The sequence below is a fragment of the Mustela lutreola genome, chromosome 9, assembly GCF_030435805.1.
Source record: "Mustela lutreola isolate mMusLut2 chromosome 9, mMusLut2.pri, whole genome shotgun sequence".
Taxonomy (NCBI): domain Eukaryota; kingdom Metazoa; phylum Chordata; class Mammalia; order Carnivora; family Mustelidae; genus Mustela; species Mustela lutreola.
In genome coordinates, this window is record NC_081298.1 from 27,438,661 (window position 1) to 27,509,056 (window position 70,396).

General features: G+C 52.1%; 1 protein-coding gene across 2 annotated transcripts; it reads right to left on the reverse strand.

The window, feature by feature from the left end:
• Window positions 1–14,976: 14,976 nt before the first annotated feature.
• ANGPT4 (angiopoietin 4) lies at window positions 14,977–56,513 on the reverse strand. 2 transcript variants are annotated; one of them, XM_059133671.1, is made up of 9 exons: window positions 55,687–56,510; window positions 33,106–33,261; window positions 31,529–31,650; window positions 28,649–28,881; window positions 26,286–26,401; window positions 23,856–23,957; window positions 22,207–22,373; window positions 17,769–17,899; window positions 14,977–16,955 (listed from the first exon to the last, which is right to left on the reverse strand). In XM_059133671.1, the coding sequence occupies exons 1-9, from the start codon at window positions 55,993–55,995 to the stop codon at window positions 16,795–16,797; spliced, it is 1,497 nt and encodes a 498-aa protein (XP_058989654.1). In that variant the 5' UTR covers window positions 55,996–56,510; the 3' UTR covers window positions 14,977–16,794. The 2 variants fall into 2 exon arrangements, with proteins under 2 accessions (XP_058989654.1, XP_058989655.1); XM_059133672.1 differs by lacking the exon at window positions 17,769–17,899 and having other exon boundaries at window positions 16,804–16,955; window positions 55,687–56,513.
• Between the last annotated feature and the right edge of the window lie 13,883 nt (window positions 56,514–70,396).

Below are 70,396 nucleotides of genomic sequence, written 5' to 3' on the forward strand. Positions count from 1 at the left end.
TTTGCTCTGAGAACCCATGGGTGGTTTCTGAGCAGAGGTGGGACAGGATCAGACTTGAATTTGAACATCCTCCCCCACGCCAGGCTGCCCAGTGCAAATGGGCTGCAGCCAGGGACACAGCGGGGAGGCCAGTGAGGAGGGTACTGCAGCAGTCCTGGCGGGAGATGAAGGAGTGGGGCTGGGGTAGCAGGGGCAGAGGATGTGGATGCTCAGATTCTGGATCTGCTCTGAAAGTGGAGCCGACTGGGCAAGAATTGGATGTAGAGGGAGGGAAAGAGGACATGAAGGGTGATAGACAGACTCTTAGGTGGCCTCTCAGATAGGGGCCGAGAGTCTTCCCCCCAGCCAATAGCCAGCAAGGAAATGTGCACTTCAGATGGCAACCCCCAGGACCTGAACTTGGCCAACCATGGGAATCGCTCCGAGCCTCCACAAAGAAACAATGCCCAGCTGACGGCTAGATTGCAGCCCAGAGAGACCCTGAATGGAGACCCCAGGCTATGCCTGGACTTGTTATCTACAGAAACTGTAAGGTTGTGGTTTTCAGTCACTGCATTTGTGATAATGTTTACTCAGCAAAAGATGACTGATACAAGCATCCTAGAGTGGGGAAACTGAGGCCCAGTGAGTGGCTGGTACTCGAACACAGGTTCTTGCAGGGAGACACCATCAGGCAGAACCTGCCCCAGTTGCAGAGGCCCCACTAGGCCCAGCCTCTCGTCTCCTAGGAGGCTGTGGTCTGAGCCCCTCTGCCAATACCTCCTCTGTCAGGGCCCTGGCCCCCCAGAGAGCCGGCTTCTGGCCACCCACTAAATGCCCAGAGCTCCTAGGGCAGCAAGCTCAGGCAGGCTCCCGGCTGGGCCAAGCCAGGTGGCCGGGAAGTAGAGTTCTCACCCCCACAGCAGAACAGGTCCCGAGGGCATAGGAGCCAGGTCCAAATCTGAGACCCCAGGCGAGAAGGACAAAGCACAGGCTTAGACCTGTGGTTAGGATCCCAGCCCTGCTACTCACCAGCTGCAGGACTCCGGTCACAGGGCAGTGTCCAGTAGGTAAACTGGGAGCAAGAATACCCTCCTCCAGATAGTCAGTGAGCTAAGGTGCGTGAAACTCTTGGCAGGAGCCCCGTTAACGTTCAAGTTCAAGGCCCCAAACTCTACCTTCTTATGGGCCTTGGTTTCCCCATCTGCGAAATGATCTTGTTCCCTAGATGGGTTTGGAGGGCCCTGGTAGCTCTAACAGTTGGCCACTTGGGGGTTCAAATTCTGGCTCTGCCTCTAATTAGCTGTGACCATGGATAAGTCACTTACGCCCTCTGAGCCCCAGTCTTCTCACCTGTAAAATGGAGCTATGAGTCATTCCTCCCATTTCATGAGATGCAGGTCAGAGACCGAGTTGAGTGCCTCAAAAAACTGTCAGCTGGTTTTACCATCCTCACTGTTGTTCCAAGTGCCTGCTGGAAAGGGCGGCAGGCTAGACACCCCAGGGCGAGGGAAGTTTGGTTTCCTTGGAGACAAACGTTTGAGGGCTGGGCCAGGCCTACATATATTTCTGGTCAAAGCTAGTTTTTTCCACCCAACTCTCTGGCCCTGCACCATCTAAAACCAAGCCCCAGGTATCACAATGCTTCTAAACACTAAACCCACAGGCAAGTTTTGGGAAACAAAAATGTGCATTCATTTCTGTTTGCAGTTCTGGGAACTACCTCCTAGTTTTCTCTAGAGGGATGGCAGTAGCTTTGTGCAAATGCCTGGAGGTGGGAATGTGTGTCATAGGCACAAATGGGTGGCGACCGTGATGTCCCCACTGGCCACATTTGAATTATGCCTGCTGTCCTCTGCACAGACTCGCTGGTGGGAATAGACACCTGCCTGCAGGCTGGACAGCCAGGGTCTCTCCTGGGAAGTTGATACTTGAATGGAGGTCACATAGGCAGAGGGTGGTTGGAGATGTGTTGTCCCTGGCTAGTACCCTAGAGAGGACAGCCATAGGCTCTGTCACTGAGTCCTCTGCACATGCCTGAGTCCTCATGCTTGGGCTTTGTTCTTTCCCTATCCGGGGGACCCCTTCCCATAAATCTATGGCTGGTCTTCTTGCTTAGTCCCTGTCTGGTGGTTGTCACTCAACTCCCCTTTGCCAATGTGGTGTTGGGGGGTGGTGGGGATAGAGCCTTGTTGGGGGTTGAGGGCAGACTGTGAGATGAAGCAGTTACCCTTCTGGTCTGTGAAGGTAGTTTGGGGCGCTTCTGTGCAGAAAGAGCACTGGACTCAGAGTCTGTTTCTGTACATGTGACTTTAGGCCAATCACTTAGCCTCCCCATATGGTCCAGTGGGATGGTAGCGGGGAGGGGGGAGAATCTCCATCAGCGGATGGGGAAACTGAGGACCAGAGAGAGGGAGGCTTTATTTAAAGCCACACAGCAGGTTTGGGACAGACCCTGGAGAGCTCCTGAGTCCCCTAGGTCCTGGCCCTGTGGGGGAGGAGTGGAGTGGGCAGGAGTAGTTTCCCCCAGACGAACCTCAGGCCCACCAGCAAGTCACAGATCAGATTCCTTTCCCAATTAATGGTCCCATTTGGCTCTGCAGTACCATCAACATCCCATTTGGGCACTGAGCAAACTGATTCCAGAGAGGGGCTTGTCCACGGTCACAGCACAAGTTCATAGCAGAATGAGTCTGAGCCAGATATGAAACACCCATGCTTTTTGCTCTAAATCAGTGTTTTCCAAGCTGATGAATGGGGATGTTTGGGGATGGTGGTTAATGAGTTCTTCAGAAGAATTTTTAAATGGTTTGATTTCATTTTGGTGATAACCCTAGAAGATGATCTCAAACAGCTCATGCATCACCTGCATGACCCCAGGTGAGTCCTGCTGGAGACGGTGCTTAGGATCACACTGGACCACACAACTATGTTTCCTGAGCACTAATTAGGGGCCAGGCACTGTGCTTGGCACTTTTCACAGAGTGTTCATTTAATCCTCGCAACAACTGTCTAAGATAGGGACTACTCACATCCCCATTTCACAGATCAGGACATTGATGCACAGAAAGGTGAAGTAACTTGCAACAAAGTCAACAGCGAGCAGGGGGTACAGCCAAAATTTGAACTCAGGCTGACTCCAGAGCCTGTGATCTTGACTCCTGTGCTCTCCCACTGTCACCAGCTCTGAGGGATGAGAAGAGGGCAGGAGTGGCTTTGATATGCTAGGACGAGTTTCTGCCAAGTGAAGGACAGGTGACGCAGACGTAGAGGGTGGGAAGGAATTTTCACCGTGGGTGAAATAGAGCCCAGTGGTGGGAGAATAATGTCATTAGGACACGGAGTTGGGCAGAAGCATGTGAGCAACCGACAGAAATGGCAGCTGGATCGAGTGTCCCACATTCTCACTGCTAGTGGCAATTCAGGTTTAGCAAAACAACATCATCCCTATCACCAAATTAATGTTGTTACATTGATGCCATGGCAGCATCCATGCCTCGGTAGTTAGGGCCACAAGCTTCAGAGTTATGGCTTTTGAGGTCAGATCCATCTTCCTCCTTGCTTGGTTCTCAGATCACTGGCAAGTCACTGATTTCTCTCAAGTTCATTTTTTCTCATCTCTAAATGGAATTCTAATAGCACCCAAAAGGCTGCCAGTTGCCTATGGAATTCCCTTCTTTCCTTAATCTTTGTTGACCAAACCCTGATTTTATTGCGGTTGCAATGTACACAGTTAGAAGACTCCATTCTCAACCTCTTGCAGCTACTGGTGGCCAATGTGTAGAAGTTGTTAGGTGGGATTTCTGGGAAATATCCTTGGAAGACACAGATGCAGCTGGGATGAAAGCCGATTTGCCCTTCTTTCTGCTTCTTCCTACATGGGACTCGGGCATTATGGCTGGAGCCCCAGTAGCCATTTTGGGTCAATAACTGATCTTGAGGATGAAGCCACAAAGTAAGAATGAAGCAACACAAAACTAGCAGGAAGATGAAATGTTGATGATACCATACAGACTGTACCAGCCCCGGCCTGGATTGATCTTTCAGACTTATTTTTTTAAAATATGCTTTTAATTTTTTTACAACAGCTGTTAATTCACAGAATTGTTGCAAAGATAGTGCAACATTTTTATATAACCCACATCCAGTTGTCTACCTTATTAACATCTTGGTTATTATTATATTTATATATTATCATATATATTATAATATTAACATACTGGTATGGTACACGTGTCGCAATTAACAAACCAATACTGTTATATTACTATTAACTAAAAACAATCTATACTTCATTCAGATTTCCTCAGGTTTTCCTAAATGTCCTTTTCCCATTTTAGGATCCCATCCAAGATCCCAAATCACATTTAGTTGTCATGTTTTCTTCGACTTCTCATGGCTGTGACAGTTTCTCAGATTTTTTTGTTTTTGTTTTTCATGACCTAAACAGTTTTGCGGAGGACTGGTCAGATATGTTGTGCCTGACTTGTCTGAAGATTTTATGATTAGACCAGGGGAATATATTTTTTGAGGAAGACCACAGAGATAAAGCGGCTCTTCTCACGTTCCCTCCAGGATAGATACTGGCAATGTGACTTATCCATATAGATCCGAACTTTGATCACTGTCAGATTCTCTGCTGTCCAGTTACTCTTTTTTCTTTCTTCCCATGCTGTGCTATTTGGAATCAGGTCACTATATACCACCCACACTTAAGGCGTGGGGACTTATTTTCCCCGTCCTGAAGGGTAGACCATCTTACATAAATTACTTGGAGCTCTTCAGCACAAGAGATTTATTTCTCCTATCTTATCTGTCTGTCTGTCTATCCATATATCCATCACTGATTTACTCAATCATTTATTTGATATATTTGATTTGATAAATATCGTATTTGAATATATCCATATTCCAGAAAGGACTCATGGATATTTATTTTATTCTTTAAGTTATAACTCTACATACAACTTTATATTTTCATTCAAATTGTTCCAACTTTGGTCATTGAGCTTTTCCTGATTGGCTCCCCAGACTTTTTTCATTTCTTTCTTTTTTTTTTTTTTTAAGATTTTATTTATTTATTTTACAGAGAGAGAGAGAGATCACAAGTAGGCAGAGAGGCAGGCAGGGGCTGGGGTGGGGTGGGGAAGAAGGCTCCCTGCTGAGCAGAAAGCCCGATGTGGGACTCGATCCCAGGACCCTGAGATCATGACCTGAGTGAAGGCAGAAGCTTAACCCACTGAGCCACCCCAGCGCCCATCCCCAGACTTTTTGACACGAGAGAAAAACAAACTGAGGTGGGTCTTTTGCAGTCATGATCTCAACTTCCTCCCATTCCTGTATGCTCACCCTTTGCAATGTGATTTTGCAGTTTTCCTCATCAAGACCCGAGTCCCTGGAATCTGGGCTGAGCTGCGTGACTTGTTTTGGTCAATGGGGAAAAGCCAAAGCTTGGAAAGGCCTTGTGCCTGGGGCTTGCTGCCCTAGGGGCTCTGAGAGCACCATGGGGGCAACCCTCCAGCCTGGGGAGATAGAGGGTGTGTGGCCCACTTACCTCCACTGCCCTTGCCCACAGCAGTGGGAGGGAGGCCTTTCATCACAGCTGATAGCAGATGGGAAATGAGCTCAGACACAAGCTGTTCCCATTGAGCCCCGTCCAAACTGCCAGGCCGAGGAGTCAGGAACAAAGCCCAGGTTAGTTTAAGCCTGCACATGGTTGGGGGAGAGGGGCACCCACACAAGCCACTTTCTTTCTAAGTCTATGTTGTTTGAGTTTTCTGTTATGTGATGTTGAACCTAATCCTACAGGGACACAAAGTTGATTTCATGGGAGGTCGTGAAAGTTGAATGAGTGAGACAGGTCAGTACATAGAACTGCTTGAGTTGATTAATAATAATAGTAATAAAATAACTAATTTTATAGTGTGTTATTATTTAATTTGTAGTTTTATCCCCAAATTTTAGTTTTTTAAGAACCGTGTTCAGATTTTTTCTTCCTTTTTCAAAATTTTAAAAAGATTTACTTATTTATTTTACAGAGAGAGACACAGCAAGAGAGGGACCACAAGCAGGGGGAGTTGGAGGGGGAGAAGCAGGCTTCCTGCCAAGCAGAGGGCCCCATGTGGGGCTCAATCCCAGGACCCTGGAATCATGACCTGAACCAAAGGCAGATGCTTAACAACTGAGCCATCCAGATGCCCCTCTTCTTTTCTTTAAGTAGGCTCCATGCCCAGTGTGGGGCTTGAACTCATGACCCTGAGATCAAGAGTCACGTGCTCTACTGACTGAGCCAGCCAGGTGCCCCTAGTTGTTTGGGAACCACAAGAAGCTGAGAGCCCATCTTTATGCATATACACAAACAGTGTTTTTTTGTCCATGCCCTCCAGCCTGAGACCACCAGGAGTGCTGGGAGTTAGACAAGCTGGGCTGATGACTCATTGCAGTGGGAGAGAACGCACACCCGAGGGGAACTCTGTGGCATCTCAGTGAGATGCTGTTGGAAAAGGCTTATTATAAGATCTGGGCTTGTGTTAGATGATCTAGAGGAGAGTTTAAGGAAGTAGGTTTTCCTCTAGGTTGTGTGCTGTCAGGAAGTGGGAGTAGTTCCACAGATAGGCTCTTGATAAGCCTGCTCTGCGCAGAAGGCGGACTGGAGCAGGGCAAAGACTCCGAGTGAGTCCTGCAGGGGCCGGGACACTGGACCAGCCAGGGTGGCGGCCTGTGCCATCATTTTGGTGGCTTGGAAGTTGTTGAGTTTTGTCTTTGTTCAGCCAGATTACAGAGCGTCTTGCTTTTGTCTTGGCTCATCAGGCACAGAACACCTTGTCTTGGTTCGGTTCAGTAGGACATCATCTATTACCTGTGAATATCCGGCTCCGCCAGTCACATCCAAGCCAGCTCCCTGGATACTGGGACTGCTCTCTCTTTCCTACTTGAAATCAATGCTGGTAGGTCCAGGAGGATCCTTCTCCCTAAAGATCTCCAGTGATTACTCACCTTGGAGCCACAGGCTCATTCCTGCTCCAATCGGGCAGGCATCTTTAGGTAATTTTTTGCCAAAAGTGTTTCCTTTCCCATTTATGTATTCTATTAACAATATCTTAATCTCACTTTCGGTATTGATTATACATAAACGGATTCTATTAGTAACAAGATATGATGATACTAATATTTATCAAGCATTTGCTATGTACCAGGTGCTGTTCTAAGCATCTTATATGTCTTAACTCAAGGATTCTTAACTTGCGGTCCTTCTGGGGTCCATAAATGCCACTTATCTTCATTCATCTATAATTAAATTCAGCATTTCCTTCAATATGAACGCAGGATACAAGCACAGAGTGTCAGCAGTGCTTGGAACTTGGCCACCGTTAGAAACCATAGCTACTTGCGGATCCCGCCACAGTAGTTAAGAGTATCTCCAAGTATCGTTGGTACTCATCATTACTTTGCCATTACAGTACTTATGAATCTTAGACGATGAGAGCTTGTTATTTAAGTGTTCACCAAAAACCATGATAATACCATATCACATATCACATACCATATCACAACTATGTTCTTAAAACTATTTTGAGTACCATGTTTCTAATGAATATAATTGGTTTCCTTCAGAATTCAATGTATTTTATTTCAAGCAGTTGAAAGCAGCTTTCTGAGAAGGACTCCATGGTTTTACTGGACACCAAAGGGATCCACGGCAGGACACACAAGGAGAACCCTGTGCATTGATTCACTCCTCCAGTGACCCCACAGACAGGTCTCATCATCAGCTCGTTAATGGAGGAAACATGAGGCACAGGGAAGGTGTGTAGTGTGCCCAAGATCACACAGATATTGAGTGGTTGTGCTTATTAAATCTACCGGCTCTTTGCACAGCCAATGGGCTGCTGTGGGGTTGTTCTCTGTATTATGCACGTGCGTGTAATTATCCCGAGGCTGGTGTCAGGCACATGGGCCTGTGGATCTCCATTTCTGCATGTGGGTGTGTGTAATGCGTATGTGTATCAAAGGGAACCATTCTGGGCCTTCTGACTCCTGGGATCATTTTGAGGAACCACATCCCCATATCATAACTTCATCCTCATATCCGGCTGAAGGGCTGGGCTGGGGAAAGCTCAGGGGCCAGGCTGGGCGTGAGGTGGGCAGCAGGTGAAGCGGGAGTAGGAGGGCCAGCATCGCTTCAGGCTTTGGCCTTTGGCCTGAACCTACTCTTGTGACCTGGGACAGCTTGGGGACAGGGAATCTGGAGGAAAGAGGATGCAGGTCCCAGAGTGAGACCTTCTGCCCAGGGACTTGTGAGTCGAGAACACCTGAGACCATGGTTCTTGTGCCAGGCTGCCTGGTGGGGGTGCTGTAGGCAGCTGGAAGGGAAAGCCACCTTCAGGTAAGGCCCCTGGGCTCTCAGCACTCCACTGCAGCACCCCTACCCTTCAGAGCCCAGACGTGCGGGTTTTCCCAGGATCAAGGAGTTGTGTGACACTAGCTGGGTGTCCCACCACTTAAGTCCATTCTGACACCCTCCCTCCCTTCAGTTTCAAGTTCAAGTTGTCATCAGATTTGAAAAATCGCTGAAGCAGCTCCCAGAACTCAGGGAAACGGTTTATTTCCTAGATCACCTACCTGTCTGTCATAAAGGGATCCGACTTAGGAATGTGGAAAAGATGCGTGGGGCAAGGTAGGTGGGAAGGGCCCAGAGCTTCTGTGTCCCCTGGAGTGTGTTCCTCAGCCTGCTGCCCCACGTGCTCACCAACCCCACGGTTCTCAAAGCCCAGCCTCTGGGGTTTGAATGGAGGCTTTTTTATATAAGCACAATCGATGAAATCGTTGGCCAAAGAGTCTACCTTCAGTTCCTTGCTGCTGCCCACGGTCCCGGGGGTGCAGGTGGGGTGGGGCCAGAAAGTCTGAGGCTGGTTGGGTCCCCTGACAACCAGTCCCCAGCCATGGGGCTTTCCGAGAGACTCACCTCATGAACAAACACTCAGGTGAGGAAAAGGAAATTCCTTTCACCTTCAGGGCTGGGAGCATTTTCAGGAACCAGTGACACACCACCAAACCATGATGAAGGCTACTTTCCTGGATCTTATCACTCAGGGAATTCCAAGCATTTAGGAACTGTGTGCCAGGAATGGAGATGAAGACCAAACCGGGATGTTTCTTCTGACAGATCATAACGTCTCAGGAACCTAGGAAAGCCTGCCACCCACACGGGCTTTGCGGTCCCCAGCCTGAAGGCAATTAGTCCCCAGAAAGGTCTTTGGATGTGGGCCATCCGAGTCACAGAGCGGAGGGCTCCTCCTACCCTGTGGGCCTTGGGACGGGGAGTCACAAAGAAGAGTCCCTTTGATCGCAACTCTGGCTGGTTGTGTGCCTCTCCAAGGTGAAGTGACAGCAGTAAACATAACACATTTTTGTCCCCTGGATTACTTGTGGTCATTATTTGCTAATCCTCATATCTGTGTCATGTTGGATCAATTATTACAGTTTTGTGAGATGCTTTACAAGGAGCGGGGGCAGCATGGAAAAATCACAGCAAGTCACTTTACTTCATTTTCTCGTTAGAGAACAGGGACAGGGGCGCCTGGGTGGCTTAGTTGGTTAAGCGTCTGACTCTTGGTGTTGGCTCAGGTCATGATCTCAGGATCCTGAGATCGAGCCCCACATCGGGCTCTGTACTCAGTGAGGAATCTGCTTGTCATTTTCCCTCTGTTCCCACCCCCAGCCAAATACATAAATAAAATCTTTAAAGAACATGGACAATTACGTGGTAAGCTGTGAGGACTAAATGAAGTATTGCATTTTCTCAGTTCTAAATGGTAGCCTCCCTGTCTGGTGGATGCTGTGTCTGAGGAACTTTGGACAGGAAGAGAAAACAGTAGCTTGCCTCTTATCTAGTGTTTAATTCAGTAACTTTTCTTGCTTTATTGAAGTAAAATTGACATGTGATAAACTGCCCATATTTAAAGTGAATCATTTGAGAAGTTTTAACATATGTGTGCACCTGTGAAGCCACACCCATGGTCAAGGTAATGAGCCTGTGCATCCCCCACAAATGCTTCCACATGAGTAACTTAGAGGAAAGTGTTGTCTCAAAGCAGGAGCTCTGGAAGCTCTCATTTGTTTGAGTTTTTTTTTTTTTTTTTTTTAAGATTTATTTATTGGGGGTGCCTGGGTGGCTCAGTCATTAAGTATCTGCCTTTGGCTCAGGTCATGATCCCAGGGCCTTTGCATGTGCTATCACCTCTGCCTGGAACCCTTTTGCCTTTGCTCCAATAGTACCATATAGTTCCCCTCTCACATTCATTGTACTTTAGGTGGTTTGGTTAATTTGTATTGAATTTCTGTCTCTTTCTACCCACCCCAGACTATTAGCACCTGAGGACAAGTGTCGGTCTGTCTTGTTCATGGCCATGTCCCCAGTGCCTAGCACAGCTGCTGGCACATAGAAATAAATACTGAATGAGGGAAGGGACCATCTTATTTGAATCTCATGACAACCCCATGAAGCAAGCAGAGCTGGGCTGCTCACTCTCTCTTTACAGATGAGGAGAGTGGGGTCCAGAGAGAGAAGGGGTTGGTCCAGTCTTCTCATTTGTGGACACAGCCAGACCTGGGCAGCTGTGGTCCTGACGCCTCTCCCAGACACCAATGGGCCGGTAGAGGCGGAGGGAAGAGACCTCGGCCAGCCAGGAGGTTTTCAGTCTCCCCAGATTAAAGTGGCCTGTTCCTGTCCCTCCCCTGCCCAGGCCACAGGGGGCAGGTCAAGGAGGTCGACAAGGAAGAAAGCTAAGTCCTACTCGGAAAAGCTTTGGGGCCAGTGAGCCTGTGGCCATGTGTTCTGAAGCCGGGACAGGGAAATCAGGAAGTCAGAAGCAGGAAGGAAGGTCCTATCCCTGCCCTGGGAGTGGGGGTGGGGTGGACGTCAGGCAGGGACAGCAGGACTTTATTTTCCTGTATGAGCTTCAAACACTGGCAGCTTGGCAACTGCTTATGCATTTATTTATTTTCCTTGAACCCTGGTCACTGGGAACACGAGACCCAGGTGAAGCAACCCCTATAGCCGGGGATTCGGGTCCCGACCCACCTCGGTAAATTCTTCCTGTGTGACTTTGGCCAAGTGACTCAGTTTCTCCATTGGGAAAGGGGAGAGATGATAATAGTACCTATCCCGTAAGGTCATTAAGGGGCTTCCGTGGAGAGTCTAAGGGAAGCTCTTCATGGGGTGGCTGGCACAGAGAAATAATTGGAGACAATTTGCAGAGCGTTTACTATGTACAGGTTCTCTGATGGGTGCCTGACAATTTACTAAGCCGTCACGGGGATTTTGGAGGCTCTTAAGTTATCCTTGTAAGGAGCAGAAGTGGACTTGGGCCCAGCTCTTGGCAGAACCAGAGGGTTGAACCAATACATTGTGTTACCTACAAATAGTAGCCACTGCATCCCGGGCCCGGAATTCTGTGCCACGGGGATGTGAAAGTCCAGTGGAAATGGACCATCCTCCAGGACAACTGATGGCCGCCTGGCACCCAGAAGGAATTCCTCAGGCCCATAGCCTCTGAATTCCAGTGTAAGAACAGAGCAGAGGTGGAGCTGAAGAAATACTTGAGATGGACGGTGAAGAGCCCTGATCGCAGGCTAAGCACCCAGTACTGGGGAGCCACTGAAGGTTTCAGGCAGGGGAAATGACATGACTATAGGCCAGGAGGGAGCAAACCTGGAGAGGGAGCCCTTAGGGAGACTGCTGGGATATTCTGAGCCAAAGATGAGTCTGGAATAAAAAGGGTAAGTGCTGGAGGGGAAGCGGTGCTGGACGGCCTGTTTCCCTTCCTGCCAGATATGAAATGGCAACTTTGGCTGCAGCTGCCCTGGCTGGAGAGGGAAGCTCAGGTTGAGGATGGCAGAGCTGCCCACCAGCCATGGACTGCTTAGCTCCAGACTTTACAGAGAAGAAAAATACTTAACCTGCTGAGTTTTGGGGTCCTCTTGGTACAGCAGCTTAGCTTAGACCCTAAGTCACTGTGCAAGTATAGGCAAGGCACTGTATTTCTCTGAGCCTCTGTTTCCACATCTATAAAATGGGGTAATACTAGAACCCATTAGGATTCAGAGGTGGTGCATGTAAACTAGCACAGAGGAGGCAGACAGTGCCCCATGTTCCCACCCAAGCCCCATTGTTGACCACATGGAGGAGGCACTTCCAACCTCCCATTCAGTGCAAGGGTAAGTCCCTCACTTTCTTTTCCTCCTTTGGACTCCCTCACTGGCACCCAGCGCAGGGCAGTGCACACAATAAGGCCTTTGACTCAGTTTTATACAATAACAGGATCTGGATGGCTTTCAGACGGAGGTGCTCCCTCTCCTGTATTTTACAGAGAAACTGAGGTTTAGTGAGGGGCAGGAACTTGCTTCCAGTCCATAATGACTCAGGCAGAGTGGTGACCAGATTCAGTCCCTGGCAGGCATTGGAATGGGGAGTGATCTCTGATGTAAGTCCTGGGCAGGCACACTATCCCACCCCTTCCCCCTTGCTCACTGTGACTGCAGTCACACTGGCCCCCTTGTAGTTCCCCGTGATCACCTCAGGGCCTTTGCACCTGCTGTTCCTCCTAATAAACCCAGCCTTCCCTGGCTTCCTCACTATATAGTCCTCCAGTTAGGTAATATCTTTTCAGAGAGGACTTCCCCTGATCACCTGAAGTTGGACCTTCTGTAATCGGTCTCTACTTCCTGTAATCGGTCTCTACTTCCTGTTTGTTCTCTTTGTTTGCAATATATTGTCAATTTAGTTTTATAAATTAAAAAAAAAAATTGGATTGGGCCAGCCTCTCTCTCTAGCCTATTAAGTTCTGTGAGTATAGGACTGTCTTGTTGGCTCTGTCCCCATCACTTAGCTTGGCCTTGACCCAGACAGATCCTCAGCATATGTGAACGAGTGCATGCATGCATGACTGACTGCACGAGAGAATGTTCCAGGCCTGGATGTCCACCATCATCTGGAATCCACATGATTTCCCTGTGAACCAGCCCCCAGTGCCCCCAGTGTGCAGAGAGGGAAAGGGAGTCTCTGAGTGTCCTCACGGAGTAGCCCAGAAATGTGTCGGGTGTTAAAGGCCATTGGACTTCCCTGACCTCAGGACACACGAGAACCTCTGTTGTGCAACCTCACGTTCATCTAATGCAGGAAAGTAACACATTTATGCTGGGTGCGGCCTGGACCAGCCTCCATTCTCCAAAGCGCTGCCCTTTGAAAAATGCTGCTGCTGCTGTTGCCAAGGCAATGCTGTTAGTTTTCGGAAGCATCTTTAAATGGAAGCCGTGAAGGCTTGCATGGACATCAAGGTGGAGGGAAATCTTGAAAATGGACTCAAATCCCCCCAGCCAGCATGACAGACCATCCTGATGCTGGCTGTTCCCCTACTCCCTGCGAAGGGCCACCTTTGACCTTGGCCATAGCTCTGGAGTGTGCACAGTGACTCTCTCCCTCAGTGTGGAAGCTGCTTTTGCTGGGGACATGCAGAGACCTTAGGAACAATGTGATCGAGTGCCAGTGGTAAAGGCAGACTGGTCTTGGAGAGCTTTCCAGAATTTTCCTTCAGTCCTTGAGATAAGGAGAGGGGACCCTACTCCAGAACTTTTGTGGTTGGTGCCAAGATGTCCCAGAGAGGCCTGGACAAGCGAGGCAGCTCATAGATACAAGTGCACTGAAGGTGGTGACTGGCTGTGCCACCTTGGCTGAAAGCCTTTCCCTCTCTGAGCTCTGGGAAGACTGCTGGGCTGGTGTAGGGAGAGGTGAAAAGGATTCTGCACAGGAACCTGCAGAGTCATGTATCCCAGAAGCCAGGTCCTACATGTAGGGGCCCGGAGGAGATCCAGCCAGGGCCAAGGCCACACCAACCATGCCCCCACAGGGACATTGTGCCACCCAGAGTCCTTCCACTGGTCTTGTCCGCAGCCGCTGTGGGTCAGCATCACTGTCAGGGGCTTACAGAGGTCAGGAGCTGCTCTGTCCTAATTGCACGGATTGGAAACATAGGCTCAGGGCGGGAGAGGGACTCTGTTTCAGGGACACAGCCAGGACAGCAAACCAGGGTCTGACATCCCTAGACAGGCCACAGCTGTGTCCTTGATAGTTTGGGGCAACCCTGGGATGAGCGGAAGCTTGGGGGCGAGGAGGATGGGAGAGGGTGCAGAGATGGAGAGAAGGGAAATGGGAGGCAGAGAGATGGAAGGAGGAAAAGTGATTGTCAGCCTGGAAATAGTGCCTGCAAACTGCTAGTCCGTGTGACTTGGGTGGGATTGACCCCAGCCCTGTTCCAGGCATGATCAGGCGGCCCAGGTCTGGTCAATCAGATGCCCAGTGATAAATGCAGAGATGGGCACAGGAGGACCAGTCCCAGCTGGAGAAAATCATGCCTTTGCCAGAATCACTGGGACAGGGGAACTCTCTGCCTTAGGGATGCTAAGGCAGAACTCTCTGCCTTAGGGATGCTCACCTCGGAGGATGTGAGCCTAGGGCTGCCGGAGCCACTTCTCAGGAGAGTAAAGTCAACATGTTGGATGCAGGGCTGATAGGTGGAGACAGGTATGAGTTGAGCCCCTGGATCTAACCGTGCCTGTGCCCACCCCTGGACTTCCTGGTATGTGAGTCAATCCGTTCCTTAGGACCAGTTCCTTTCTATCTCCTGGGCTAGAAAGTCCTGGCATGGAGGAGGAAGGGAGGTAGGAAGGAAGCATGAATGTTTAACAACAGGCATCTGAGGATAACCCAAATCAGCTTCTCAGCATTTTGTAGAAAATGAGCACAGACCAGGATTTGGGACTCAGCCCATCCAGAGGGGTCTGTCTCTGGGGCTCCCAGCTCTGCCTTCATCTCCTCTCCAGCACACAACTGGCCCATACATAAATGCAAACATGCCACGGATTCAAAAACAAATGCTCACCTTACTTGGGTTTGGAAGAAGGGGGGCATGCACTTAGGGATGAATTTCCTCACCCCACTTTCCTCTTTGGGAACTAAATTTTATTAGGCATCTGCTTGTGCCGAGCCCTGTTACAAAGCTGACATACAGTTTCATCGCCTCCTGCCACGGCCCAGCCAGGAGGGAGCGTCATTTCCATTTCACAGACAAGGCAACTGAGGCCTTGAGAGGCTGAGCCACGGGCCTCAAGTCGAGGAGCTGGAGCAGGTCTGTCCAATTCCAGGGCCCCACCCACAGCACGACCGGGCACACAGTAGACGCTAAATAAAAGCCTGGCCAGCAAATGGTGTGCGAGGCCACGTGGGCCTTCTGGGCAGCGCCCTGCCCTTTGGTACTTTCCCCCTCATGCCCGCAAGGCCACCATTGGCAACCACCTCTTTGTTTTTTTCAAAGAGATCAGCGTTAATCTCTGTTGGCTTTGCTTGGGGGACTGTCTGAGGTGAGACTCAAGGACAGGTGGGACCCATTTCCACCACTCCAGCCTTATCCAGGAGAAACCCTCCCGAAGACAGAGGCGTACCCTAGTGGGAAAGCAGGATGGTCTCGGCTGGTCTAGGTGTTGGCTGAGGACGGCAGGGCAGTGCTGGTCTCATCAGGCCTGAGGAGGGTGACCGTGATGGGAGTAGGTGGCAGAGTGGCTGTGGCCCTTCTCTGACCTCTGATGGAAGCTCATGGGGAGCCCCTGATCTTCCAGACCCAGGCCAAGGCCGGCTCTGCCCCCCACACCTACCTCCCTCGAACCCCCAGCTGTAGCATGACTGTTGGATCAGGTGGGAGGAGAGGGCTAGGGTCCTGGCTTGGAGGCTGGAAGGTTCTGGACATGAAGACTGGCGTCCTGCCCAAGGCAGAGTGGATAGTCCCTAACAGTTCCTGAACTTGAGCTGAGGTGAGCTAGGATCGCAGGGTAGCCTCCAGGCAGAGATCTGGCTTCTTAGGGCCAGAAGGAACCTAGCAGGACCCCAGCCCAAAGCACAGACTGGAAACTTAGTTCTAGACCCTTCTTCAGGGGTGGCATGTGTCTTCTTTAAACCAAAGCTTCTTCCAGTTGTTTTTAGAGGCTGTTTGAGATCGTCACTCTGTCTCTTGTAGTTAGAAAGGGTGAGTGCAGATGGGGGTGGGGAGAAGCGGCTCCTTCTGGTCACACTTGACCAACTTTTTCCAAGGGCATCTTAGATGTTCTGGGATAAAGAGGACCTGTTTTCAAATAAGGACACTTGGAGAAAGCTGCCCACTTTAAACAAAGGCATATGACCTCTCTAAAGTCTCTGACAAGTCCTGCAACTAAGAATGCCCGTTCATATTGATTTAACCAGGTGTTTCCTTCCCTCACTTGACCATAGGTAATTTTTGAGGGGAGCCTGAGTTATCTTTCTCTCCAGAACATATTCTAGGACATGTTGGGGGTAAAGAAATCCTTGTTAGATCTTCTGACGCCTCCAAGAGACCAGGTCAGAGCTCCAGATGCTGAGGCCTCGGAGGAGTGGACTGTTAGTCATGTATTTCTTCGAACACCTAAAAGAATTCTGTTCTCAGCTCATTCAGTGTGTTGTGACCCTCAAGCTGGCAGGGGACCCGTGTAGGAGACAGAAAGGAAGAGGACAGAGGGGCACTATAGAGGCAGGATCTCCCCATGACCCACCATTTCTCAACTGGAGGGGAACAGGGAGGCTGTGAACCCTCTGACTTTGGGCAAGGAGCGCTGGGCTTGTCCCCCCTGGGGACCCAGGGGACCCGGGACAACGCCCAGCGCTCTGTCCCATGTTTGGAGTCCAGCTTTCCCAGGAGATGCCCAGTCCCATCTCTTCCTCTGGGTCCAACCTCCAGGCGCATCTGCTTCTCAGATGCCCACGGGGCGCAGCATCATGCGAGTGGCCCGCAGCGAGTAGCTGGGGCCCTGGAAGTAGTGCCAGCGAATGCCGTTGAGCTTGCGCACGTGGTGGCGAGCTGGGTAGTAGATGCCGTTGAGATTCGAGAGGCCGCAGGCGTCAAACCACCATCCTGGGGGAGGGAGAGGGAGGTGGGGGCCAGCCAGTGGGCAGAGGGCAGTCCCCCACCCCAGGGACTCATCAGGGCTGCTGCCTCCTCTGGGAAGCCAGCTCTCAGGGGATGGGGCCGAGTGTCAAGGGTATGGGGGCAGCAGGGAGACTCCCAGACCCTCTGCTCAGCCTGCAGCCACTGAAGGCAGCACCTCGATAGCCCCCAGCTTGTGACAAGTATCTCTTTGGGGCTCTGTCTGATGTCTCTGTCTCTCTCTTTGGTCTGCGTTTCCTTGCCTTTCCTGGTCTGTCTCTCACATACCGTGTCCATCTGTCTTTCTCTATCTCCCCCTCTGGACTTCTATCCCCACAGAGCTCTCTGTGTCCACTGCTCCATGTCTCTATGTCCTGCTGTTCCTCTCTCTGACCTCTGTCCTTCCCAAGGAACACCACTGGAACCAGGGTTGGTGGAGAGCTGCCCCTTATTCCCCTGCCCAGATCTCCCCATCCTGGTCCTGCTCGGCCTGGGAAGCAGATTCTTAGGCTTGGGGCTGGGACTGATCAGGCATCATACCCCATCCTCAGTGTTCCCCTAGCCCAGGCTCAGAGGAAGATCCGTGGTGCCTGTAGAATGAGGGGAAACCCCAACGGAACCTCAAGGACTTGGTAGGGGAAGGGATGGAGGAGTGTGGCCAGGCCAGCATGCAGGTGGGGTACCCCCACCTGCACATTTTTCCCGACAACACCTGGCCACCCAGGACCTGGATGGGAGGTAATAGGGGTGTCCCGCCAGGTGAACTTGGGGACACATGGGGCTTCAGCCCCCCGCACCCACCTCCAGATAGCATCTGGGCACACTTGCAGAGGCAGTTGTCATTGTCTGCATCACGGGTGCTGAAGTTGGTGCCCTGCAAGACCAGGCTGCTCTGGCGCCCTGCTGACCCGCTGTACCCGCTCAGAGAAAGCCTGGAGGCCACCCGGAGGTGGTGATGGGAGATGGGGTCCAGAGTTAGGTCAGGACTGGTTAAAAAAGGTCTCCCCCTGCCCAAGAGGCTTTGCTGAGACTGGGGCTCCCCCTCCAGTTATTCTGGGAGGGGGAGCCCCAGTCTAGGCTGCTTGGGCTGTCCGGGCCCCTGGATTGCCCTCCCTGCCTGCTGCCTCCCAGGGACAGAGCACCCTCTGTGTGCTAGGCCTCCCCCATCTCACTGACCCTGAGTCTTGGACAGGAGTGAAAAGGATCAAAATAATAATACTAATAATGAGAGCAATGCCCAACATTTTTTTGAACACCTTCTATGTGCTAGGCATTCTGTGGTTTAGCTCCTGCTCCTGGCATCCTCACAACACCCTCTTATTTCCATCTTACAGATGAAGAAACAGAGATCCCAAGAACCAAGGGAGACTGCCCTAGGCCTCGGAATGAAAGACAGTGAAAGCCAGGTCCCCGCCTAGGGTGGCCTGTCTGGAGAGCTGTGTGCATTTTGCTCCCCAGCTGACCACCCTACAACCCCAGCCTGCCACCTCCAGGAAGCCTTCCCTGACCACACCAGCCCACATGGATCTGCAGCATCCCCAGCCCTGTGACTTGCACATCTGTAGCCAGTTGGTGGTTTCTCTTTCTCTGCCAGGCTATGAGACCCTGGTGGGCATGGCCAAGGCTGTGTGGCAATTACAACCATGAACTCTGGGGATAGAATGCCTGGATTCGAATCCCAGCTCTGCCACTCGCCAATGGTATGACCGTGGGCAGACTGTGTTGCCTGTCAGCTGCAGTTTCTCCTTCTGTGAAATGGTAACGATAGTCCTGTTACCCGTGACAACTTCATCATGTTATTGTGATCCAAGGCCCCCGGGGTTGAGAAGGGCAGAACTGCACGTTAGTGCTTGTTAGCCATTGTCCCTGTGGTCCCACTCGGGACACACAGCCACCATGGGCTCTTGTTCAACCTGATGGGAGAGGGTATTGGGTGCTTGCAGCCCTGGGGGTTGAGCATCCTAAGGGTGGAGAAAAATGGACACCAGATGCAGCCAGAGCAGCTCGGGGCAGCTCTGGTTCCCTCAGGGCAGGGCCTGGGAGATGCCACTGGTGGGATCAAGAGAGAACGTGGGACCTGGGTGTGGGGACTGGCTCAGTCCCTGCTCCTCCCACCGTGGGCTCTGCCTGTCTGTAGAGTCGCAGTGGCATGGCCGTTAGGGTCCAGGTGCCCCAACTGGGAAACCCTAACTGTGCCCTTAAACATGTAGCCCGGGACTTATGGGATTGGTGTCGCAACCTCCCTGTAAAGGGACCCATCTGGCCAAGAGCTCCCACGGGTGGGGATGGCAGGTTGGCCTGGCTTCTCTCCGTGGCCATTAGAGGCTCCCCTTGATGTTTCAGTGATGTCAGTTCAAGGTCAGTCTTGGAGCTCAGGCTGAGGTTTGGGGGTCCCTTTCAGTCCGAGGTGCGTGGAATCATGGCTGGACAAAGCCAATGATCTCACGAGATCATTCCAGCAGCACTGGCCTCCCTAAATGTCTCCAAGTCCTCAGCTTGGGCTCTGCCTCTCTTCCCTTCTTCTGTGGGAACTAGCATGGGGAATCTTGTGACCTTTGGAAAAATCTTAAGTCGGGGACCAGGAACCCCCATGTGACCCATCGTTCAGAGGCACTTTGAACATGTTCACAGCTCAAGCCCAGGGACTTCAAATACACAAGTCTCTGGGTATTCCCAAGTTATTAGACACACAAGGTATGTTTCCACGTGTCTGTGGATCTGTGGGTGGGGTCTGTGTGTCTACTGGTGTGAGCATTTGTGTACAGCTCTTCATGCCTGCGTGTGTGTGTGTGTGTGTGTGTGTTTGACGTTTGTGCAGCAAGAGCTATGGTGGGTCCCGGAGTGTGCCCTGGAATCTGTCTCTATGTCTGATGGTGTGTATGTCTGTTTGTGTAGCTGTGCGCTTATAGCCCGGGCACTCTGTAGGCCCAGTGCACCCTCCCATCACCCTCCACATGGGCATGTATGTCTCTGCATGCCCCTGGATACCTCTGTGTGGGTTTCTATGTGGATCCTGCCTTTGTAAGCAAATCTGGCTGTGTGGGCACCTCTGGGGGGCACACACCTGGCATCTGTGTGTGTGCATGCCTGTCCGTGCCTCTTCTCCCTTGCTCTGTGGGCCACTTCCTCTTGCGGGCTAATGCGTGTGCTTCAGCCAGGCTCCAGAAGGCCCCCATTATTGTGTCTGATACCTAGAGGCACCCCTCCTGCCCCTGACCCCCAGGCCCCAGGGCTGAATCGGCTTCCCTGCAGGGGATGCTCCCCATCTCACCAGCCAGCTGACTCTATGGTGGGGGCACGGAGGCCGGCCTCTGTTCTGTCACCATCTCCTTGGCTCTTCTCTGGCAGTTTCCAGGTTTGTGTCTTCTAGGATCTCTACCTCCTCTGCCCCCCACCCCCTGCCCCGGCTCCCAAGCTTTTCCTGAATGAGTGGGGGATTCTCCCTTATGATCTTGATAGAGACTTGCTCAGGTTTGGGGTATCTGTCACCAGTTGGATGTAACTTATACCCTCTGCCTGGGATGCCCTTCCTTGTCTCTCTTTGTCTGGAGGATACCTACCATTTATAGGCCTTACCTCCTCCTAGGAGTCCTCCCTGTTTGCATGAGCATCTCTGTGCCCCTGCAGTATCCCCATAGGCAGCTACTGTCTTCCTGGGAGTGTGGGACTGCCTGTGGACCTGCTCACCCCCAGACACACAGGACACACTGGACTGTGAACTAGGCACTGGGGATGAGAACAGCAGTGAACTCACACAGAGCAGGCCTGCTGAGTGTGTTAAGGCTGCCTTGGGGACAGCAATTACAACATTATTTGCTGAGCACTTACTAAGTGCCAGGCACTGTGTTAATGCTCTATGGGCAGTATCTCATTTGAGCTTCATAACATGTTGAATGAAGCAGATGTATGCAGGGCACCCATTTTACAGATGAGAAGGTGGAGGTAGTCCTTTGGGGATGCTCAGGGAGGTCGCTAAGGTCGCTCAGGGAGTCAGGACTTAAACCTTGGCTTTGGTGGCTTACAGGGGAGTCAGCAGGGTGTTGTGGTGACTCATTGGTCACCTTGAGGAGTACAGGGGCATCCAGCTTTGCCCTGCCTAGCCCGAACCCAGGGCATGGTCCATTGAGCTCTGAAACTTGCAGTTTAAGGAGGACTATTATCAGATTGAGGTGGGTCCCCATAAAGAGGATGCCAGGACAATGTAGCTGGAGAATCCGGGAGCATTTTAAAAGACCAGAGAAGGGCAGGGCACTCATTGAAAAGCTCCCAAGTTGGAATTAGACGTAGAGTGTAGGAGGACAGAGAGCCTCCAGGGATTCCTTTGGAGGAAGTGACCTTCCTGTCAGTGGAGGGATTCCTGGCTGGCTGATGACTATGGCTGTGGAGGAGATTCTAGCATCATGGGAAGACCCAGATGACACCGTGAGGTCCTTTGCAGACCCATGAGTGTGGGTCTATGATTTCAATCCTCTCCTGTTCAAAGAGAACTTTGAGTTTCTCAAAGAGGCAACATCACGTAGTGGAAACACCCCGAGTTTTGGTAGCAGTGAGATCTGAGTTCAAGTCCTAGCTCTACCTAACTTGTAACTGTGGGCAGAGGACTTAAGCTCTGTGCCTGCTCCCAACTCCCTAGAGCAAGTACAGCAATGCTTACCTCAGAGTGTTGTAGAAAGACTAAATGGAATAATATGCTTTGGGAACACAGTAGGTGCTCAATAAATGCTCTTTTCTTTTCCTAAACAGAGCTAAGAACCAAGCCAAGGGAGGTGTGGGAGACCTTGCTGGTTTTACATTATACTTATTTAAGCCCATCCTGCAGTTAACAAGCAGAGGTACAGAGAAGCCAGAACATTGACTTGCTCAAGTTCACAAAGTGAGCTGAAACAGAGCCAGAATGAGCTCAGGTCCCCTGATTCCCTTCCATTTCCACCTCACCCCACAGCATGGATAGCCTGGACTCCCTGCTCTGGGCCTCAGTAATATGGCTGACTCGGGATGACTGACCTGAGAAGGCCCTTTCCTGCTCCTAGGCCGGCAACATCAGCGACATGCTCTCCACCCCGCCCAGTGGCTAGGAGGTGTTGAGTGTTAACCAGCCGCCTCCAGAACCCGTGACGTGTGCTCAAATGGGGGACAGATGGTAGAAACAGGAGACGCCCAGGGACTGACCCATAGTGCAGACTCTACAGCCACTAGCCCAGGACCCTGGCCCGCCCACCAGCCTGGGCCCCAAGCCCACCTGTACAGCTGCCCCTCACTGCCCAGCTGGAAATGCTCATACTGGGCATAGGCCTCGTTGCCCTCCCAGTCTTGCAGCTCCACGCGCAGAGAATAGGCTGTCCTGCTGGTGAGCTGGTGCACCACCTCATTGCCCAGCCAGTGCTCCCCCACCAGGTCACCGAAGCCCTACGGAGAGGGAAGGGTAGGGGTGGGTTTCGTGCTGTGATGGGAGGCTGCCCCGCTGGCAAAGGAGTTGGGCTGGGCCAGGCTCCAGGGCCACTTAATCCAAAACCACTTTGCCTGATGATCAAGTCCATAAAGTACAGTGTGGGCAGGCCTAGGGATGGGAGTTCCCCACCTCCTGGAGCAAAAAGACTAAGATTTTTGTAAATGTAAATTTCTGTTCAAAATAATTGAAATCACATTTCTGCAGAGTTTGAGAACAAACAAAATGAATCTGTGGTGATAGAAGTCAGAATAGCTTCTTGACCGGGACGCACAGAGGCAGAGGGGAGCACAGGGAGGGCTTCCGTGGTGCCAGGAGTGTTGTATACCTAAATTTGACTGGTGGTCACATTGGTGAATACGTATGTAAAAATCCACTAAATATCTTACACCTAAGATCTGTGCCTTTAGCGGCAAAAATTTAAAGATTTTAATCAGCTGCATACATTGTAGAGAAAACTTTGTTTAGTGACATGGCAGCTGCTGCAAAATTTCAGCAACATAGAAATACAAAGCTAAGCATGTTAGGAGTTACCAGTGTCCCTGAGCGAGGAGAAACCAATGCCCTGGGCAGAGCCACAATTCAGCACCAAGGACAGGGACACACCTAAGCCCCACTCCCCATTTCAGTCACGCATCGCTGCTGATCAGCCTAATGATTAATAATCATTGCCCTTGTGTGTTTCTGTGTCTGCGCACTTATTCCTTTTTGTCCTTTCAATAATTGTTTAAAACCCAACTGGCTCAAGAACACTCCTATCTTAATTTGGTATTTCTTTTTTAAGTATTTATCAAATGAACAGTAAGCAGACACAACTAATGACACTGTTGCATTTCCACGTATCCTTTTCTATTTCTTTTGCTTGTGGAAACTTTAAGAGCTTTTAAGTCAGCTTCCCAAAGGTCCTTTATTCAAAATTTAATTAAAAAATTGGAAGACAATCTAGCACTATGCCTCATCTTGTAAAATGCATGGGGTCTTTTTGAGCCAACAATTCCATGTTAAGAATCTCTCTTGCAGATGTAATGATATTAGTATGTGCGAAGACAAGGACATTGACTTAAGCAAAGCAGCCAGGGGTGGGCAGGGGAGATGATTTTCTTCTGTTCCATTTTTTTTGTATTCTTAAAAAAAAATTTCTAAGCAACATGTATATATGATCTTTCCACAAATAAAGAAATAAAGTTAAACTTTTATTCTTAGGGTCTGTCTTAGAACTTGCAAAAAGAAGGTCTGATTTTCAATGACAGGGTCCCTGACAGCGAATGTGCACTGGGAAAATTTGTTTGAGGGTAATTGGTCTTAGGTGGGTTTCTGTTTTTGTTTTTTTTTTTTTTTTTTTTCTTTCTGGGAAAGGCTGAGGGTAAACCAGTGCCCTGCCTCCGATCCATCTCCACCAGGCTTCAGGGTGGAGAAGCCCCTTCCCAGGGTAGTAGTGTTACCTGTTTGTAATCTCTCCAGTTCCGCTGGAAATTCACGCTGCCATTCTCACGGCGCTGGATGAGAGTCCACCCACCTCCATTGGCCTCCATGTCACAGAACACCTGGAAGGAGTTGGGTGGTGGTTGGTAGGGATTCGGAAGCCCCTGGGAGTGTCAGAGACAGGTCTGGGTCAGCCCAATTTTGATCTGGCTGACATTCTCACAGAACAACAAGTGAGCCTGGTGCTTGAGGACATCAGAAATATCCAGGTCCACATTTCCCACTTCTCGTCATCATTTTTCTAAAGTCATAGGCAAGTGATGCCCCCCTCAGAGCCTTCCTTTCCTCATTCATAAAATGCAAGTATTAAGACCGTAACCTCTTTGTGCCTCAGTTTCTCATCTGCAGATGGGCTTGATGTAAGAACTATATAAGCTGAGCCATCTGAAGAACAGAGCCTGGATGTACTGGGCACTCAGTAAGTGGAGGCTTTTCCCTTGTTGGTATTGTGAGGTTGTTGTAAGGATTAAATGCAGAGAGGTGTAAAGCACTTGGCCCACAGTGCAGATTCAGGAATTGCTCTTACGTTCAGCAGACAAATGTTTTCTGAGCACTGCTACATACCAAGCTCTATTCAGGACAAGGAGGGTTGCCAGTATGGATAAGACAGAAAAAGTCTTTCTCTCAAAGGCTCACCATCCATTGTATCATAATCTTCTCTTTCAGCCTAATCTTTGTTCACATATCCCTTTTCCAGCCAGTTCAGTATAAGTTAAGTGTTCAGTGAGAGATAAATCAACCCTCAGGGCTGGCTTGGTCTGGAGGAGGCCATGATGGGGTAGGCAGACTGTGGATTATGAACATCTGGGTAGCTAGAAGGAGAGCTTCTAAGGAGTCACTGGGCAACCCTGGAAGTCTTCTCAGAGGAGATAGCATTAGAACAGGGCCTTGGCATGTACCTGACAGGCAGACAAGGGGAATGGCCCCTCCAGGGGAGGGAGCAGCTCTGACAAGGTAGAGGCCAGCTCAGGGAGAGAAGACAGTTGCTTTTGTTGTGGAAGTAGCAGAAGGTGCAAGAAGGGAAATTGAGGTCCAGAGAGGAGAAGGGACTTGCTCAAGGCAAGGGAGACAAGAAAAGCTGAGGGGCGCTGAGTGGCTCAGTGGGTTAAGTCTCTGCCTTCAGCTCAGGTCATGGTCTCAGGGTTCTGGGATCGAGCACCACATCGGGCTCTCTGCTCAATGGGGAGCCTGCTTCCCCCTCTCTCTCTCTGCCTGTCTCTCTGCCTACTTGTGATCTCTGTCAAATAAATAAGTAAAATCTTAAAAAAAAAAAAAGAAAAGAAAAGAAAAAAAGAAAAGCTGAAGTGTGAGCCCAGAACTTGGGTCTCCCAGAATTCTACAATAGCTGAACTTACTTAGTTTCATGTAGAATATTTACTTAAAAAGTCATGTCGCTTAAAAAACAAACAAACAAACAAACAAACAAACTTAAATACTTAGATTAACTGCATTTTAAAAGGAAATCTTATAGTACTATAAATTGAAAACTAGTAACCCTTGTTTTTATTCAGATAATTATAAAAATAAACAAAAACGTGAAATTCTAGCTAAAAATTAAGGGCTTGATCTCTGTGTCAAAAGAAGAGTTGAGCAGGTATACATGAAGTGGTAAACATAGTCTGGAGACAAACTGATATGGAATCCAAAGGAATTCAAACAGAATTAGGAAGAGCAAAGACTGGTTAGTTGTTCCCCATAGTCTTTCAGGTCAAGGGCCTGGTCCCTTGACCCCTCATCCACCTGCTAACTGGAGCTCAAAGCCCAGGGCAAACTTGGAAACATTCACTGGGGTCTCTGTTGGTCCTGATCCCTAATTTCCCAGGTGGAGCAGAGCCCCCACACCTGCATTCAATTGGGCTATATGTAAATTAGAAATAATCTTTTTTTTGAGATGCCTGGGTGGTGTAGTTGCTTAGGTGTCTGGTCTGCCTTTGGCTCAGGTCTTGATCCTAGGGTCCTGGGGTGGTCCTGGGGTGGAGTCTGGCATTGGGGTCCTTGCTTAGGGGGAAGCCTGCTTCTCCCTTTGCCTGCTGCTCCCCCACTTGTGTTCTCTCTCTCTCTCTCTGACAAATAAATAAAATCAGAAAGAAAGAAAGAAACTTCTTTGTGTTAAGCCCCTGGATTTTCAGGGTTGATTTACTGAATCAGCTAACATTACTTTAAGAAACACAAGACTATTTTCTGCCCTTCCAACTGAAAGCATTCTGGGAACTTCTCTACCCCCACATTCTGACCTCTGATTGGATGGGGGCTCTAGAAGGTAGGGTCCGCCCACCTTCTCTGACAGGTCAGATGTTGTAGAAAGCCTGAAGCTGATGGAGGATGGCCTGCCAGGGACGCCCTTGACTCAACACCCTTGGATAGTCTCAGCCCCCAGGGAGTCCCCTAACCTTCCTGGGCTCCGTCATATTGGCCACATGGATGGTGTAGATGCCGCTGGCATTGGCCCCGAAGCGCTGGATCTCTGCACAGTCCTGGAACACGTGCTCAGCGGCCCTCACAGAGGCTGCAATGGGACAAAGTAGAAGCAATTGGAGGTAAGCTAAGGAGAGAGGGAAGGGGCCAGGTGGGCACTACTTCCTGCCAGCTTCTGGGTTGGGAAATGCCGGGCACAGGGAGAGGTGTCAGACCTGGGAAAATTTCTTAGGGGAGGTGACCAGAGCTGGGATGTGGATACAGGGCAGGAGTGACCTAGGAGAAGGGGAAAATGTTCCAAGCAGAGGGAACAGCAAGTTCAAGGGCTCTAAGGTGGGAACAGTCCTGGTGTGTGCAGTGATGGGAAGTGGTGGAGGCCAAGGAAGGAAAAGATCCACCACCCATGAGAGCAGAGCTGAGGCCAGAGAGAACTCTGGCTGTCCGATGAACTTGATGGGAGTAGGGCAAAGCCAGCACAGGCATGGTCACCAAAGAAGGAGAGACGAGGCTGAGTTTCAGCAAGGGGCCAAGTCAGCCTTGTGAGCCAGGATGAGGAGCCTCGGCTGTGCCAAGGAGGAGCGCTCTGGCTAGAGTGTGGAACAGGGACTGGAGGGGATGAGACTCAAAGCAGGGTGGCCACGGACCAGGTTTCTAGAGTCTTCCAGGACTTCCAGGAGAGGTAACTGGGGTCTGAACTCCAAGGAGATCTTTCCCCCTTTCTTAGACCAGGAATCCAAGGCCCAAGAGTAAGGTTACTGACTCAAGGGCGCATAGCTGGGGGCACAGGCAAAGCCTCCCCTCTCTCTAGGTCATACGAAGGAGTCCTTAGAGCCTTGGGCTGGAGGCACAAATCGACAATGCCCTTCTTTGGTGACAGTGGGGCAGGGGGACAGGGTGTTTGGGCAAAGTGTGCCTGAGGCGAGGTGCCCAAAGCAACCTGCTCTCCAGACTGGGGAGCAGACACTGGGTCACAGCTGGAGACCGGGCTAGCTGTGGGGAGAGGCCTTGGGGAAAGGTCTTGGGCCGGGGCCTGCAACGGGGGCTGAGCTACAATACCCCACACATGGGACTCATTTAGGCGGCTTCCCTGCCAGGGTTACGCACAAGCCAGTGATGGGTTCGGGTCACTCCATATTGCATGGTTTGGAAGGCATCCACTTCTCCTGCCTGTGGTTTCCTTGGGGCCTCAAATCTCTTAACCCAGCAGGGCCTGCCCGACCTAGACAAGCTCCTGGTGCCATCCTCTGGCCCCAAATCCTTGCCAGCCATCGTACCTGGAACCCATCACTATTGCTTGATTCCTTGTAACTTAAAGGCTTCCCAGGCTCCGCTATGGCAATCCTAGAAACCCCTTCCTATGCCATTCTCCACTGCCCAGTTCCAGTTAGGCTTCCCCAAATATAGTCCCACTTGATGCAAAACCCTCATGTGGCTTTTGGCTGTCCTCAAGTTCATGTTCTCTCTCCTCATCACAGCCTTTCAAGGCCTTCAGTGGCTTGGAAATTTCAAACACACAGCTAGCACATAGTGGCACATACTGAAAAAATTCACTTCCTGCTTCTTCACTTAGAGACCCAGAGATGGGCAGGTGGGTATTTTTGCAAGACTAGGCTGTTCACTGCTGCATTCCCAGAACCCGGCATTGGGCCTGGCACATAGTGGATGCTCAGTAATGGCTTCGCTGACTGAGTGAAGCTGAAACCAGCAATGCCTTGGCCACCCTAAATGGACTCCATCAGAAGGAGTCAGTGAGAGCTGGTGGTGGTGTGGGGGGGGGGGCACCAGGCATTGTTCCCCCTTCTCAGAAGCTAGGGCCAGAGTCACCTCCTCACTTCTGTTTGGCTCTCCTGGGCTTAGGGACAAGGGCAACAGGGTGACAGAAGACTTTGGGAGAACGGTGAGTCTAACCTCTCCATTCTACAGAGAGGGAAACTGAGGACAGGGGAGGGGTGGGGCAAGTCTGAGCAAGCGAGGATGGAGCATGTGGATCCTGGAACCCAAACTTGTCTGGGCTGGTGGTATCCTTATTAGCTTCACTTCTTTAAACAGATGGGGAACTGAGGCCAAGAGAGGGACGGGGGCCTGCCCAAGGTCACTCACGGAGTCAAGAGGTAGAGTCTGGATTGGTTCCTCCTGGCACACTCGTCCTCACCACTATCATTACTGGTGGTTATTTCTGTTTCACAGGTGCTGGGAGAGGGGCCGGGCCCTTCCCCGCCCCACAGTGGCTTCTGGGCGACCCCTACCCCCACCTCGAAAGCGAGCCGGCAGGGTAAGCAGGATCTCCCTCTCCGCTCCTGCCCTCCTCCCACACCGCGCAGGCGCCCCGCTCGCTCACCCGGGCCCTGGGCCACGACGCGCACCAGGCGCTGTACGGATTCCAGCAGCTGCCGCTGCTGCCGCTGCAGGAGACTGGAGTTGCCGCTGGCGGCGCGCAGGCTGCGCTCCAGGCCCGCGAGGGCGCCGCTCTGGCGCCCCAGCAGACGCCGCAGCCGCTCCTTCTCGCCCCGGAGGGAAGCCAGCTCCGCCTGCTGCTGTGTCTCCAGGGCCTGCACCCGCGTCTCCAGCGCGCTGCGGGGCGGGGGTGCACGCGGGTCATCCCGCGGGTCCCCACACACGGCCACATTCGCGCGCTTGCCTCTGGGGCTTGAGGTGGGGGGCACTCCGCGGAACAGATCCGCACGGAGGCCCAGAGAGGCAGAGCGTGCTGTCCCGGATTACACAGCGGAGGGGATGGAGGGGAATAAGTGCACCGGGGGCAGAGAGTGAGGAGGGGAGGAAATACCCCGCCCTGGAAGAAGATAGATTGGGATCCTTAGAAGAAAGAGGTGCGGGTGGGGGGACATGCCAGTCATCTGGGCAGTGGTTACCAGATCCCCAGTATGCCTGCCCTTGGAGCCAGCAGTCCGCTCTCAGGAGATAAGCTCCAGGGAGCAGGCGCGAGAGTGCCCCTTGGGGGATTAGTTATACTAGAGAAAAAGGAAACAGTTTCGACGTCCAACAGACAGAGCTGGCTGAGTCTGTTTGCTTTCCGTGTCCCTGGAAATGTTCTGGAGCCGCGAAGAGGAAGGAGGCAGAGCGCATATGCACGAAACTGGAAAGACGCCCAGGGCGCGGAGGGAACTGCGCCGGCACATCAGTGCCTCTAGTGCAGCCCCACGTGTGGGAAGACAAAACAAGAGAAAGAAAAAAGGTCTACAGGGAAATGGAGAGGGAAACCGGGGAACTGATAGGAAAAGGCATGGAAAGACACGTGGAAGGACACAGCGGAGCCTGAGCGCATCCTCCTGATGAGGTGGTTCTGGAGGTGAGCGATGGACAGGGAGGAAGAAGATGGAGGCAGTTGGAGGGAACCCACCTTCCCTTTCGTTTTATAGGTCCTTATGGTCTGGTGATATAGTAAACATGGAGCATATTTGTCATGAATTTTTAAAAAAAGTTTTAGAAAAAGCAAAAAAAAAAAAAATCTTTTGACTCAGCAATCCACTTTTGGCATTTTATCTTGGTTTGTTCCTGCGTGTGTGCGAGGAGATATGGGGACATAATTAGGGGCTTGGTGTTGAACAGGAGTAAGAGACAGGAAGCAACCTTAATCCCCCAAATTGGGGACTGGGGATATAAGCGTGGGCGCAGCCATAGGGTGCAACATGATACAATTAGAGAGAAGAATGGACAAGTGTGTCGTGCAATTATGGAACAGTTTTTAGGATACTTGGAAAATAGAGGTGCAGAGTGGTACGCTCTATTTGGGTTCAAGAAGGGCAACAAAAGGACTATGCGCACGTATTTGTTTACATATTCATAGGAAACCCTCAAATGCCAGCTTGTAGAATATCTGCTGTGGGATAGGGATTTTTGTCTCTGTGTTCACTTTGTCAAAACAATGTCTCCCATGTGGTAAAGCTCAAAAAAGTGATTGTTGGTTGAATGACTGGAAGAGGACAAGACACCAGGAAGAGGGGTCACCTCTGCTGTGGGCAGGTGTGTGGCCGAGGGATAGGATGGGAGGGAGACATCCTCCTATTTATGAGGTTATGCTGACCCATTCTCCAGACAAGAACAACGAGTCTAGCCAGGGCACAAGGAATTTCCCCTGAGCCCCGAATTCTGCGGCAGGAAGAGAAAAAGTTGGGGGCACACTCGGGTTCTAGAATTTTAGCTCTCTCCATGGGCCAAGTGCTTATTGATGACATCGTCTGTCTTCTGTGACTTCTAGGCACCTGGTGACAATTCAGACTGTCCCAGTCCCTGCTCTCCCCCACCTCGGGGTGGGGACACAAAAATAAGGAAGTGGACAAACTATCATTAGCTGCACACAGATCAGAGGGAGCTGGGCGGGCCTGATGGCCTGATCTTGACCCAGCACGTGAGCGACAATGACATCTCCCCTTGCACCCGGGCCGGTGGCTGCTTCAGAGCGTGGGTTTTGCCTCCCCTAACACCTTGACCTTGACAGTTTTTCTCCACTCAGCTCGAAACCAAGATGAAATCAGCCTCAGAAGCCCATTTCTCTGCCTTATCTGTACCCCATGACTTTTTTATTCTTTGTAATTTGCAGGGTGTTCCCCTCAAGTGTATTTGCTTACAAATGCTGAGACTCTCTCTTCTCTGCCTGTGTAGGCAAGAGGCTGGCAATGCGGTTGCTTCTGGGAAAAGCAACTAGTGGATAAGATCAGATTTACTTATTTACAAGCAAGTAAATCAAATAGAAATTTACAGGGTGAATTGCACAGCATATAAACTAAACTGTAGCTCAATAAAACTGTTAAAAATTTATAAAATAAAGGAACAAAGAAGGAAAGGAGAAAGAATGGAGAAAGAATCAGGGTGTCCCGAACTCCCGGGGGAAATGTCTGTCTCCTGTCTCCACCCAGCGATGCCTGTCTGACCCCCAGCCCTGCCCCAGGGCCCACCTTCACTCCCAGCTTGAGTCTGGACTCTAGCCCTGGTTTTAGTCCTTACCCCAGCTCTGGCTCCAGCCTGAGACCCCCCTGTAAATGGTCCTTCACTTCAGTCCTAAGCCGGGCCCCCAGCTCTGACTCCAGCCCTGGGGCCCAGGCACTAGCCCCCAGTCCAATTTCCAACCCTGGCCCCGGCCTCAGTCCAGCCCTGGCTCTGGTGCCCCCCAGCCCCACCCCATCCTGAGTCCCAGCCGACTTGGGTCCCAGGCTGGCCCTCGCCCCCAGGTCTGGCCTGGTGCCAGGGCACTAGCACCCACCTGTTGCGGCCGTGCAGCCTGTGGAGCTCGTGGCCCTGCAAGAGTAGCTGTTTCTCCAGCTTGTTGGTGGACAGTGAGGTCTCCAGTAGCTGGATCTCCATTCGGGATGTCTGGTTCAGGACCTGTCCCAGCAAACAAGAAGGGGAAGGGGGCGACGACACAGACCCTGCAGGAGCCCTGATTGGCAGCCGCCCCCCTCTCTGGGGGCTCTGCCATTCTAGCAAGGTGCTGATCTATTTCCTCCTAGAAGTTAGATCCTATAGTCGTTCATTTATCCCTTCCTTTCTTCACTCACTCACAGGCCCTTGCTGAGTTTGTGGTCTGTTTCTTGACAGCAGTTCCATTTTTCCTAATGCTAAGGCTCCAGGAGGAGTCCCCTTGACCAGCCCCCCTCCTACCCCATCTGATCTTGCCAGATCCAGCTTCCACTCCCCTCCCATGGCCCATACCCGGCTCTTGGCCTCTGTCATCTCTTGCCCTGTGTCCTGTGCCATTCTCCTCAAGGACTCCCTGTCCCCACCCTTGTCCCCTACACTCCTTCCTCTGCGGAGCAGCCCCAGGCATCCTTTTAAAATGTGGCCCATCTGCTCAGAATCTTCCTGTGGCTCCCACAGCACAGTAATGGAAAAGTCCCAGTGCTCGCCATGGCCTGCCACGTCCTGTGATGTCCTCTGCCCCAGTGGCTCTGTGAACCCTTGCCCACCCTCTCCCCCTGGTTGCTCCAGCTACACTGACCTCCTCGATGTTCCTGGAGCTTGCCAGCACAGTCCTGCTGCTGGACCTTTGCACATGCTGTTCTCCCTGTTCCCAGAAGGCCCTCCCGGTGAGCCTGGCTCTGATCCTGCCTCCTCGGAGGTGCCTTCCCTGCCTAAACCTGCAGGCCCTCCGCTTACCACTCCTAGCACATACTCCCTCCCTTCTGTCCATGCCGGTTTCTCCTGAGACTCTCACCCTCTCCCATATACAGGGGTTTATCATGTTCATTCTCCTGGGGGTCATTAGAAAGGAGATGCTTGAGAGTAGGGATGCATGCCTGTTTCATTTACTGCTCTAAACTAGAACCAGGCACCCCCTGCCGTGCCTGGCACACAGTAGGGTTTCAACAGACATGTGCCTATTTGTCATTCAGTCCTTTTGTCCATTCCTTTACTCGCCTTCCTCTTTATACGTTTGTTCCCTCCCTCCCCTTCTGTCGCTCCCACCGCCTCCCATCTCAGAGCTGCTGGCCCCATGAGGTTGAATGAATTCTTCACAATCCATCTTTCCCTGGAGCTCTCGGAGCCCCCTGAGTGCTGCTACCCTCTCTCATGCCAGTGCCCAGCACAGACGCCGAGTCACTGGAGTCACAGAGGCAGAAGACCCAAGCCCAGGGCCCGCCCCCAGGGGCACTGCCTGGTGGTCAGAGTGGTTCGTGATGGGGGTCATCGGGGAAGGGCCCCAGGGTGCTACAGGCCCAGAGGAGGCCCAGATTTTATCCAGGGACAGAGGTCAAGGCCAGATGGTCCAGGCTGTAAGTCAGCCAGGCTGGCCACAGTCCTTCCCCCCACCCCCCAATGCCACAGACTTGGCCTCCGTACCTGAGCCTCCACGTCAGTCAGCTTGCGGGTTTGGGCGGTGGTCTGGTTCAAGAGGCTGGTGCCTAGCTCCAGCATGGTGGCCGTCTGGTTCTGGACCATGTGCTGTTGGACTTGGGCCAGCTCTGACCTCAAGTTCATCTGGATGTACCTTTCTAGCTGTGGGGAGACCATGGGCTGGTGTTATGTGTAGGGACTGGAGGAAGGCTCCCGTCCCTTCCTGTGCCTTCATGAAGGACATAGAGCAACGAGCACAGGCCTTCCTGTCAGGCCAGGCCACCATTACCTCTCACCTGGACTATTCCAGTAGCTTCCTCCCTGGCTTCTCTGCCTCCATCCTTGTCCCATGTACAATCCATCCTCTACTCAGCAGCCAGAGTGAACTTGTTAAACTTAAGTCAAATAAAATTCCTCCTTTGCTAGAAAGAAACCCTCCCAGGATTCCTATCTTAGAGGAAAAGCCAAATTCTTCCCTCCATGACCTAGCTTTCTGCTCCCACTCTGATTTCTTCTCCCAGTCCTCTCCCACACTCTGCTCCAGATGCACCGGCATCTACCATATCCCTCCAACACAGCAAGCAGACACCTACCTCAGGGCCTTTGCACATGCTGTTCCCTCTGCCTGGAAACTCCCTCCTCCCCACCTCCATCTAAATGGCTCACTCCCTCATGGCATTTCAGGTCTCTTCCTATCTCTTTTCACTCCTCGAGTTTATATTACATATTTATTGTCTGTCTTACCACTGGAATGTTAATTCCATGAAGACAGAGACTGGGTCTTACCCCTTTAGCTCTGTATCTAGCACAATCCTTTGTGCTTAGTGGATACTCAATACATACATGATCAATGAATCGATGGAAAAGGGGGAGCAGCAAGGGTCGGAGAATAGCCCCCAGTGTCATGCCTATTATAAGAGTTTGCAGGTCTGTCCACCCCGCTGGACTTTCTATTTTCCGGCCCCCTCCAACTGCCAGACAGACTGAACCGGACAGTCTCCAGTGGTTCTCTCAGCTCGGATGTTCTGGGATCCCACGAACTAACATTCATATCTTTGACAGGGCTGCTCTCTTTCCCAAGGGCAGTTGAAACTTGTCTGGCATGAGACCAGGATCAAGTTGCAAAGGTGAACAGAGTGTTCTCAGGGATCTGTGCCTACAGGCAGAGAGCCGGTGCCCCTCCTCCACTCCCTCTCCATTCTGCACACAAACTGGCTTCCAGCCATCACCACCCCCCCCCCCCCCCACCTCAGCCCTGGCTCCTTCCCTTGCCCTCTTGCTCAGTCTTCCAGGAGGTCTGACAGACAAGGCAGCTCCCAGGGTCCCTGGGAAGACCAGCGCTCCCCAGGGAGAGGTGGTGACCTTGGCTGGGCGGGGAGGGTGATGGGGTAGACTCTGGCTGTTTCCTCCTTGGTCTCTTCTCCCCTTTGCCATTCTTTTTTTTTTTTTTCTTTTCCTTTTTAAAAGATTTATTTATTTTAGAGAGAGAGAGAGAACATGAGCGGGTGGGGGCAGAGGCAGAGGCAGAGGGAGGGAGCATCTCAAGTGGAGATTCTGTGCTCACTGCGGAGCCTGACATGGGGCTTAAAGTGGGGTTCCATCTCAGGACCTTGACATCACGATCTGAGTCAAAACTGACAGTCAGAGTTTAATGGATTGTGCTACCTGGGCACCCCTCCCTTCTTCTGTCTTAACAGTCTGTTCCTGTCCCTTCCTCGTACCCCTGTTTTTGAAGGAGGGCAACGTGCAACGTCAGACCCTGGAGGGGGCGCATGTGGGTCGTGCCATATTGACTACAGCGGTGGTTCTCGAAGTGGGTACCCTGGGGCAGTGTCCTGGGAGCTTGTTAAAAATGCAGATTTCTACCTCCCGCCGTAGACCTCCTGAAACAGAAATTCTGGGGTGGTGCCCAGCCATGCAGGTGAATCTGATGTTCACTCAAGGGTGAGAACTCCCAGGGAGGCAGTCACAAAAGGGACCAAGGACTAGGGAGACTGGCCCATTGGAGCTTCTCAAGTCTTTGTCATGTGGGCCCCTCAGTCATCTCCTGCACCATCAGCTCCCCGCCCCGCTGTCCCAGCCGCTCCCATCTAAGAACAAATTCTTGACCCCGCAGTCCCTCCAGCTGTGCTGCAATTTCCTTGGTCCCCTCAAAGGCAAAACTTCTTCAACTTGCCTCCAGTTTCTCACCTGTATCCCCACCTTTGCCTCTAAAAACATTAACAGTATTATTTGGTGTATGGCCCGCATACAAAGAAGCATAAGGAACGATATAATGAGGTCTGTGTCTTTACCCCGTTCCAGAAAAAAGTATAACCCATACTGGAGTGCTTGGGCGGCTCAGCGGGCTGAGCAGCTGACCTGACTTTTGGTTTCAGCTCAGTGTGTGGTCTTGGGTCATGAGACACCCCCAACCCCTGCATCAAGCTCTGCACTCAGCAGGAAGTCTGCTTCTCTTCTCTCCCTGCTCAGTCTCTCAAATCAATCAGTCTATATCATCTATATCTATATCTATATCTATATCTATATCTATATCTATATCTATATCCCATCCTGTTGAATCCTGTGTCCTGCCTGCCTCCCCAGCCCTGGGAGCCCCTTCTCTCCTTAACTTGCCTCGTTGTTGTCTTCTCCTGAACAAGGGAGGCCCAGGGACCCTTCCATGTCCTCTTACTCGTCCCCTAGTAGCACTCAGGGCAGATGGCCACTCCCGAGTTCTGGAAGCACTTCCCAGATGCTCCTCCTATTTGTCCTTCCACTCGTGGTCACCCTTTCTCTGCCTCCTCTTCTACCAGGCTTCTACATGTCAGGGGGGCTCTTGGCCCAGTTCTGTGCCCTTGTCTCTCTGTATGTTCTCTCCCTAGGTCAGAGATCCTCAGTGGGGACCTCAGGGTCTGCAGAAAGAATTCAGGGAGTCCATGACCTTGGGTGAGAAAAAACTCTTTTGTTTGCTAACCTGTAAGGAAAGTTTGGCATTGCCTTCTATTATGAGCATAGGCCACACACAGCATTATTAGCGGATCTTGCAACTTCATTACCAATAGAAATCACCAATATTTCCACACCATAGTGCAAGTGTTATAGAACCTTTAAAAAAAAAAATCTTTCATCTATTTATTTGAGAGAGAGAGAGTGAGCGAGCATGAGGGGAGGCCCGAGGGAAAGGAAGAAGCAGGCTCTCCGCTAAGCCAGGAGCCCAATGCAGGACTCCATCCGAGATCATGACCTGAGCTGAAGGCAGATGCTTAACCAACAGAGCCACCCAGGCGCCGCCTTACAGCATCTTAAATACTGGTTTTACTCATCGTGACCTGAGAATGATGAACCTTCTCAAACCCATCCTGGGGACGGCTTTCCCACTAGAGCGCAGACTTGCTATATGCTGGTTTTGATGACAGCAGCGACAACATCGCTGGGTGGTCTTGGGCTTTTGTTTTACGCATTTAAAAGCGTTGCTCTGAAAACAGATTTACTAGCTTCACCCAGGACCAGAGGACAAAGTGTTCGGGGCCCCAAATGCATCAGGCCCCGCGCTGCAGGTGCTCCTGTTGGTCCTACGACTGTCAAGTGCTGACGGTGCCACCTCTGCCTCCCACCGCCCTTCTCCCCTCCACAGCCACCAACCTGACATCCTCACGTGGGCTTCCAACAAGCGTCTTCAGGCAAAAATATCCAACGTGGACCCCTTGGTTCCTCTGCGCTCACTGCCCTGTCTCTGCATCCCCACCGGCTCTCCCCCACTCCCCCATCTTTCCCATCTCCGCAACTGGCCCCAAACAGAGACCTTATCCTTGATGCTTTTTATTTTTCTCATCTGCTGTGCTCCATCCCCCTAGGGAGTTCCAACCACTAAGATCCCAATGCCAGTTTTGAATCTGCTCTCTTCCCTGGGCCCTGGGCCAGGCTACTGCTGTCCCCCGGGGTTGGCTTCAGGTGCGCTGGACACCATGCCTCTGTCAGCTCCCTGGGATTGCTAATGTGTGGTTGCCGGGGTGCCCAGGGGGGATAGGGGAGGCAGAGCTATAAGGAGGCTGCTCTTGCTCACTCTCAGGAGTCACAGACCTCCTGGAGCCTGGCTTAAAATGCAGCAAATGCAGACTCCCAGACCCTAAGCAGACAAATAGTAAGTGCGTTCAGGAGATGAGACTCATGTGCATCTCCCCCAAGCCTCTCATTTGTAGATGGACAAACTGAGGCCCAGAAGACTTGCCCAAGGTCACTGCCTGGTAGGCTAGGTTTCCCAACTCCTTGCCCAGGGTCTGCAGAGCTGGGTTGGGGACTCAGGGTAGCTTAGGGGTCACCTCAAGTGACAGGAGTTCCCTAAGTACCCTCATTGGTCCCCCACTTGTCTTGTGGCTGTGAGTGGCTGGGTGGGACCCAGGCCACCCACAGCTGGGGCCCATCACCCAATTTGCCACACCCGCCCACCAGCATGGGTCCTGGGATGGGTAATTTGGGCCAGATGGACCCATTTTGGCCATGCTGGACTCTGGTGAGTAATGCTGGCCTGCTTGGTGGGGATTGGGTCTGGTCCAGGGTTCAGGCACAGGCTGGAAGGATGGGGGAAGTGTCCTAATGACGGAGCCAGCCCAGGATGAGATCTGCCAAAGTCCCCTCCCCACCCCCACCCCCAACCTTAGGATTGGACCTGCCTCTTCCCTGTCACCGTCATGCTGGCAGATTCTCAGGGTTGAGATGGAGGACAGGGGCCTTGACCTGTGATGATGACAGGTTCCTGTCCTCCATCTCTCCAGCCCACAAAGAGGCTGATCTCTGGCCTTGGGGCTACCAATACCCACCCCCCTTCGCCACGGGTTTTAGTTTGGCTCTACGACATTCCAACTGTGGGCCTCTAGTAATTGAGGGCTACAATTCTCTGAGCCTCACTTTATTGATCTGTGACACGGGGACAGGAGCCCTTGCTCCTTGTTGGGTAGGGGGCAGCTGAAAAGGGCCTTGAAGGAAAGGAAAGGAGTTTAGACTCCAGGGGCTGGGTAAGGAAGGAAGGTATTCTGGACAGATCGCAGATGGGCATCCCCTCAAGCCTGCTTTTCTCCCACGTTATTTGTACAAAAAAAGTTTACAACTAGAGAATGGAGAAGCAACCGTCTACGGATAAGTAACCATCCTTGACTCCATCCAGGGAGCTAGTGATGTGCGCAAACAAAAAGAATGAACTACACAGAGTGAAGTAAGCCAGACTTAAAAGCCTACATACTGTAGGACTCCATTGATATGACTTCTGGAAAAGTCGGAATCCATGGTGTTGTCAGGAACGGGAGTCTGGGGTTGGGAATTGACTGCAAAAGGTCATAGAAATTTCTGAGGTGTTGGCAGTATTCTGTGTCATGATTGTGGTTGTGGTTGCATGTCTGTAAACATTCGTCATACTCATGAAACCATATGTTAGACGGGTGTGCCTCACCTTGTGTCTACACCTCGGTAAAAAACAAACCCACTGAAACAAGATTCTAGAAAATGTCCCATATGAAAGCACGTATTACAATGATAAATACAGTTTTTCAAACGAATCCCTCTGAGTGCTATTATGTATTCACTCAGGAATTTCTTGAGCACCTATTGTGTGCTCGGCCTTGTGCTAGGGACTAGGAAATCAGGAATGAACAAAATTGGCAACAAAATTCTGATTCCAGCCCACGGTCCCTAAGTCATCGGTTAAATTCCAATAGTGACCAGTGCGCTGAAGGAGATGAGCCAGGGCAGTGAGTGAGGTCAGGGTAGAGCTTGGCTGGAATGGCAGGAAACCCCTCACTGGAGCTGAGAGGCTTGCCCACTGTGCCAGGTTCAGGAGGAAGGGAGTTCTAGACAGAGGGAAAGGCAAAGGCACAAGCCCTGAGGTGTGAGTGCATCTCGCATGTTCGAGAATCAGAAAGAAGGTCAGTGACGGTGACCTGGCCTGCCTGTCTCTTCCTTGGAAAACGGTGCCCGAGGTTCATATTTGGGGAAAGCATTTTGTCAATGACAGATAAAATCCAATGAGGAAAGAGTAGTTAGTTCTTTGTATCTGATGACCCTGGGTTCGAATCAAAGCTCTCAACCTAGAGGCGGTGTGACCTTGGGCAGGTGCCTCTACCTGGCTGGGCCTCTTCTCTAGAATGAGGGTAATCATGGCTCCTATATCTGGGTTGTGGGGAGGAGGAGGATTCCTGACACGACCTACCTAAAGGGCTTGGGGCGTGGTTATATAACCAGCACAGGACAAATTCCAGTATGGCTGTGTCATGGATGACCAGTCAGCTGTTAAAAAGAAGGAGGCTGACCTTCATCGGAGGCTGGTCTAAAAAGAAGTCCCAGTTATACTCTTGAAGGAAATCAGCAAGATGCAGAACATTTCCCACAGTGGGCCTGCTAATCTCTAACTGAACGGAGCTCCACCCACAGTGAGGACTATGGGCCACAGAATGCTACTATGGTGGTACTAATGCCCATGACTTTGTTACCAGGAGACATCCCAGACATCCCTTTGTCTCACCACAGTGACTGCGGACATACAGGACATCCTGTTTACACGCATCATGACTGCAAAATGATGGAAAGTACTAGATTGTCAGATTTTGTTATTTACTGTATTAATACAGGAGCCATAGGGGTCAGTATTGCAAATCTGTTTAAAAAGTATTGGGATACCTGTCTCTCAAGGCAATGTGTTTCCTCTGTCAATCTATGCATTTAATTTTACATTTGAAAAAATCTGCTTCAGAGAGAGGGTCCAGAGCTTTGCCGGATGCCAGAGAGGCCCAGGGCACGAGGAAGGTGAACACAGATGTCCTCACTGGTGCTCCCTGAGTGGAGCATGTGCCCCAGAGTGCATGTGGGGCTCGGCCCCCTTTGGCTTCTGGAGCCTCAGGGGGTGACTGGCTATTCATAGTTCCATGGATGCTCGTTTATTTGAATGAATGAATGGATTGGACACCTCCCCTCCTGGAAGAATTGCCTTTGAAAGAAATACCACTGAGTGGCTCTGTGGGGCAGCCTCTGGGAAACAGAACAATGGCTAAGGACAGAATCGCACTTAAAAAAAATTAAAAATTAAAATTAAATTAAATCCCTGCCCGAGCTACCTCACAGCTTGTCCCTTCTGGCCTTTGTGCCAGGAAGCCAGTAGGGGAGAGCCCACCATCATGACCCCCACTGGCCAAAGCTGCTCTGGAATGGGCGACTGGGGTCCCCCACAACCTTTTTGGGACCCCTTGGAAGTCAAGGCCATTTCTGTACGGTGTCTAGCTCTGAGTCACTGCGGGCGGGATCTTGTAGGAGGGTGTAGGACTGGCCCCCTGGGGTGGGAAGGACACTGGAGGAGAATGAGGCCTCGTAGCAATCCTTCCAGAGGCTGTGAGGCTTCTAGTGTCAGAACTCTAGGCTCTGGGTGTGAATCCCACCTGCTCCACACACTGGCGATAGGAACTGAGTGGAATGTCTTCCGTCTGAGTCTCGATTTCCTTATCTGTCAGATGGGAAATGGGGGAACCAAGAAACCCCCTTTTGGGATTAGCATGAAGGCTAAACGAGACCCCTGGACAAAGAACCCAAGGGTGTCTGGCCCATAGCAGATGCTCCCTGCATCTCCCCTTAGGAGACTCTGGAACCTTCAACTTCCATTAACCGGACTTCTTTTCTACAGGCCTGGAGAAAGCCTCTGTTTATATCTAGCTTTGAGGCCTCCTGGCTGTGTGGTCTCTCAGAGTCTCAGTTTCCCCAGCTGTAAAATGGACACAGTAGTGGGGTCTATCACATGAGACTTGGGGGTGAGGGGAAGGTTCAGCGAACCCGTACTTGGCGCGTGCCAGGTGCACAGTGACTTTAGCTGTTACTGTTGTTGTCATCGTGGGGGCTGGGCACCCCTCCACCTGTAGCACCCCAGGAAGGCTGGAGCTTCTGTCCTTATGGAGAACATATGTCTCAGCCTCTGGTCCTTCTGTCCTTTGCTGGTGGGACTTTGCCAGGAGTGAGAGTGGGGACAGGAGTTGGGGGCCCTTGGGGGATAGTTGTCCCGGTAACTCATTATGGCACCCCATGATTGCTGGTTGTGCTTGGGCACCTTAGAAATCGCCTCTCCTCCCCCTGCGTGGGGCCTCTGCTATTGACCCCATTTTATGGATGAGCAAATGAAGTCTCACTATCCTGAGGTCATCTGTCAAGCTAGCAGATCCTGGAATCATCCCCAGATCTGCTGATTCTGGAAGCCAGGAGGTCAGGTCCGGCGGGCACAGGAGGTTTGGGGCAGGAACTAAGCAAGTGGAAGCCGTGTCCCCCTCACCTGGTGCAGGAGTCGGATGTAGCCCTCCTGCCAGGGAGCACCAAGGACAAGTGAGCCAAGCATCAGGACAACATCTCCCTGATGTTGGCTTCTGCCTGTCGCCCGAATTTCTGGGTCCCCTGCTCAGGCTTATGCCTGAATCAGATCAAAAGAGAATCAGGGGCTTCCAAGAGCTGAGATGTCTGTTAAGGTACAGAAAGGCCAGGGATTCGCCCCAAAACAACCCCCATGAAACTTCAGGGAGGCAGTGGGGAGCACGGTTTCTCGTCTCAGCTCCCCAGCTCTGAGCTACGTGACTTTGGTGAAATGATTTCATCTCTGAGCAAATGCCATCCTTCCCATGGCTCAGGCCCAAACTCTTTGAGCCCTTCTTCACTCCTCCTCCCCCAAGCCCACATCTGATCTGTGGTCCCTACTCTGCAATCATGTGCAGAAACTGACCACTTTCCCCAGCCCCACCACCTCTACCTGCACCCAGCCTCCATCATCTCCTGTGCGGCTTCCCAGCCTCGCCACCCCAAACTGCTGTTCGTGTCCCCCAGCCCCCAGTCTGTGCCCCACCCAGCAGCCAGAGAGAGCGCAGCACGCCTAAGCCGGGTCATAGCACCTTCTGCTCAAAAGCCTGCTGGGGGAGTCCCACGTTAATAGAGGAAACCATGCTTCTTTGCAAATTCCTTTCCAGGAGGAAAAAAAAAAAAAAAAAGTCTGTGCTTTGGAAACAGGCAAAACTACCCCAAAGAGCAGGATCTGAACTGGGCTGCATTGGAGGTGAGGGAGGGGGGAATTAGGGTCAAGCCAGCCAGGCTGAACCCAGGCCCAAGGTACAGGGTAGCGGGAGATGAGAGGCTGGCCTGGTGATAAAGAGGAAAGCAGCACCACCCCCACTCCCACCCCCACCAACCAGAGATCCGAGCCCAGGCAGGAGGAATATGGGAATCTGAAAGACCTGCAGGGACCACACAGCCAGCTCTATTTCCCATGTGGGGAAACCGAAGCCCTGATCAGGAAAGTACTTTATAGGAGGCTGCACACAGGAGCTAATGGCCCAAGGTAGCCAGACCATGAAAATCTGGAAGAACAGAACTTTGATATCTCTGTGTGTGTGTGTGTGTGTGTGTGTGTGCGTGTTTCAATTTAAATGTGTATTTTTATAATTTTAATTTTTTTTCTTTTTGGGTGGGGAATGGGTGATATGAGCACATTGTCAGAAGTCCAAGGACTCAAAGGACGAGGAAGGCTAACACCTCTCGCAGCCCTGCCCTGGTTCCCCTCCCACAGGCCACTGAAGGACATGCGGGGCTCACTTCCAGGGAGACTCCATGTCCATGCTGGTGCCCCCAGCGAGCACGCTCACATCTCCCGCACTTTGGGCTCGTAAAGGTTCTGCACCCCCTTCTGCACCTGCCACTTCTCTGTGAGAACACGGTGTGGAGCCTGCATCCAGAGCCATCCAGACAGCCCTGCCTCACGGCTTTAACAGCTCACGGCCCTCTGTCCGCTGTCACCGCTATTTGTGCAACCGGTCCCCGACAGCTGCGGTCATCTCCAGGCTTTTGCCATCACGCCGGGGCTGCTAGGAGCATCCTTACCCACAGGTCACCTAGCTCTCCTGCACCGCTGTGTCAGGCATGAGGTCTTTGATGCAGAACTGCCAAGTCCAAGGGCATGGACACTTGTGATGTGAACAAACGGCCCTTGGCAGAGGTCCTGTCTACGGTTTCCACACTCGTATCGGAGGAGGAGGGCCCTGGGGCTGCGGCAGGTGCCACAGGAGCTAGAGTGTTGCCCGACCGAGTCCTCCGGACACCAATCCACAGCCCCGAGCTCAGGAGCACCCTGTCAGCCTCCTTCTGACTCTCGGGTCTCCCCACAAATGTCACCACTCCAGAGACAGGTTCCCTGGCTACCCCATCAAAGGTAAACACGGAGCCCCTCTCCCTCCTCCTCCCACTGCAGCCACCTGGTTTCTTCAGGGCACTCCACACATCTGAGATCACGGCCGGGATCTCCTAGCTGTCCGTTTTCTCCCCAGGAATACCAGCCCCAGGCACGCAGGACTGCCATGGTCACGGCCACATCCTCTAAGCTCAACACGTCCCAGGCCCCCGAGAGGTACTTAGTAAATATTTGTTGAAAGGACGAATAGTCGGTGTTATGTCAGGAGTGGCAGATTTCCACGGAATAATTGGCTGCTGGAAATCAGTTTGGAGACACCTGGAGAGAGGCGGACGGACAGGAGCAGAAACGCTGGCGAAGCTGCTGTGGCCTCCTCAACAGCTGGAGCTCGGGGAGGTCCCCAGCAAGGCAGGGAGCCAGCCGGGGTTGCCTTCAGGAGACACGTTCTAGAAATGACGTGACACTCATTCGTCGGTTCAACAGATTTGCTCAGATGTGGCGGGACCGGTGCATGGACCCTGGGGAGAGCGCAGAGACCAGAGCAGGCCTTTTTCCCGCTTGAAAGGTGGGCCGGGCTCTGCCCTGCAGCTAGGCACCTCGGAAGGCCGTCAGGTCTCCAAAGCACTAGGTGTGTGTGGGCCTGGCCTGGCCTCGAGGGCCCGACACATAGAGCCTCTCTCGTCCTTGGCTCTCTCATCATCCCCATTTTATAGGTGAGGAAAAGAAGCACGAGAAGATGAGCCCATCGCCCGTGTCACACAGCCTCTGAGCGGCAGAGGTGACTCAGAACTCGGGCCTGCAGCTGTGGAGAGCACAACCTTCACTGCTCAGGGGGCACCTGGAGGCAGCCAGACTCCAAGACTCCAGGCTCCAAGGGTCCCACCTCCTGGTATGTGCTCCAGGCGCGGTGTGTCCCTCACTGGGCCAGGACTGGCCACGATGACCATGGCACCTTGTAGAAATGTCTGAGTGAGGCTTTCTGCTTTGCACCCTTTTGGGCCTCTGGTTTGGGGGGGTGCTACTGGCCGCCTTGTCCTGAGGACCCGCCAGCAGCCCTACTACAGGAGTGGAGCCTCCCCACCCCCACCCCGCGGGCCGACACCCACCTACAAGCCCTGGGAGTGGGCCGCCCAGAGCCTGGTCCTCCAGCTCCAGGGGTGCCTCCAGAGGACCCCAGCCCCAGCTGGCATGAGTACAGCGCATGAAGAAAACCCGTGTCAGAGCTACCTTGTCAAGCTGCGCCTGAATTTCAGACTCTCAGAGACCGAGGGATGGTAACTGTGTTTGTTTCTTTTAAGCTGTGACATTTTGGAGGGGAATGTGTTGTGCCACAGTTGTGAAGGAACGCACTACTTTTGCTGTGGTTGCCAGAGTCAGACCCTCTTGTTCCCAGGTGCTCCCCCTACCAGGCTGAGTGCGTCACACCCCTGCCCCATTGTCTCATTGCCTCATGACTCAGTTTCCTCATTTTTGCAACAAGGCTGACTTTGTGGCTCTGAGCCTGATGGCCAAGGGTTGGCCCTTCCTCCTCTGCCTTGCTCCAGCCCCCTCCCTTTCCCCTGGGGGCCCACACAGACCCTGACCCTGCAGTTCTGAGCCGCCAGGACCGGCCCTCCTGGCTGCTTTCCCCTCCGTTGCTCTTCTTCTGGGCCAGGGCTCAGAGAGTGTAGAGCAAGTGGGCAGGGGGCCAGAGGTGGAGTATGTCAGGGACCAGTGGGCTGTTGTGGAGGGAGGCGCTGTTCCGCCCAGCCCACGATTCCCGGCACAGGCCGGCCTTCTCCAAACTTCGCGCTGCAGCCCTGCGTCTAGCAGGGACCCGGAGCACTGAGTCGGGCACTGGTCCAGTCACAGTTTTGCCATTTCGTTTCTGTGCCAGTGATGGAGCTTCTCTGGGCCTCAGTGGCCTTGTCAGAAAATGAGGCTCATTGTTTCCATTTGGCAGACGGGCCAGTGGAATAAAGGCTGCTAGTGCTGGAATCTGTGCCCAACAGGGGCTGGGTTTCTTTCATCTTGTTCACTGGTATAGCCCGGGACCTAGTGCGGAGCCTGGCATGTGGAGGGGTTTATCAATATCTGTTGAATATTCGTGGCTGTCCCACTCTTGGAGCCTTAAGTCGAATGAGGTGCGTGTCTGTGTGTCTGTGTGTGTGTGTGTCTTTGGGCTGCCCAGTGTCTGTTCAAGCAAAGGAAGCTACAGGGAGAAGAGAAGGGGAGTGGAGAAGGGAGAGCAGGGGGAGGGGAGGCTAGGCCTACATTTGCTGTCTGAAGTTGGGGTGCTTCTCAGAAGATGGAAACAGGCTGCCGGGGCCATTGGCCTTCCAAGGCTCCACTCTCCTTTTGTAGCTGTCTGAGTCTCAACCTTGATCTTGGAAGGTTTGTCTAAAAGGGGGCCCATTAGATGAGTCCTCCTTATTCTCCCTTGTGCAGAGATTGAGAATTTAATGGGGAGAAAGTGAAGAAGCATGTTTCTCCTAATTGCTCACCTTGCTGCCACCTGGGGACCAGCTTCTACATAGGACGGGGTAGTGTGTCCATTTTGCTTCGCATACATAGTATGTGCTGGGCACTGTTCTAGCCACTGTGCTTATTAGATCTTTGTCCCCACTCTCTGTGCTATCATCCCATTTTACGGATGAGCCCCAGCATGGTTAAGCAACTTATCCAAGGTCAGGCAGCTTGTCATGGGCAAACCCAGGCTGTCTGGGAGCAGATCGACCAGGTCACACTTCTGCAAAGTCTCCTTGACTGAAGTGATCATTTGGCAGCACCCCCCACCCCGCCTCCCAACCCAGCTCTACCTTGGGGAATCGAGCCAAGCAGGTTCTAGAAAGAGGGAGGCCTTGCTGGGGTATCTCACCATGTGGCCCCAGGCTTTCCTGCAGCAAAACTCTGGTGTGTGACTGTTCTTGTCTGATTCCCAGCAGCCTGGAGGAAAAGAAGGATTGCTCCCCCACTCGACAAAGGAATAAGCAGAGGCCTGGAGAGGCCGAGCAGTACCCACAGCTTGTACATTCAGATCTGAATCCAGTGGCTGAGCTCTTGCCACTCACCCATCTTGCATCTTTGGTGTCTGAGGCTGACCCTGAAAACAGGGTGATGGAGGAGGGATCAGGGAGGAGCAGGTCCAGAAGTCCGTAGCTCATTACAAAGCAACTTTGCAGAGCAACCCTCACTAGGCACAGGGCAGAAAAGTGCCCAGCACCCAAGATCCCTGACAGCAGGATCGGGACCAGGGGGGTGTGGTCTGGCCCCTGATGAGCACTCCAGTCTCAGCTTGACCACACGTCTCCTGGCTCTCTATGCTTTAGCCACAAGGAATTCTTTTCCCTTCCTCTAAATCACTTGTTCATTCCACCCCAGGGCCTTTGCACTGGCTATTCCCTGTGCCTGGAATGCTTTTCCTTTCTCTTCCTCTTTCCTTTCCTTTCCTTTCTCCAGGTCTGTCCTTCCTCCTAGAGCCCTTCCTCCATCAAGGTCGGGTCCCACGTTATCTACTCCTAGAACAGGTGAGGTCTTCCTCACAGCGTGTATCATGGTTGATCATTACACATGAGAAATTACTAGGTTGGTGTCTCTCCTGCTGCTGCAGAGGGGAGGGATTGAGTTTCCCTTGCTTACTGCGGGATCTGCATCCCCGGCACAGTGCCTAACAATGCAAGCTCTTAATAAACCTCTGTGGAAAGAGTTTCTATCTGTGGATTGAGTGGATGGAGAAGAACATTTTCGCCTGTGTGAAAGCGTGCCTGCACATGAGCCCAGAACTTAGTAACTGTAAGGACGCATTAATTTTTCATGAGGTTTGTGACATGCAGTGTGTCATGTTGCTATAGGGAAGGAGGGACAAGATGCCCTCAGCTAGGTGTCAGGAGCCCTGAGTTCTGATCTAACCCCTGTCACTGTCAGAGTGAGGATAGTTGAGTCACTCCCCATGCCCAGGGGCAGTGTCCCCATCTGTAAGATGGGGGGGGGGGGCTAGAGAGGCCATCCATGGTGTTTGCGTGTGAGGTCTGGACCCCACTTGGGTTCAAATCCACCTCTTTCCCTTCCTAGCTATGTGAACTCCCTGGGCCTCAGTGTCCCCTTAATTAAAGTAGATCGTGGGCGCCTGGGTGGCTCAGTCGTTAAGCGTCTGCCTTCAGCTCAGGTCATGATCCCAGGGTCCTAAGATCAAGCCCCAAGTCGGGCTCCCTGCTCAGCAGGAAGCCTGCTCTCCCTTTCCCAATCCCCCTGCTTGTGTTCTCTCTTTCGCTGTGTCTCTCCCTGTCAAATAAATAAAATATTAAAATATATATATATATATATGTAAAAAAAAAATCAAAGGGGATTGTAACCATCCTCAGCATTGAGGATGTTGTGATGTTTAATGGATTGATCTTTGTGTCACACGATAGGCAGCCAGTGCCTGGCACAGAGGAAGTCTGTGGCCATCACACACCCCAGAAAGGAGGAGAAACTTCCCTGACAGCTGAAGCTGCATCAGGTTCGTGCCCGGACCTTGGCATGCGCTGGGCATCTGGGCCTCATGGTAAACCCAGACAGAAGCGTACCACTGCTCCCAGTTTACAGCTGGAAAGACTGAAGCTCAGGCCTTTCCCACATTTGCAGAGTTACACATCTCACAGCTGTGAGGTTGAGTGGACAAAAGTGAGTTGTAGAAAGATCTAGATCGTGCAACACTGTTTATAGAGGAAACAAATACTATACATTGGTTAGGGAGGGTGAGCCATGGGGTAAGAGATGACTGACACCGAATTCACAGTGACTCTCTCTGATTGGAAGGAAGAGGGAGGGGCAGGAGCTGAGACGCATCGGGAAGCTTTTGCTTCTTAAGCTGGGTTGTGGGAACGAGAGCTTTATCTGATTTTTCTATCTTTTTGTACTTCTGAAACATTTCTGTGGATATTTAACAAGTAGAGAATACACCGAAAGGGAATTAACTGGGAGGTGACCAGGGAATTGGGATGACAGGTGATTATTTTTCCCTCTGTGTCCTACCCGGCCCTGCACATGTGTTAACTCATGCTCCTCCAATTCACAGATCAGGAAACTGAGGCACAGAAGGGGCAAAGTAATTGAGAACACGCAGCCAACAAGCAGTGGAGCAGCTGGGGTTCAAACTGCGTGCGTGGGAGGCTCGGAGGAGGCTCCAAGGTCCACACTCTGTCTGCCTCTGTGGGATTTAGTGTAGGCTCTGGCCAAGGATGGGGATACCATGGTGTTCTGGGTCCCCTTGGCTTTCAAGAGCTGCTGAGGCTTGCTGAGATGCTTATCAAATCTTCTCTGGCACAGAGTCTTCCAGAAGCCCTTGGTGGTTGAGGGGCTCGTGAGGAAGGGAAAAATCTAGCAGCAGTGAGTTTCTCTCGGGTGACCAGGGTTCTCTCCATTCTGCAGACCCCAGCTGGGTATCCAGGGACCAGGCCACAATGGACACGTCTGATTTATTAGCCAGGAAACTGGTCTTAGTGCCCAGAGTGTGGGTTCAGGCAGCAGACAGCTCGAGGGTTAGATCTGATCTCCTCCTTTCTGGCCATGTGACCTGGGGCAAGCCCCTGAACCTCTGGGTGCCTCATTTTCCTCATCTGTGAAGGGGCAAACAGTCTGGTTTCAGAGGCTTGCTGTGAGACTCCAACACAGGAACTCTCACGAGGCATGTAGGACGGTGTGTGGCACATGGTAAATGCTCCGTGAACCCTGCGCTTGAATTCTGTTCTCTTTCCTTTGTCTTGTGTGCTCTCCAGGAGGCAGTGAGTGTTTTGATTTCCACTTTACAGGGACCAAGTGATGCTGGTGGCTTCCCCAGGGTCCCACAGCTGGTCAGTAGCCCCACTGGGACATGACCACCCTCACCCTCACCCCCCTGCATCTGGGTCCATTCCAGACATTTCAGAGCTGACTCTGAGGTTAAGCAAATGCTCCAAGGCCAGAGGTGCAGACGTAGGGGCTGACCTGGGGCCTGTCTTCTCACATTTCCTGCCCTAGTTGACGATGAGGGGAGAGGGTCTGTGTGCGTCCCAGCCCAGCTTGGCTGTTGAGCCCCAGAGGAGAGAGCCAGAAAAGCAAGGCCCTGCCCCCATGGGATGGCCTGGCCCAGGAGCTTGAACAAATAAACCTGTCCTTCGCTAGGGGGAAGCTGCTTGGGGGGCCACTGCCCCTGTGGCGCCCTCGGTCATCCCTAGGCCAAGGGCATCTGTGCCAGCCATTTCTAGTTTCCCTTCTTGGGAAAATAGCCCCATTTCTCCAAGAAGCAGATGCTATTCTCTCTCCCCGCCCCCCAGCCCCAAACTGCTTAGAAAGCAGCCAGCGGTGAGGTTAGGAAACCAAACCCCAAGACATTCTGTTCGGCAACTGAGACTCATTTCTTGTTTGGATAACCGAAGGCCGAAAATGCCAAGAATTTACGGGCAGCCTGGGGAGGCTGGGGCAGCTGGGAGTCCTGGGCCAGTTTGGGAGGGTCTTGGGCTGGGCCAGGAACCCACGCTGCGCTCTGCTGGATGTGCTTTTGACCCACATCCAGCCGGGCAGGGCTTTGCAAGCGCTGAGCTGAGGTCTGGAGCTCTTCTGAGGTTTGGCGTCAGGGATCTGGAGTGAGTAGCAGAAGCTGGGGCAGTGCCAGGTTGGGAGGCTGCTGTCCAGCCCCTCTTCCCTCCCCATTTGGCTTTGGGGTGCAGAGAGGGAAGAGAAAGAGGCCCCAGATGAGCGCCCTGGCTGAAGGGTGGACACTGGGCCATTGGCTTGTGGGTCCTGTGTGTTCTGGGGTGGACAGAGCCTGTGGACACCCAGGAAGGTAGAGATGGGACGGCTGGCCCATCTAGGGGGGGAGGGAAGGAGGGTCTAAGAGAGAGGCAGGGAGAGACCAGTGGCAGAGACACACACAGAAATAGAGGCAATGTCAGGGCCAAGGTGAAGGTCTCAGGAGAGAGACCCCACGAGAGGCAAAGAGATACAGAGATAAAAAGGGAGAGGCAGAGATACATGAAGAGGTGAGCAGAGAGGGCCCACTGTCACTGGGACCAGGGAGAGAGCAGAAGGCCCCATGGTTTTGGGGTCTGACATCTGCCCTGCCCCTGGAACTCCAGCAGCTCAGAGGAAGTTGGGCTGCCCTTGTGTCTGGCCTGGGTTTCCCTGCTCTCCTCATCTGTAGAATGGATCCTGCAACGGGAGAAGACAGAGTGGGGCACTTTCTGGCAGAGACTCCAGTCAGCTCAGGGAATGACAATAACAAGAGGGACCCTTCCCTGAGCACCTGTTGCAGGCAGATGCTTTCCCAGTTCTGCTTCTCTTTGGCTCACATCAAACTCTCTTATCACACGGACGAGGCATGGAACACAGGGCCAGCGCGAGGTTGCCCAGGCAGTGGACCCAGGAGGCCCCACCATGCTGCACAGCCTGCTGGGGAAGCCTGCCCACCCCCGCCCCCTCTGGCTCTGTCCACTCACCCCCTCAACATTCCTGGCTGCAGCTTTCCACCCACATGAGAGGGTGGAGCAGAGCCAGGAGCTGATGCGCAACGGACCCAGACCACCGAGAGAAGACTCCAGACGTGAGTCATTAGGGCAGAGGCGGTCCAGGGGGAGGGGGGAGGAGGAGGAGAAGAATAGAGGTGGAGAAAGGGGAGAAGAGTAGAAGGAAGAAGTGGAGGGGAGTGAGGAAAGGGGAGAGGGAGTAGCCCCCCACCCCATGCACCCCAGCACAGGCAGGAGGACACCAGCCAGCTGGCGGGTGTGCTGGGAGAAGGGAGTGAGTGTCAGGGATTCGGGAATTCTGAGGCACTACGGAACACCCCTGCCCCCCCATACCATCTTTCGGATCTTGCCTCACCCACCTCCTTGGCACCCTCCAGAGTCAGGAGAAAGGACCTGGAGTTTGGAGTGAGACTGCAGGCTTGCTGTCACTGCAGGTGCCTCCCGGAAGTCCCCTTTCCCTGTTTCCTCACCTGTGTACTGGGCGGGTGGGGGGGGGGGTGGGCAGGGGACAGGGGCTGGAGTCCTCAGAGTCCTGAGATCATGACCTGAGCTGAAGACAGAGCCTTAACCCACTGAGCCACCCAAGCGCCCTGATGATTGGAATCTTGCCAAGAGCTTGATCTGGGGAGGCCAGACCTCTCTGCTCATCCCCAGGAATCCCTAATGGCGATGGTGGTGATGATGATGCTTCTACAACAGCATATTGTGAATCTCATTTTTTTTTTTCTTCTCTGGGATGTTACCACAGAAACCAAGAAGAGGTCTTTGGGTTTCAAAGACTCTGAGATAGGCCCAGCCCAAAGGGCACGAAGGGGGCATTCAACCAAGAGCAAACACCTACTTGGACCCCAGCAGAGATCAGGCAGGACTGGGAAGCCCTAGAGGACACCAGCAGGGACGAGCGACATTGCCAGCCCCCAGGTGATTGGGCTCGGGCCCTTGGACTGATTTGTCCAAGGGCTGAGCCGCCCTCACCCAGCAGTGCCGGGCTCAAACTAGTGATGCGGCTGAATGAAGTAAGAGCCCATTGATCCTTCCTATCTGGCTGGGTCTTACGGAGCACACACTCTGCCCGGAGGGCAGCGGGCTGAGAGCAGCGTGGGAGCCATCTCAGTGGTCCTCCCGGCCATCCCCCAGCATGTTGCCATTTGCTCCATTTTACAGATGGGGAAACTGAGACTTGCTCATCCACAACCACGTGGCAAGTGTCAGACCAGGATGTGAACTCAGGTTGGCCTGACTCCAACACTGGCATTCTCTGCTCCATGGACATCTAGAGAAGACATTGCACTTCAGGCTGAAGAGGTGGCCCGGGGGGACCTCACCTGAGAACCTCTGGTCTAAATTCATCCTTCGGCTCAGTCCATGTTGCCTGAGCACCAGGTGCCCAGGGGAATCAAAGAGGGATGAGTGGGTGATGCTCGGAGTAGAGAAGCCAGTGGGGAGGTGACAAGGCCTGCGTGGGGTGGCAGCTGGGGAGATAGGACAATGAACCACAAGGAGAGAGGCCAAGGCCACAAGGCGGGTGGGACCTGCTGCCTGGGGACAGGTGGGCGTGAAGGACAGCCCAGAGCTGCAGAAGGCCTTAACAGAGACAGGTAGGCAGGAAGGGAAGAGCTGAGAGTCAGGCAGCTTCGGGGTTGAGGCACCATGACCTCTCAGAGGAGAGACACCTGTGGGGTCATGGTCATGGATTTGGGGCTCAGGAGACTGTCAGATGCCGATTCTGTGTCATCAGGGGGAAGGTGGGAGACAGTGCCACAGGAGTGCTGGGGGCAGCCTTGGGGACGGTGTCATGAAGTGTGAGAGGAAAGGAAGAGTGGGGACAGAGTCCTGGGCAACACTAGCATTTCGGGGGGTGGGGGAGGGGGCCCGAAGCGACTGGAGGGACTCAGGGATGTTCATGCATCCGTGCGTTCGATCACTCCGCAGACATGTAAGGAGCACCTGCTCTGCCAGGCGCTGTGCCAGGCTCTGGGCACTCAGTCATGAATAAAGCAGCTATGATCCTTGCTCTTCTGGAGCACAAAGACCCACAGAAGTGCTTTAAGAATGGGTAGTGGGACGTGCAAAGACAGAAAACCAAAGTAAGGTTGAGAGGATGCAGAAACGGAGGCAGGGCGGCTGTTTTAAATGGAGCAGACAGGGAGAGCCTCCCTATGGAGGTGACATTTAAGCAGAGACCCGAGGGGGGCTGGGTGAGCCATGTGGGCATCTGGGAGAAGGGGTGTCCTAGGAACTAAGGATTTTTGCTTTCATTCCAAAGAGATGGGAGCCCCTAAGAGGGTTTTATGCAGAGGATGGACAGGATCTAACTTAGGATCCCTCTGTCTGCTAAGAGAATGGACTGTGGGGGCCAGAGTGGAAATAGGGAGCCCATGGTGGCTGCAGAGGGAGGGAAAGCGGTTGGGAGGTAGGTCAGGGGAGGCGTGTTTTGTGGCTGAGGACTTGCTGATGGAGACCGTTTCTGGAAGGATAGTCCTGGCCAGCAACATTATATTTGTCATGAGATCAAGTATGATGAAGACTGAGTCGTGGCCTTGGGATGTGGGGTGGTGACTTTTGGGGGAAGGTGACTTTTGGGGGAAGGAGTACATGGGAGGTGAGGAAATGGAGGCAGGTTGTGCAGACTTCTGAGAGCCAGGCCAGAAGTCCGAGAGGGTGGGGGGTGGAGAGGAGGCTTGTTTCCTCTACTCCTCCTCTGTCTTCTACTTCTACTTCTTTTTTTTTTTTTTTTTAAATGGATGATACTTAGATGGGATCAAACCCTAAGGGGAAGAATCAGCAGAGAGGGAGCACAGGAGGGGATAGTCGGCCTGGGGAAGTTCAGGGGCTGTAGGGGTTGGGGATAGGATCTGTATCCTAGGAGGGAACAGTGGCCTTGGCCCCTGAAGGAACCTCTTCCTTCTGAGCTGAAGAAAACTCCTGGGGACTAATGGATGCGTGGGTGAACGTGCAGGTGTGGGAGAGGCAGCTGACGGGTAGCTGTCCCTTTGTCCCCATCTTTCACTGAAGCAGGGCATCGTTGTTCTGGTGAGAGGATGGGCGACAGTAAAGATGGAGGCTTGAGGAGGAGGTGAGGTTTGGAATGACCCTCATGGAACAGGAAACACACAGACTTCAAGGCTGCATGGAGCTCCCACTCCAGCATGGGAGGGCAAGAACCTTCTCGAGGGGACCTTGGGGTAGGATTATGGCAGGCTGGCAATGTGGCAGAGTGGGGGTGGGGTGAGAGGGCAGGTAGGCAAGGGCCTATGGGGAGATGGTGAATGAGGGGACCGAGATCAGGGCAGGAGCAAGACAGGCGGTTAAGTGTGCATGCCTGTAAGTGAGATGCGAGTGTGTGCAAAGCGGGTTGGTTAGTCTCACGTAGGGCAGTCTCCCCACCTTGGGGACAGATAAACCCAGGTGTGCTCAAGGCAATTCTTTGGAAAACAGAGGAAACCGTCAGAACTTCAATTGAAATGATGATTTCGTAGGTCACCTTTTTGAAAATGGAGGGTTCCTTTTCATTTTATTCCCTGTACTTGCATTAATATGGGTACATGTGCAAAAATTATTAACTAAATGTGCATGGACACTCTTTGGTGATTGGGTACACGATCTGAACAGTTTGGAAAGCAAGGAGTGAGAAGGCACTGCTCCTTGGAGAAGTTCCCTGTCGGTTGCTGTGTGCTGTTTAATACACCCAAAGGCTCTAGAAGTCGGGCCACTTCCCTCCATCATATGTCGCTGCTCAGGCCATCCTCTGCACCTGCGGCCTGGGTCTCACTCTCTCCTTCCATTGCTCCTACTTAGGGCCTCCTGCAACCCGGCTTTGTTCATCTCTGTGCTCAGTGCCTTGTCGCAGGCCGGCCGCAGGCAGACACACAATGGGAGCTCACTGTTTGCTGGAAGAATGAGAACAGAGGACTCTGGAGCGGTTCTGGCCTTGGGCCAGAGCAGCCGGGGGTGTCCTCAGCTCCTCATCAACAGGGCTGAGGGCTCCTCATCTGCAGGGCCCCCTGCAGAATAAAGCAGGATCTGCCCAGCCCCGTCCCGCTCCATCCAGGCCTCCATCTCTGCTTGCCTGGCAGCTGAGCAGCCCCCTCCTTGGGCTCCCAGAATGCACCCTGCTCCCTGCAGCGTATTTTGTTCAGAACAAATCAGCTGTGTCTCCCCTGTTCCAAGGTCTGCACTGGCTCCTGCGAAGTTCAAGCAAGAGCCAAAGTCCTCCCAGTGCCCCCCGCCCCACCCCAAGGCACGACATGGCCTGCCTCCCCTCACCTCTCTGATCAGCTCCAGCTCGAGCAGAGCAGCCGTCTCTTTCCTCCTTTGCTCTACCGAGGTCCCCGCGGTTCCCCAGGCACCCTGACTGCATTCCCTTTGCACTCACAGCCTTTGCACCTGCTGGCCCCTTTGTAGCAAACGCCTTCCCAGCAGGTATCCGCATGTATCCGCATGGGCTGCTACATTACCTTACTTGTTCTCTGGGTTTAAACATCACCTCCTCTGAGAAGTCCTCTCAGATTATCTGACCTCAAATAGCTGCCCCGTCACTGCTCTCCCTCTTTCCGCCTTCATCTTGCTTCACCATCTGTCACCATCTGACATAGCTCTTTATGGCCCCCACCAGGCCAGCAGGGGTCATATTGTTCTGTGTACAGTTATATCCCTGGTACTTAGGATGGGCCAGGCCCCGGATCAGAGCTCAGTGGATTTTCCTCAGATAAGGGAATGAATGAGGGAGCCAGGTTTCCAGCTCTGAGCCTGCCTCGTTTTGCTGTGTGGCATCAGGGCCATCGCTGTCCCTCTCTGTTCCCCATTAGCCCAGTCTGTACAAATCAGAGACACGGGTCCGATCAGCCTGGCCTTTGCACTGGGGAAGGCTTCTGGGGAGGACCCCCCACCTATCCACCAGACAGGCCCCTGTGCCTCCCCACACCACGCCCCTGCAGGCCCAGCCCTTACCTTCTGCAACCACTGAGTGTTGTTCTCCAGCACCTTCTCCAGCTGTCGCACTCGCTGGGCAGGCCAGTCCCCTAGGTTCAGGGTGGCAGCTGGCGAGTCCCTCTGGAGGCTGTTGGAGCCCCCGAAAGGCTCCGGCTCCGGCGGGCAGGGCTCCGGCTCGGGCAGCACGAAGGTGTAGCTACACTGGCCGTGCTGGACACGGTGTGCCCGGCGGCGCCCGCCTGCCTCCTGCCCCCTCCGCTGGGCCACGGTCACGGCGGCCACGACGAGGAGGAGGCCACCCAGCAGCATGGCCAGCCGGGAGAGCATCAGGAGAAGCGGCAAGGGCGAGGGCTGCAGGCTCAGAGCCCCCCCAGCGCTCCGCCTGCCCCCCGCCTTGCTCTGCACCCGGGATGTGCTGCCGTGGCCAGCCGCGGGCGGACAGGCCTGCCCCCGAGCCCTGCAGCGGCAAACCCCTGCTTGGCCGATCTCTGTCCAGGCGGCTATTTATACTTGCTCCAAATACCACAGCTGCTCGGCTTCCTCCCACCGCCCGTGCTCCCGCCCGCAGACACCCCCTCACCTCCAATCTTCCCCCCTCTCCCTTCCTTCCTCCTCGCGCTCCTGCCCACGGCTGCCCTGTCCCCACACCGGCCCTGCTCCCCCGGCTTGGCCTGGACCCTGAGTTCTTTTATTATCCAGTGGAGGCTTGGCCTCCCTGTGAGAAAGAAAACAACACACACACACACACACACACACACACACACACTCACATGCACCAAACCCCCAAAGCTGCCTGCTTCAGAAAACCAAGCCCAACTGAACCCTCTCTTCCTGTCTCTGTCTCTCTCTCTCTCTCTCTGTGTCTCTCCAAACTCCCCCCACCAAGGCTGGGATCTCAAGTTTCAGCTCCCCTTCCCCTTCCCGCTCCCCCCCACCTTCCCCCCTCTGATTCCATGTCAGCGCTTGGAACATGAGTGAAGTGACCCCAGAGAGAGCAAGGGGGGGCAGAGGGGTGAGGCTGGGGAGGAGGCAGTGAGTCCAAACTGTTCCTAGAGAAGGAGAAGATCCTTTCGAGGCCAGGGAAGTGGATGCTTTAGCCAGGCCAGGGAAAGTGGGTGCTTTAGCCGGGAGCTGGCTCCAGCGCTCCCTTCTCCCTTGGGGCCTGGGGAGATGTTGTGACCTAGGGTGGCTCTGGTTCAGCGGCTGGGACACTAATGAGAGGCTGTCCTGTCCTGGGGCAGATTGTTCTAGAACTGCCTTTGGCCGGAGTGGGGAAATGGATTGCAAAGAGGTAAAGAAGTGTCTCTGCCAGCCCTGGAGCCAGAGGGAGCTGCCTCTAAATCCTTCTCTCCAGCCCCTGGCCCTTGAGTAGGCAGCTGAATTTCTCTGTGTCTCCATATCCTGCTTTGTCAGCAGGGCCAATCCCTTCTCTTACAGGATGAATGTATGTGAGTCCTCTGCCTGGAAACTGAGGAATGTTTGATTTACTCGCTTACCTGTTTACTGGTCTAAATCCTGGCAATGCCAGCTGTGTGACTTTGGGCAAGTCACTTAACCTCTCTGTGACACTGTTTCCTCTTGGCGAACTGAGGAAAATAATACCACCCACTTCACAGAGTGTGAAAATTCAGTAAGTTGGAGCAGGGATGGCAGAGGTGAGCACTAAATAAATACTTTGTACGGCTGTGATCAGCGTCATAGTTACTGTGTATCTGTTCCCTGAGCTCTTGGGAATGTAAACCCCACGAGGGCAGGACTTATTTTGGGGGGACACGGTCACTGGACAGGAGGTGCCCAGGAGTGCTGGCTCCTCTCCTGGGTGTGCTGCCTTCTGTCTTCTTCTGCTGCTTTTCCCAGAGCTGGGGGGTGGGGGGGGTGGGGAGTGCATCCAGCTGTTTGGTATTGTTTTTTTTTTTCCCTTTGTTTTCCCAAATCCTACAGAGTTTTGAATGGGGAAGCCTGCTTGGGGGCAGCAGGAACCAGGGGGCTCATCCGGCCAATTGAGAACTTTAAACCAGGTGTGTGGGGCTTTGGCAGGAAAAGGAAAGACAGCTGGTTATCAGCCACCAGCATTCGCTGAACTTCCTGTGTGCTCAGGACCCTGCTTGCCCACCTCTGCCTCAATTGTCTTGACTGTAAATGGGGTCATACCATCCCTGATCTTGTGAGGAAGAAGTGTGCTAACTCAAGTCAGGTGTCTGTCCTGGTGCCTGGCACAGATGAGCCCAGAGTAAGGGGCGACTCTCATGAGGATGTAATGATTAAGTCACACGGTATGAGCCCAAGGTTGTGTCATTATCATCCCCATTAACAGAGGAGAAACCCAAACCCAGAGCAGGGGGGTGATTCGCCCGAAGCCTGGAGACGGCTTGACCTGGAGCTGGGGCAGGAAGGCAAGCTCTGCTGCCATGTGGGTCTGGAGCCCATCTCACTTCCTCCCACTTATCCCTCTGGGCAGTGCAGGAGCCTGGCCTCCACCTGTTCCCCGCCCACCTCCAGCCCACCTCCAGCCCCAGGCCCCTCCTCGGTGCACAGCAGGGAGCATCTATACCACCTCTGAGAGCATTGGAGCTCTCCCTTCCTCCCCACCCACAGACACCCAGGCCATGCATTTAATCTTAAAGAATGAATGTAATTTTCTTCCCAAGGTCCCATTATTATGTGAATGGCTCTCTGCACAGAAGAGGAAACGAGATTACCTGTTCGTGGGAGAAATGTGGATAGGACCAAAAGAAGAGCTCTGGAAAGCTTGGGAAATGATGACCCTGGCAGCCTCAGCACCTTCATTTCAGCACCTCTTTCTCACCTCAGGGCCTTTGCACATGCTGCTTACTCTGTCCAGAGCACTGCTGTCTGCCCATCCCTACCTTTCAGAAGTGTTTCTGTTACTGTGGCTGTCAACCAATTACCCCAACACTTGGTGGCTTAAAACAAAAATAACCATTTCTTATCTCTCAGGGTTTCTGTGGGTCAGGAATTCAGGAGTAGCGCAGCTGGGCCATCAAGAGGTTGCAGTTGGATGGTGGCTGAATGACAGTCATCCCGAAGGCTTCTTCCATCACCTGTCAGCACCTCAGCCTTCCACCCGCTGCCCTGGCTCCCTCATGGTCTCCTTAGATGGTGTCTCCAGCACGCCAGCTTCAGGTTTTACAAGGTTTCTGAGGGCTACAAAGGTTCTTGTCTCCAAAGAGCCAGGTGGAAGTGATATAGTACTTCATGACCTAGGCTTGGAACTTCTGCCTCTGTCTGTTCATCAGGGTCTGCCCAGTTCAAGGCTGGGAACATGGACCCCACCTTTTGATGGAAGTCATTGTCCCAAGAAGAGCACACAGGACGGGAGTTACATGGACGTAGCCATCGCTGGGAAATGCTACAGGCAAGGGAACTGATGCCTGGAGCCCTGTTCCTGTCGTAGTTCAGAATCCCCTCTCATAGTCCCACCTTTTATTGTAACCCTCTTCAAGGTGTTAAGAGATGAATTACTTGTGTAATTACTCAGCTTTCTCTATTTGGCCCCAGCATTTGATATGTAATATGTTCTCAATATTTGCCAATGAATGAATGAATGAGTGAATGAATGAATGAGTCTGTGAATGAATGAGTGAATGAATGAATGAGTAAATGAGTGAGTGAATGAGTGGATGAATGAGTGAGTGAGTGAATGCAGTGCTTGACCAAGGCTCTCCCAGATGGGCTGCTGTGGAGCAGAAGGCAGGGGCGGCACCAACAGAGCAAGACCGGCTGACACAGACATGACAGTGGCCTTGGGCAGATGGCTGACGTCTTTGGCCTGCAGATTCCTCTTCCTCAGTCAAAGGGAGGGTCAAACAGACTCTACGAACGCCTCCAGGAGATCTCTCAGAGGTGAGCTCTAGGCAGAGTTTACAAACTCTCAGGCTGGTGAGGATCTTCAAATATGGGTCCTTAAGGCCAGTGTCCAAGGTAGTTGGGGGCAAAATCTAGACCAGAGGCAGAGGGTTTCCAAAAAACCTCCCTGCCCTCAGGGAAATGGGAATCAGCCAATCCCTGGAGGAGCAGCTGGAACCCAGGTGGTAGCAGGGACAGGCTGGCGGCAGGACCCAGAGAAGGAACCTGAGAAGCATCATTGGGGATCAGTTGGCAATGTCAGGGAGCACATGCGCTGGTGTTGAACTCAACATTGAACTTGGTAACCTGGTGCTCTGTGCGGACTTGTGGCCCCCACCTCACTTCTGAGTGCCAAACCCAGAGCCATCCACCCGGACGCAAACCTCAGAGTCTCAAACAGAACTCCCCACTTTCTTTCTTTCTTTTTTTTTTTTTTTTAGATTTTTTTTTAAAATTTATCAGAGAGAGAGAGAGAGAGAGAGAGCGAGCACAGGCAGACAGAATGGCAGGCAGAGGCAGAGGGAGAAGCAGGCTCCCTGACGAGCAAGGAGCCCGATGTGGGACTCGATCCCAGGACGCTGGGATCATGACCTGAGCCGAAGGCCAGCTGCTCAACCAACTGAGCTCCCCACTTTCTATTCCCCCACTCTGCCCTAAGAAAACTTCTGGATTTTTCCATCACTAGTAACTGCCCAACCTTCTCCAGGCACCTGGGACAGAAACCAGGGAGCAGGCCTGTCACGGGGGGAGTTCTGGCTTTCTCACTTCCAGACGTATGCTTCATCTGCTTGGAGCTGAGTTTCCACTTCCGTCGAATGGGGTTGATGCTGGTGATGACCTGATAGGGTTGTTCAAAGGATGAGAAAGCTGATTGCTGTAAAAGGCTTAACACAGAGCCTGGCACATACTAAGGGCTCAATAAATGACAGCCCAATAATGTCATCATTCCTCCCTGTTGTCACTCTCCGAGGCCAGGCTGATTCATCTCTTGCCGAGGGGAGAACAAGAGCCTCAGAACTGAACTCTTGTTAATCCATCTTTGCTGCTGCAGCCAGAGTGATTTTTCCAAGACACAAATCCAGCCCCTGACCTCTTTGCTTAAACCCTTCAGTTTTAAATGCCAAACTTTTTAGTGGTTTACAGATCCCTGCAGAATCTGGCCTCCAGCCTCATCGCTCTTTCCCTAAGTCTTTGCACCTCATGACGAGGAGCTGGTTTTCCTTTCCAGCACCCTCTCTGCTCTCTCCAGCCTCTGGAACTTTGCTCTGATAGTTACCTCTACATGGATAAATCCTTTCCACTGGTATTCCTTGGCTTACTACTACTTGTCCTTTAGGTCTTATTTCGGACATCACCTCCTCCGGGAAGCCTTTCTTTATTGCCTCCCCACTGTAGTGGGAATAGACCCTCTCTGGTAGAGATACTCTCTCTGCACCGCCTCTACCTCTGGGATCCAAATGCTCCTTGCCTGTGTGTCCCCCACCAAAGCATCAAACTGCATTATAAAGGCTTGTTTGCAGACCTTTGTCCCCCTCCAATCTGAAAACCCTTCCAGGGTGTTGACCATCTTTCCATTTCTGTGTCTGTGGTATGCCCTAGGGTCAGGCTCATCCTAGATTCTCACCAGTGTTTGTTGAATGAATAGTCACCACTTTGGGGTGGGAGCTGGACTGGTAGTCCCAAAGTGGAGACTAAGGAAGCCTTTCTAAGGCAGAGGCAGCAGGAAGTTTCTGTCCAGGGTATTTCTATTTGGGTCCTGCCCAAACATGTAAAACAACCCCCCACCCCAGTTTATTCTCCCTCTGCTAGCCTCTTGTTACCATGGCTCCAGAACATGGAGAAAATACTTATATCCACCTGGAGAATTTGGCTTTTGCTCAAATGGCTTAGGCAAAAAGAGAACTTCTTGGCCGATGTAACTGAAGAGTGTAGGGGTTTCTAGCTTCAGGCATAGCTGGATCCAGATGCTTAAATGATATCAGGAATCTTCTGGGCCCCTGTTTTCCTTTTGGCTTAAATCTCTGAGAGTTCCCACCACCGTTCCCTCCACCACTGGTGGCAACAGTTCCAATCTATCCACTTAGCAACCCCTCCCGAAACAGAGTGTCCCTTTCCTGAAAGTTCTTGGGAAAGTTCTGGCTCGGGTCACAAGGACATTCCTGAACCAAACACTGTAGCCAGAGGGATGGGGTACTCTGGTCGGTCAGGCTGGGCCATTTGCCCAGCCCTGGAGCGCTGGAGTAGGGGCAACCTCATGGGACCAAGAAGGATTGAGGGAAGGGTAGGAAACCTGGGATAGAATGACCAGAGGGAGATGGATGTTGAGGGTGCAAAGCATCCGCCCACTTGCCTCCCCATCCTGGCCACTCACCAGGTGAACTGGCTCCCCTGCTGCCACTGCCACCTCCAGCCAGTGGAGCCCGGACATCACCAGGGATGCTGTGGGTCCTTACCTCCCATTTAGCTTATGAGAAAACACACCCAGAGGGGGAGGCAACTTGCCCAAATTCGCACCCTGTAATCTATTTTCTTGGAAGCACTGATCTTCCTGTTCTTGGGAACAGAGGCAGGGGAATCGAGATCATTCCTGGAGAACCATGTGCTGCTTTGGGGCTCCTTGAGTATTTGGATCTGAAGAAGGAGATGAAACCACAAGCCTGGGTCTCCCACCCCGGACCTCATCTCCACAACCCAGCACATCTCCCAGCCCCCTTCCTCTTCAGCTCCCCGCATTTCAGCACCCAGGATGATAACCGAGGCTCGTAAGTGGAGCAGCATGGTGGGCCCCCAAAGCTTCTTGTATGCGCTGGGCGTGGCCCGGAGGACATCACCCAGGGCATCTCAGGGGGCCGCGGTGGTGGCGTGGCAAGTCCTGGCATGAGGCTCAGGGGCTGCCGACCACCTTGGGGATGGCTTGTCAGTGTCCCCAGGAGGTTGAGGGGCAGCTCTCATGCAGCAAGAATCACCATGTCTTGGTGAGACTTTCTGCTCAGGACCACCGCCTGTCTGTCAGTTGCTTTCTGCATCCCCTTTCCGCCACCCCAAACCCAGAACCACCACACAGTTCACAGATCAGAAGGCACCCAAGGCTGGGTTTTGAGGTCACTCCTATGACCCAGGCCTATCAGTTAAGAGTCCTTCACTCCGGGCACTGAAACTTGATTTCTTGATACCCCTTTAGTCAGCAAGACACTGCTTCCTCATCTCTGAGAAGGGATAACAGTCCCTCGTTTAGTAAGTTACAGTCTAGTAAGTCTAGTAACTTCTAGTTACCAGTGCTGCAGAGCAAAGCACTCCAATACTTAATGGTTTTCAACAATGGCAACGTGACGTTACTCATATATGCACAGTTTTGACCGGATTCATTGGGGATGGCTTGACTCGACTCCATCAGACAGCACCTGGAGCAGCTTGAAGGCCTGGAATCATCTGGAAGCTCATGTGTTCACATATCTGTGACTCAGCTGGGGCCATCAGAGAGAATAGCTACACGGGGGGCTTCCTTGCGGCCTAGGGGGCTGGGTTCCCAGGGCCCAGATCTTATGGCCTAGCCTCACAAGTCACTCAGGGTCAGTCTTCTCCATGCTATTCATAGAGGCAGTAACGAAGGCCCATCCAAGTTCAAGGGGAGCGGGAAGAGACTCCCTCTAGGTAGGGAGAGGTAAGGTTTCAGAAGATCACATAGGTTGGGAGAGATTGCTTGTGTTAGAAAACACAGCTGGCCACAAGAGGCTAGGATGAGAAGATGTCATTTAAGAATTTAGCACGTAGGTGCTCAAGAGTCAGTAGTGTTGTTATCCTTGCTATTATTGGAAAGATCCAGCATCTCTTGGCATGAAAATATCCTTTAGACCCTCTGATAGTGAAAGGTGCAGTAGGAAGTGGCTTTATTTCCATCGGGGCTGCCAGAGAAATTGACCTAGAGGTGTTCCGGGATTTGTCCAAAGTCACCGAGCATATCTGCACCTAGCAAGATGGGCTCTCTTACAGCTGCCTCTGTGGTTAGCATCACCTGTCTCTCTGGAGGCAACCACCCTAGCCTCAGTTTCCCCTCTGAACAGGGGGAGAGTCCGGGCTCTGCCACCCCAGAAGCTGAGGGGTCCAGTGTGGAGGATATTCTTGGCTGTGCCTCTCAGCCTGGGTCACAAGCCTGCCCATCCTTTCCCAGGCCAGGGGAGCTCGGCTGCCTCTGAGCCCGCCTCTGAGTCCGAGTCTGGCACTCACTCCAGGATGTGAAGAATGAGCCTGCCAGGTCGGAGGGCAGATCTATTTTTGAACCTGGGACCCCGAGGAGGTCCAGAAGAGCCTGTGACCCAGGGAACCGGCATACCCCTATATATTTTGTTTGTTTTTCTTAGAGAAGCACAGCATGTCCTTCAGAGAAAAGTCAGAAAATGCATGTTAGCATGAGGGAAAAATAAACGGAGCTTGAATTGTCACCAGCCGGAGGCAAAGACAGTTGCTCACATTTTTGGAGTATGACCTCCCCTCCTCCCAATCATTTCCCTCTATGTATAGATGCATGTATTTTGAGGTTGGGTTTTCTAACACACACACACTGGAAAATTCTCTAAATGGTGTTTTATTGTATTTTACTTATTTTTGGATTTATCTTTTGAAAAAAGAAATCAGAGATGTGCACAGGATCATATGATTTGATCCTATATATCAATCACTGTAAATGGCCACGTGCTAGCATTTTGCATATCTGTTCTGGAGTTTTTAAAGAAATAAAATATTATTACACATTAGGTTGGCCTCTCTCCCGTCCTGCGTCCCAGTCTCATTTTTCTCTCCCTTCCCACACACAGGTCCCTAAACATGTATCCATAAACAATGTATACTGGTTTTGTGCTTTCAAAATTCAAATATATGCTATGAAGATGTAAACAATGTTCTGTGTGCACCCTGTTTTCCAGCTCTACCTAAATGACACATACAGATCAAGAGCCTAGGTCACTTTCTCGTCACTGCTATGCAGCTTGCACCGTGTAATTACATGACTCTTGATTTATCCAGCCCCGGGCTGACGGGCAGTGGGGTTGATCTAGTTCTTCTCTCACTCCTAAGGAGGCTCCTGTGGCTATCTTATCCATGAGCCCTTGTGCCCGCGAATAGATTGCCAAATTGTGCTTCCAGCGGCTGCTGCGCCTGGTTACCTTCCGCCCGTGGGCACCAGGGTTTCTTTGCTCCATGTTCTTTGCTGTCCTTTGGTATCACAGGCTTTACTCTGTGGAATCCGATGGCTATGAAATGATACACGTATCTCATGGCCTACTTTTCCTACTTTTTTTTTTTTTTTGAAGATTTTATTTATTTATTTGACAGAGATCACAAGTAGGCAGAGAGGCAGGCTGGAGAGGAAGGGGGAACCAGGCTCCCTGCCGAGCAGAGAGCCCAATGCCGGGCTCCATCCCAGGATCCCGGGATCATGACCTGAGCCCAGGGCAGAGGCTTTAACCCACTGAGCCACCCAGGCGCCCCTGCTTTTCCTACTTAACAATATGCTATGAACTCCTGTCCTCTGCAGACGTTTCTTCTATAAGCGCATGTTTAATGGCGGCAAAAATCTCCACTGGGGCCCTGCCAGGATTTTCTGAACTGATTCCCTGTTGTTGGACACTGGGCTTGTTTTCTCTGTAGACCGCAAAACTGACCACAACTGCCTCCCATCCCTGTGAGCACCGGCCTTTGCAAGATGACTTCCCAGCTCCTCCCACCAAGAGGCGGAGTCTATTTCTCCATCCCAGTGAATGGGGGTTTGCCCATGTGACTTGCTTTGGCCAAAGAAACAGTTTCACATGTGAGGCTCTGGGCTGTGTGCTGGGGCTTGCTCTCTCGCTCCCCGGGACACGGGGACCAGGGTGGGAACAAGCCTTGCTCCTCTGTTCGATGAAGAAACACCTGTGGTCGTGTCATCCTGTCACCCCAGCTGACATTGGACCAACCCCAGATCGGCAGTGTGAGGCTATCCTAGACCAGCCGGCCCACACGAGAAGAATCGTCCAATTGACCCACCGAAACGTGGGGGAATAATACACGTTTGCTGTTGGAAGCCACCAAAGTTTGAGAACGGTTTGTCAGGCAAACTCCATGGTGATACAGCACCGTCAGCTCTTTACTTCTTTACTAATTGCTGTGGACATTGGGCTCAAAGCCAGTGCAAAATAGAATGAGATGACATTTGTCAGTATCATAGAACAGGACTCAATATCCGAGGGGATCCTCTTTCACATCCTGGTGGGCTGAGATGGGACTTGTGGCCCACCTTATTTCCCCTTGGTTCTCCCTCTGCTCCTCCTTATCTCAAGTGGACTCATTCCTCCAGGTTTTTCTGGATGGTACCAATACATAAATGGAAATGTGACCATGCGGACTAAAGTATTTAATGGAATTTGTAGGAACATCTCTAGTACTGGATTTCCAGGTGTCCTGTCCTTCTAGACACTCTCCCTTAAAGTCAGGCATGGCCACATGACTTGTTTTGCCCACTGAATGTGCAAGGTAACATTTAGGAAACATTGCGTGATGCTCTGTGCTTCCCTCCCCGACTGCAGAGAACCAGGAGCCTTGTGTTAAGAGAGCTGCAGCACCAAATGGCCGAAATCTTGGTCCCTGTGAGGTTTCAATGAGCTCACCTGATGATCTCCACTGGACAAGAAGCATGAGAAAGAATAACATTCTTTCCTGTGTTGTGCTGTTTGTCATGGCAGCATTGCTTATTTTGGGTTGAACTCTGTTCCCCCCCAAATATATGTTGAAATCCTAACCCCCCAGACTGTGACCTTATTTGGGGAAAAGGGTAATTGGTTAAGATGAGGTCATACTGGAGTAGGTTTGCCCTTAATCCAATAGGCCTGTTGTCCATATAAGAAGATGGTGTGGAGATGTGAGGGCAGGACACCATGTGAGGACAGAGGCAGAGATTGGAGCGATGCAGCCACAAGCCAACGAACTGCAAGGATCTGGGGCGATCACTAGAAGCCAGGGAGAGGCAAGGGAACATTCTATCCAGAGTCTTAGAGGGAACATGGCCCCACCTCCGGAGCTCTGAGACAATCCATTTCCATGGTTTTCAGCCACCCAGTCTGCTGGACTTGGTTACAGCGGGGCCCCAGGAAATGAATACCCTGACACTCCGGACCAGTTAAAACTATCAGTGAAGGCAGCCTCTTTCAGTCCAGGCATCCCCTGTCTGCTTAGTGACACTTTCCGTGCACCAGGCGCATGCTCCGGACTCAGCATGAGTACCCATTCATTCATTGTGTTATTTATGGTTCACCTGTTTATGTTACTTACTATGTGCCTACCGTGTGCCTGGCTCTTCTCTCTAGGCACTGGGGAAGCCCAGCAAAGGCCCTCGCTGTCACAGAGCTGGCCGACTAGAGGGGTAGACACTGTGCAGGATGACTAAGTGGGTATGTGTTTGGCTTTACTGAGGAGGTGGCCCTTGGACAGGGACTAGAAGGAGACCCCCTAGGTCCAGCCTTGAAGATTTAGTGGCTCTCTGCCTGGCTCCTCTTCCAGAAGGGGAATGGGAAACTGTAGCAAGTTCATGGGCTAGAAAACCAAGGTGCTATTAAAAGTGAAGTTGTAGGAGAAAGATTTATGATGCACTGTTAACTTAAAAAAACACTTGAGCCAAGATTTCTTAGATAGGAAACAAAACCAGAGATTGTAAAATAAAAAGACGGGTGAATTGAATTTCATTGAAATGGTTGGATTTATCTTCCCAAAGGCATGATTAAGAACGAGAAGGCAAGTCACAGACTAGGAGAGAATATCTGCAAAACATATTGAGGGGCACCTGACTGGCTCAGTGGGTCAAGTTCATGACTCTTGATCTCAAGGTTGTGAGTTTGAGCCCCATGTTGGGTGTAGAGATTACTTAAAAATAATAAAAAATCTTTTAAAAAAACCACTTATATTTAATAAAGGACTTCTATTCAGGATACATAAAGAAGTCCCCAAATTCACTAACAAGAAAACAAACAACCCAAGAAAAACATGGGCAAAAATTTTGAATAATTTCTCACCGAAAGACGGAAATGGCACATAAGCACACGAAAAGGTATTTGGGATGACCCATCATTCCGGAAATGCAAAAGCCACAGTGAGACACCAATACACGTTCATAGAAATGACTATCATCAGAAAGTTTGACGATGAGTCTTGGTAAGGATTCGAAGCAGGTAGATCTCTGATTCATTGCGAGTGGGAATGCAGAATGCTACAGCCATTTTGGAAAACAGCTTGGTGGTTTCTTTTAAAATTAAACATATATTTAACCTAACTCATTAATTCCCTTCCTAGGCATTTTTCCAAAAGAGATGAAAATGTATGTCCATTTGTATGTATGCTAAAATTCTTATGAACAACATTATTCATAATTGCACCAAACAGGAAACAACCCAAATGTCCATTAACAGGTGAATGGGTAAACCATTTGGTATATCCACACAATGGGGTCCTACTCAACCATGAAAAGGAATGAACCACAGATACACAGAACAACACAGATGGATCTCAAAAGCCTTATATTCAGCAAAGGAAGCAAAACTATGGAAGAGTTCTTACTGAGCGATTCCCTAGAAAAGGCAGATCTAATCTATGGTGACAGAAAGCAGATCACTGGTTACCGGGACCAGGGCAGGGGGCTGAAGGGCAGGGATTGACTGGGAAGAGACACACAGGAAGTTTCTGGGATGATAGAAGCATTCTTTACTGGATCAGACAGGTAGCAGCACAGGTGTACAAATTTGTTAAAATGCAACAAACTATAACTATAAAATGGGTAAAGTTTACCGTACGCAAATGATACCTTAACAAAGCTCATTAAAGTAGTAACAGGTCTTAGGGAAATGGTCGACTCAGTGATCACCAAAGTGTTTGACCACTGCCTGCTTGTAAAGACTGGGTCCAGGGTGCCTGGGTGGCTCGGTTGGCTAAGCGGGTGCCTTCAGCTTAGGTCATGATCCTGGAGTCCTGGAATCGAGTCCTGCCTTGGGCTCCCTGCTTGGTGGGGAGTCTGCTTCTCCCTCTGACCTTCTCCCCTCTCATGCTCTCTCTCTCTCAAATAAATAAATAAAATCTTAAAAAAAAAAAAAAAGACTAGCTCTAAGTCACTGTGCCTCATCAGCAAATAAGAAATACCACCCACTTCATCGTGCCATCCCCTGTGAGCATTAGAGGTGATTCAGGGGAAGACCCCAAAAGACTGTAGTACATGGTAGTTAATGATTGTTACCTTTCATAATCATAGGAGGGGTAAGGTTCCGTAAGGGGTCTTAGCATCCCCCCCCTCTCGGTCTACTGAGAATCATCAATCCAGTCACACACCCATCCATGCCCCCAAGCACCTGTTTATTGAGCATTTGCTATGTAACAGCACTGCGATCCATCCTATGGGTTCAGCAACAAAGAAGAAATGCTGTCCCCTCCATTTGTATTTTATGGCAAGAAAATGATACCAAGCAGGGGCACCTGGGTGACTCAGTCAGTTAAGCTGCTGACTCTTGATTTCGGTTCAGGTCATGATCTTGAGGTTGTGAGATTGAGCCCCATGTCGGGCTCCTCTGTGCTCGGCAGGAAGTCTACCGGAGATTCTTTCCCTCTCCCCCCTTCTCTACTCCTCTTTGAACAGGTTCTCTCTCTCTAAAAATAAATAAAATATTTAAAAAAAAAAAGAAAAGAAAGAAATAGAGAAGGATACCAAGCAAAGAATGGACAGAAGATGAATTCCAGTGTGACAAATGCTGGGAAGGAGGCTCCAAGGACCCCTGGTCTTAACCTAATCACGGTCAGAAGATGCTTCCTTGATAAAGGAGCATTTTAGACAGATCTCAGGGGTGGTGTAGAGTTACTCAGGAACTGGCTCAGGGGGCAGCTTCTAGCAGAGAGTATAGCACAGGCCCTGAGTAGGGAAGGAGCCCTAAGAAGGAGCACTTTGTCTGCTCGCCTTTCGTGAATGAGTTGCTTATCAGCCCATGGCCCTTGCCCTGGAGGTGGGGATGAGAGCAGGGCAAGCCCAGCCTCGACTGGAAGTTCCAGGTGTTTGGTCATCTTGGCCATTGGGGACCCCAACCTTACCTCTCTGTCCTAGACCCTGACCTCCCCCATCGCCCCGCATTGTAACGTGACACTCCCCCGGGGCCCTCCGAAATCTGTACAGGCCTGGGAACAGCCCAGTTGGAATCTCTTTTGTTTGAGGCCCTCCTCAAGCTCAAAGCATGTTGTACTTCCTGACACAGAGCTTCCTGCATCCAGCTCAGGTGAACTTGGCAGCTGTCCTTGGCTGGAAACCTGCTTTTCACAAGTCCATTGTCCCTGTGGTGCCACAGCCCCTGGGAGGTTGGCTGGGGGCGGCTGTGTGGAGGGGCCGAGGGGCCAGGGGCCGCAGCTGACCAGGAGGTGTTCGAGCAGGGGGACTTCCCATCCTTCCAGCCCCCATCCTCCTCCGGGAGGCCATTCCTGACCGCCAATCCCTGCCCTCTGCAGCTGCTCCCATCCCCCCTTGCCCACGCTGTTCCTCATTTGCCATCAGGCACACTGCCACTAAGCGGGGGGGGGGGGGGGGGGGGGATGTTGCTGCTGATAAGAAGTAGTGTCAGCATTGACAAGAATAACAGCAGCAGCCAGGAGCTAGAGAGGCTAAGAGAACAGACTCTGGGGTTAGCTGGATCTGGTCATGCTGAGTCTCAGTGTCCTCACCTGGAAAATGGGTTCAATATGGCATCTGTCTACTTCACGTAGTTGCTGGGGATGACACCGTCCCTAGCATGAGAGCAAGGGCTCAATCCAGGCCATGGATTGCTGTTCTTCTTGTGGTTGTGGCTCCAAGGACCGTTCAGCAAGGACTTCC

Bases quoted from the DNA above. Each gene is read 5' to 3' on its own strand.
- ANGPT4 (XM_059133671.1), bottom strand. From the start codon at position 55,995: ATGCTCTCCCGGCTGGCCATGCTGCTGGGTGGCCTCCTCCTCGTCGTG. The intron at 31,651-33,105 runs GTACGGAGGCCA...TTGCTGGGACAG, and splicing joins TGACTGACGTGGAGGCTCAG to GTCCTGAACCAGACATCCCG. The intron at 23,958-26,285 runs GTTAGGGGACTC...AACTCCTTCCAG, and splicing joins ATATGACGGAGCCCAGGAAG to GTGTTCTGTGACATGGAGGC.